The sequence below is a fragment of the Babylonia areolata genome, chromosome 24 (assembly GCF_041734735.1).
Source record: "Babylonia areolata isolate BAREFJ2019XMU chromosome 24, ASM4173473v1, whole genome shotgun sequence".
NCBI classification, from domain to species: domain Eukaryota; kingdom Metazoa; phylum Mollusca; class Gastropoda; order Neogastropoda; family Buccinidae; genus Babylonia; species Babylonia areolata.
The window spans coordinates 20,269,896-20,341,984 of NC_134899.1; the positions used below are offsets into that span (position 1 = coordinate 20,269,896).

The following is a 72,089-nucleotide window of genomic DNA, read 5'->3' on the forward strand; positions in this document are numbered from 1 at the left end:
TGGATTTATCACTTGTGATGGATGTTGGATGCAGTTATTGCACTTACCTTTATTTTATTTTAGCTTGGTTTATGCTGTTATTGTTTCTTTTAGTTTTATATTATTTTTTGCATACAAATGGTCAGATCAGAAGCATGTTGTCATGCTTGATGTGAAAACAAGCCAAGCACATGAATCCAGTAACTGGTCATTTATATCGGCTGTTATCTTTCTTTACAGTTGCACAGAAACATCATCCAGTTCAGCAGTTGCAACTGGTAACTGTGGTGACTAAATCACTTAAGCTAAAATGAAATTATTGGTCTTTATTATGCTTGTTCTATGTACAGTCAAAATTGAAGTATTATTTGCATTTTTTTTTCTTTTTTAAATGGCATGGATCTGGTTCAGGGTGGGCAGATTTGTGGCTACTGAGTTTATGGTGAAAGAAAGGAGACAGATGGTGAAGAATTTTGTAATCATTGAATATTTGACAGATAAATACTGATTACTGGACCAATGAAAGCATTTAAAACTGTTGATGTGTTCAGTATATATTTGTCCTGATATTTAAGAAATTGTATTTAAAAAGATATGAAACAAAAAACAAACAAAAAAACAAAAAAAAACCCAGTGCAAAGAACTTTTAATCTTTTTGAGCCTACAGTTGAATTGAGTAATGTGTTCTTTTTTTCCTTGCCAGGATCATAACGGTGATACCCCTCTTCATAAGGCAGCACAGAGCGGGCATCTGGAGTGTGTTAAGCTGCTGACCACACCCAGTCCAGTTCTGAGGTAAAGGATAACATTAAGATGTGTTTTGTTTATCCCTGGTGGTCATGCTTTGTTTTTCCTTTGTAAATGCGTGCATGTCTATTCTGCCCACAAAACAACAAACAACAACAACAAAAAGACAAAAATATATAGCAGCAACCTTACAAAGTGTAGGCCCACCCATTTTGAAAAGGGCTGTTCTAGTGTTGGGATTAAGGTTGTAAATGTTCATTTGATATTCAAATTAGATCATAACTCTGTGCTTTGTATGACAGTCTGTCATTAGCTGTTATGCAGACCAACATTTCTTATCTTCACTTTGTTGTGCCACACTGATCAGTTCTGACAATTGCTCTGTTTCTTTGGTGTTTTAGATTAATTGATATGTTTGTTTTCTTGTGTGTGTGTGTGTGTATGTGTGTGTTAGAGTTTTGGAGCAGATCCATTGTATACTTTAATTATTCTTTAGTTTTACAGCCAGTGAAAATTTTGAAGTGACGGACTGAGAGATGCGCACAGAACAGAAATGCTATCAAAGAGAAGACAAGTGCAAGTGTAATGCTGATTGGTTTGAACCCAGAAAAACTGGCCATCTGACTGGTGTTTATTTTGGCATCATACTGGAGCAGGCCTTACTTATTCTATTGATATCCCTCTTTTGTATGGGCACCATCACACTGTTGTAATACTTTAAGTGGAAGAGAAGGCCATGTTTTTGTGTCTGTTGATTGTGATTTGATAGCAGTAGCACACGATCAGTGCACACACACACACACACACACACACACACACACACACATATTATTACTCTCTCCCTTTTACTTACATTTTCACACAATTACACACAATGACACTCACACACACACACACACACACACACACACACTTTTCCCCTTGACTGGAAGTAGATGCTAACGTGGTGATAGCCTTGAGATGGCCTTAGTCACGTTAGCGGTTGGCGAGGCTCTAAGCTCCATTTGATTTGATTTCTCACACACACACACACACACACACACACACACACACACACACACACACATGCAGCATTTGTATCTGTGGAGTGGGAGGGGCATGTGATTGATATTTTGTAAAGCCACACAAAGCCTTTAAAAAAAGGATTTGGTGATGTGTTGTTTACACATTCAGAGGTGAAAAGAAAACCCTTTTTCTGTTCCAGCACATACAATCAGAATGGCCAGACTGCACTGGATGTTGCTGTGCAACATGGCCATCAGGAATGTAAAGAATTTTTGGAGCAAGCCATGATTTCGCAGCACTCCTCATTTTTCCCATCTGCCAGTTCCCCAATTCTGATGAATGGAGAAGGAATCTACCAGCATCGTGTCCTGGGCAGAAGTGGCATTGAGTGTGATCAGGACATGGAGATGGGAGAGGAAATGGGCAGTGATGGTGATGCAGCCACCTTATTCCAGCCAGTGGCACGTGGCAAACGTTCTTATGATGAGGAGGAGGAGGTGTCTTTCAAACGACGGCGGCTGTTTGGTGAGGGCTTTTCTTGTTTAGTTCAGCAAATAAACACCATTATATATGTTTTTGATGTTCAAAAGGTAGGGCTTATTCTGAAATACCATAATTTTGATTTATGATATGCTCCCGTGTATAATGTGCACCACCTTAATTTTATGAAACTTTAAGAAGTTATATGCCATTGCCTTACTGATCTTTCTGTCTTTGGCCTCATTGTCTTGAACTCCATACCTCTGTTCCATAGAATAACGAAGTGCTTTTCAACTTATAAAAAGCATCTAAAGACAAACCATTTTCAACTTAAACTCTGTTGATGTGTACAAATGAGTGCTTGTTTGGGTTCTTTTTCTCTGTAGATTGTTATGTGTTGTAGGGAGGGGGAAGTGTTTTTTGATTTTGCCCTTTAAAAATTAATGAAATGTACATTTTTAGTTTATTGAGATGTATGTCACTGGCTTTTAAGAGTTATGAGTAGATTTAAAAGAACTGTTATATGGTTCTTATGTATTCTGGTATTGGGAGTAGTTTTAAGTGTTGTGATATGGTTTTTATGTATTGTGGTTTTTATGTATTGTGTTGGATTTTAGTATTGTGATGTTGAATTTTAGTATTGTGATGTTGAATTTTAGTATTGTAATATGATATGTGCATTGGTTTGGTTTTGTGATGTGTATGTAATGTATGATTGTTTTTGTGGAGTGTGTGATGATTGTGTGTGTGAATGAATGTAAATGGGTACTCAAGTGTTTTGATTGGCTGTCTGTACAGCGCTATGTATGTAATATATTCATTTTAGTGTTTAGGTGCATGTTTAAAAATTTTACCTTGTACAGCGCAGTTGAACATGTTTTACATGGAAAGGCGCTTTATAAACTAAATAATCTTTCTTATTATGGCATCAGTTGCACTTCTTTGGGAAGAAAGGTGGCAGTATTGTTAAGACCCTTATCTGCCAGTACAGTGTCTGTGGCGGTCTGGGTTTGATTCCCGCTCTCAGCCTTTCTTCAGAGTTTGACTGGAAAATCAAACTGATAGTCTAATCATTCAGATGAGACAATATATTGAGGTCCTGTGTGCAGCATGCACTTGGCGCACTGAAAAAGAACCCATGGCAACAGGAGTGTTGCGCTCTGCAAAATTTCTGTATAAGAAATCTACTGTGAATGGTATCCATATGCATGCACTCGAAGCCTGACTAGCAGATGTGTAGGATATATGGATTTTTCAGAATGTAGTGACACCTTGAGCAACTGAAACTGGAAAGTAAAACTGATGTTTGATAGTTATCTATGTTTTAGCCTCATTAAATTTCCAAGCATCGTTAGGATGAAAGTTGGGCCAGGCAAAGTGACCAGCTTAAGAAAAATAAAGATAGGGGCAATGTCTGAAAAGGACCAGTGGTCTTTGAGAAAAGAGCAACTACATTTCACAAGGTAGATGTTGTTTCTCCCATTTGTTCTCTTCCTCCACCCTTATGAGTAACGTTCTGGAATAACATACATGTATAACTTCTGCAGCCCCCACCAGTGAGGAGAAGGTTGGCACAGTGAACAATAATAACGTGGTGAGCTCCTACCAGGGCATCCTGGCCATGTCTGTGGAGCCCCTTAAACACCCTGCACACCATTACCTCAACGACTCGCAGGAAGGTAATGACACTTTGGCCATGCAGCTCTTTGTGTGAACAAACAGTCTTTTTCATTCCCTCCTTCCTTGTTGAGACTAGTTTACTGCGTACTGCGATTGTTCAGGGTTTTCAAGTGTGACTTTTATATATATATATATTTTATTTTTTTTATTTTTTTTTTACTGGACTTTGTATTGTAATTTCTGTGAGATATTTATGTGAATTTTGTTTGAAGGTGCAGATATGCCTTAATAAAACTTGCTTGTGTGTATGTGTGGTTTTGTTTATTTGTTTTTGCTTTATTCAGATATAGTGCATACAGATGGCTATGGCATGAACTAATGGTGTAACAAACAAAAAAAGAATGAAAAAAAAGTGAGCAAACAAACATTACATTTGTTTTGATAATGAAAGAAAAATTAATATTCATACATGGTATTGAGCAGTGTTCATGACCTATTTTTGTTTTGAAGTCGAACATATCAGTCTTGTTTTCACCACTGTTCAGCTGTGTTAAACAGTGTACAGGTCTGCTCTTATTGATGTTGATCATTCTCAATAAATCCAGCCAGAAAAAAGAAAATGTTGTCAGTAGTCTGTCTTGAAAGGAGAGAGACTGCAGTCTGGTTGCATGCAAGTGTTACCTCATTCTTTATCAGCCAAAATAATCTTTAGCTGTCTGTTTACCAGAAAGACATATTTTCTGAATTCTTTATCTAAATCTAAAATGCTCTTTCTGATTAGCAAGAATCGTAGCACATATTCACATGCACCATTTTTTTTTCCAGTTTGTCATAGGACTGCTGTTCTGTCCATCAGGTGTTCTCATACCACTAATAGTTCCAGCAGTGCGGAAAAAAAGATTTGGCTTGTCGGTTGTAGACCATCAGTTTTCGACTGACAGCTCATTATCATTGGTTATACCAAAAACTATGTGCTATAAATGTCTTTTATTAACTCTTGTTTGGAATGAAATTGGCTACAGTGGCTTACAGATTCTGCAGTGTAAAACAGTGTATGCAGACTGCTTTAAATCCTCAGGGATGATTGATGTGTAATCTCCATGAAATGCAAGCATCACACTCTGCATACCCCCAACCCTTCATCTCCCCACGAAGACACCCTTCACATCCCCCCCTCTTCATCCCTCCTCCCCTGCCAACCGCACCTTATGGTAACAGATTATCCTTATCCCTCTTATCACCAGGCTCAGATGGAGGCCTGTGCAGTAAGCTGGGCTTTTTATAAACAGTGATACTCTCTTTCTGTCCTGCTACTTGTGCCAGCGCTAACAAATATATTCAGCAATGAAATGAGGCATTGCTTCTGTGCAGTGTGTGAATCGTACAGGTTTGTCTCTTGTTTAACAAACTGTAGAATTTGACATATTGTTGAATTAAGAGTGAAATATATTTTAGCTTTCTTGTAAGTTGATGTATTGATAGATTCATGTTTTATTTATTAATTTGGGGAGGGGGTTTGAGGTGGGAGACTTGTTTCACCTCCCAAGTCTGTTCTTTATATCAACAGTAAAGATTATCTTACAGTGTTGGTGCCAGCTGTTAAGCCAGTGTTTTGTCAGTGTTGCTTCTCATTGCAAAACTGTGTGTCCTTTGGTGCTTGAGCAGACTTCACAGCAAGGGGTGTGGTTTTGAGCATAATTTGAACCTTACAGGGGCTTCCCTGATCCCTGCCCACCCACTCTCCTAACACCATTGTATCTGTTTTGGCTTGGTTCTCTTGTTTTAGAAAATGAAAGAAGTGAAACAGACACATCAGCTTGCAAATTGAACTGTGGCAGAAATTTATTTGGCAGGTTATTCTTTCCTGTTCTCTTGACTACTGAGTTCGAGATGTTTTGTGTGCATATGTGTAAGAGTTTAATTGTGCAGCATTCTGAATGTATATGTAATAGATAGCAGTTGACATTTGAAAGTTACTTGCATGAAGAAATTAGATTAGGGTGACATTAAGAAAATAAAAAAAATCAGTGCTGTGCCTTAGATTTCAACTCAAAGTTTTATAAGGAAATAGGAATCGAGGTTCACAATCATAGACATTCGAGTGTTGAAAAGTGTTCCTGTTGTGCAATCACATGTCTTTCCACTGAGCATATTGCAAGGTATTATCTTACCAATTATGACTTAAGCTGTGCAAAGAAAGAACATCAAATGTATTGTTCAGATTTTATTTATCACAGACTGTATATAATTGTGAATTTAGCTATGGTTATTGGGCGGATGTGGTGGCGTTTTCCACTGGAAATGGGGTGCTCATTCTATCTGGTTCTGCAACTAAGCGATTATTGTCAGTGGTTGGGCACATAGTAATTGGTGTCTTTATTTTGAATCAGAACAGGCACTGCTTAAATACTGAAGTTAATCAGCTGCTGTTTACAGTTTTTCAGCCCATGTAAGGCCCTGTGTGGCTAGCCAAGCTATAAAACTCAATGACAGAGAGTCAGCAGCTGTGCAGGGTCTGCTCTGGTGTAGACCTTCTGACGACCGGACATTGAAAACTCCCTAAGGATCGTCTAGGCTGGGATTGTAGCAGATGAACTGCGTTGTTGTATATGGGGGTGCAGCAGAAAAAAGAATTGTTAAAGTGCTCTCTGGAAATGGATCAACATGTTTACAAGGAATTATCAGTGTAATCACAGTGCACTGTACTCAGCATAGTATACCAAGAGTAAAACAATGAGCTGTTTTTTGTTGTTGTTGTTGTTGTTGTTGAAAGCATAGTATTGACCCTGGCAATATTAGTTGTTGCCATTGTTGATCACAATAATAAGCATTTCCCTCCCTTGGTCGTCAGGGTCAGGGATGGATTGCACACACGGAGGGCTGCACGAACACGAAAGCAAGCAGAGCAGCGAGTGTCACAGTGGTTCAAGTATGGCAAGGATAGGGGTGTGCGCTCGCAGAGAGTATGACTACAGGTGTTCAGCCCTCCGCTCACACATGATATAACCCCCATTCTGCACCTGCCCCCCATACCTGTCGCCTGGGTCAGTTTAGTCACGAGTGTGTCTTTAGTTGTCTACTAGATTTCTGTTTCATGTTTCTCTATATTTCATTTTTAAATACCTGTTACAATCTGAGATAGATGATAAAATTGAGCAAGGAAAAAAATTCAGACTTTTAACTGCATGGAAGTGATTTAGAACATGGACAAGACATATTAAGCAGTTCATTGTGACATGATAAACATTCTTCGTTTAGAAACTAAAATGCAGGTATCTTACAATTGTAACATAGGCATTCAGATTGGACAGGGACAAAATTATATTATTTATACCTGCAGTATGTTTCTGATGTTTGTGTGTGGTACCCAGGAATTATAAAAAATATGAGGTGGGGAGGGTTGTATTGTATTTGTAAATAATGTAGAAATAAGAAATATACAGCACCATAATCAAAATTGTGTGCTTTCTCATAGTCGTTTGCTTGTTTGATATGAGGTATGGAACAAAAAAGCTTTTGTGTTTCTAATGGTTGGCAGTGAAGTGAAAAGCAAAAGAGTGGAGATGAATTGTTTATTTTTTGTGGTTTTTGTCCCCCTGCTTTTTTGTGGTTAAATTTGCTGCTGCAGCATGCAGTGCAGCATATGTGAATGGGCTGATTTCTGATTGGGTACAAAGAGGGATACTCAAATAGGTGGAACAGAGAATGGAGGTTGGGGGGGATGAGGGGATCACAACAGCATGCACATTTCTTTTGTTTATTTTATTTTTATTGTATTTATTTATTTAGAAAATAGTGTTCAAGTTTGAGTTTTATTCCCCCTGACTTGAATTTGATTTGGTTGGGGCTTTCTGTTTGCTGATTGGCATGCATTGTGTTTTATTTGTATTTTCAGTGCATGCTAAGCCTCCTTCCCCTTCTGCTTGGAGCCCTTCCGATGTGGCCACCTCTGGCAGCAGCAGCTTTGTGGACCATTGCCATGCCATGCAAGCTCAGCAGGGCTATGAGAGCATAATGTTGAGTTCATTAATCCACATGGACCATGGGTCCTAAAAATGCTTTGGCAGCAACTGCGTGTGTGGACGAAGATGCTGGGAAACTGTGTGAAGAAAGGAACATGCATATGGTGGGATGGGGTTTGGGAGGTGGGGCAAGGAAAGATGGGATGGGGGTTGATTTTACTTGGGAGTTTCGACATATCACGTTGTTTTTTCTACTTGTGTTTTATTATTTTATATGGACATGGTGGGTGTTTTAGTTGCTGTATTGTCTTTCAGTAGCAATAGAGGAGCTGTTGACTGCTGCAGTATTTTTGAGTGTTCTTTTTTGTAATTGCATAACTTCTAAAAAGGCAGTGTATCTCAGTTATATTAATTTTTGTGTTTTAGTTCATTGTACACACATGCAAAGAAAAGCTTGCCACTTTTTAGACTTCGATTTTATTCTTTGTCATTTTCTTTCAAGTGTTTAAATGCAATTTCAGATTTTTTTTTTATTTTTGGGTTGCGGGGCGGGGTGGGGGTGGGGTGGGGGGGCTAGAATATGTTGAATACTTTTTTCTCTTTGGGCATTGTGGAAGTTATTTTTATGATGAGTTGTATCTTCTTCACAGCTGTTCCAATCTAGAGAATGAAAATTTCCTTGTTTGATGAAATCTCGTTCTGTCAGCATTTTTATCTTCTGGTTTGTATGTCTCCTCTCTCCCCCAGTTCAGCTTGGTCCCAGTTTAACTTTTAAGCACAGGCTAGACAACAGGCTTGACTTATATTTGTATTTTCATAGGAAATCACAATTTATTGAATATATAAAATGGTTGATATTTTCCCATTACATTTTTTTTCTTTTGTGATTGAAATAGCCTTGTGATGGAAAGAAACTGTTTTCATGCCAGGGCCATACAGTGTACATCCTAAATCAGTGTTAATTAATGTTTGTTTTGCAAGAGTTTGAGCAGAGTATAGGTTTTTATCATTTTTGTATTCCATGGTTTCTCGAAAGTATCATTGCAAGTGTTGTTTTAAACACAACACCAGCAGAGTATATATATTTTACATTTCACACATGCCACAGATCTTTGTAACTCTTGGCAAGGTGGAGGGGTGGAAATCTCAGCAGCTTGGCCATCGCATAACATTACATTGGAGGCTATCACTTAAAGCTGCTGTTAAGAAATATGTCTGAATATTCACCATGTAAGTTAACAGGTTTGTGTTGTCTTAGGACCCACAGCTTAGACTGGGGACTACAGCAGAGTGCTGGATAGAACATTTGGAAGATTGAGTGTTTCACAGTTGTGGATTTGCTTGGTTTTTTAGAATCCATGACTCAATTGATCTCTTCCTTTGTTCAAGGCCCTGTTTTATTTTTGTTTTAATGTTGATTTTGTATGGAAGCTGAACTTCTGAAAGACATCTTGGCTGCAGCATCACAATGTTATGTTGTCATCAGTTTTACTCTTTACTGATATTGTTACATCTTCTCAGATAAATTTTTATATCATATTATTTTGAGGGGAAGCTCAAGATTTGAATGTTTGATTACTTTGTCTTTTTTTCACCTTATTTAAAATCCTGAGAGTTGTCTTCTATGTAAGAGTTCCTTATGGTGTTGACAAAAAGTGTAATCCTTTGATATTAGTAGTTAAGGGATTCAGAATGTTTTCATTTGAGAATCTCGTAATATGTATTTTGAATTCTGCTTATATGTGTGGTAATAGAAATGAAATGGTTCAGAATAACAGAGCAGGTACTGGTAGGAGTGAGAATGCTGTTTCTACCAGACTTAAACACTTGCAGTTTCTCACTTTGTTCCACAGAAATTGTTTTCGTATGATCTGAAATTTACGCACACCTAAGACAATAGATTTGTTGGGTTAAATCTGCTGCAGCCATATTTGGCGTAACTTAAAATGTTTATGAAGTTTTGTTGAAAGGTTTTCACAGAACTTATCGGCATTGTACATAATGGCCTATGAAATGTTTGCATACAGCAGAGTGAGCGGTTGTTGTTTTTTGGTTTGGTTTTTTTTTTTTTTAGTCGGCAGCTTCAGTTTTATCATTGACCTGTTTATCATTGAGCTGGTTTACCACTGCGTTTGTGTTGATAAACATATTGAAGTGACAAACTAAGCAATTGTTAATGTTGGCAGCTTTGGTTTCAGAATCACATATTTCTTTGTGTGTGTGTGTGTGTGTGTGTGATGAATTTTTTTCTTGCCTTTTTTTCCCCTTGATGTAGTTTGATTTGGTTGTCATTCTTAAAGTATTTTTTCATTTGTGTGGTTTCTTTTGTGTATTTTTTTCTTGCCTTTGTTCCCCTTAATGTAGTTTGATTTGGTCGTCATTCTTCAAGTATTTTTTCATTTTTGTGGTTTCTTTTGTGTATTTCTTTCTTGCCTTTTTTTCCCTTAATGTAGTTTGATTTGGTCGTCATTCAAGTATTTTTTCATTTGTGTGATTTCTTTTGTGCAAGTGTGTGTGTATTGATCTCAACTTGTGTTGTCTCAGAAAACTGCACGCAACTTTGTGTGGTGGATAATTTTAAACAGAGGATGTTTATCAGTAACCATACTTGAGTGTGTTATTTCATGCAATGCAACAAATTGGTGCTTCATTGTTAAGATAACTTGTACCACAAATGTTTGAATGGAAGAAAAAGATGCTGGTTTGTACAACTGTAATGATGATTTTCTGTTTTGTAATAGCTGGTTTTGGTATCACGCTGAACATAGGTTCCAGTCTGTGAATGTGATATATATATATATATATATATATATATATATATATATATATATAAAAGATATTTATGTGTATTTTTCCCTCTTTGAAGACTTGGGTGGTGGGTGGGGAACATGATAGGGGAGCTTGTCATTTGCACATCTGTCAGCAGACCACCATTTCTTGTATGTGGATGGACAAGTTAGTTTTAGTGGATACTTAAGCTGAATATCTGTTAAGGGTAGGTTATTTTTACCTTGATCTTGGCCTGTTGTTCCAGTGTCCCAGGAAAGTCTTTTGTGTAACGTTTATGGGAACCCATCAAGTACTTAGTAGATGGGACTTACCAAGTTGATGGGACTTACCATGGGAAAAGCAACATGTGTTGAGTGTTGGACTGTGCTGTCCAAGTGACCATGTGTAGTCAAGATCACTACACGGTGTGTGTTGAGCTCTTGACCCGAGACACAAATGAAAGGGCCTGTTTATGTCAGCAAATCTTTGATATTCAGCAAAGGATGTGTTTTTTGTTTTGTTTTTCTGATTGCCTCATTCCATACTTGTTTAGATATTTCTCATTTGCTTTTTAATATTTCACTTTTGTATTTTTTAAAGTTATGATATTAACTGTATATTTTTCAGATTCATATCATGTTAGTGTAATATTTTTTCTTGTTATCACTTCTGTTGCAGTGCAGTTGCTTAAGAACAAAAATTGGTCAAACGTGCATGTAAATGGTTTTTATGTGTATTTGTGTGTGTGTGTGTGTGTGTGTATATATATATATATATATATATATATATATATATGAAAAGGTGGCTCTGACTGGAAATGCTAAGTACACTTGAAAAATTTGAAGTATTCAAAGGATTCCCATTACTGTCCTATCACAAAATGGTGAAAATGGTGAAGATTTCAGAGCTGCATGAGCAGCAGTGTAAATTTATGTTCTTTTGGGAGCGAGATGGAACAAGAACATTACATATACAAGTTTTTCATTGAAGTATGTCAAAACTGGAAGTGGTGTTCAATCAAAGAAAAGGTAGCAGGGAACTGTTGACTTTCAGTCATTGAAAACAACATATTTACATGCGGTATGTGAATTCTTGGTACGGTATAGTGTTCTGCATTGATCACCTTGTGCCTTCAAAGATAAGTGGAAAGAGAGAAAACTGCACAGAATATAAGTGTGGAAGAAGAGTTGACACCTCTGTGATTACAGTGTCAGAACTTTTGAAACCCTCCTCTTTGAAATCAATGTTTGTTTTTTTTATTGTCAGAAATGTATCGGATCAAACATGCTGTTTGAGTAGATTTTATTACCTATTCTGTTTATTGCTGTGTTGTATTTGCAATTTTCATGTCATGCCTCTTTTTGTGTGCTTAAATAGTTAACTGCTTGACAGATCTGTTTTCCTAACCACCAGATTATTGGAGAGCAGTCTTTTGTCATTATTGTTTTACTATAACTTTTATGTTTTGTTTTTATTTAAAAATTAATAGACAGTAGTGTAATGAGGAGGGTATGCTTGCAGTCACATTCAGCCCATTATGATGTGCTTTTTAAGTTTTAGAATTGACCTTTTGCTGTGCAAAATGTTAAAAGGCGTGATCAGACAAAATTTATAAAAATCAAAATTAAAACAATTTTCTGTCTCACAAGTTATGTACAGTTATATGGTAATGTCTGCATATGACATTGTTGACATATTTCAGTGGATTGTACTGTACACCTTTTTTTTTTTTGTTTGTTTTGTTGGTTTTGGGTTAGTTTTCCATGTAACATTTAGTTTGTAGAAACCAGTGTGTTATCTGGAGTGCAATGTTTATATCTGCCACTATAAAAATTTTGAAGGCAAGTGATGTGGATTTATGAGGTCATCACTTTTTGCCTTCACACATGACGGTTTTTTTTATGTTGATGAATACTTCTTTGTTAGAATTTGTACCTTGTGGCACAGTTCAAATTAAACTGCCATATGAAACATTAGAATTGTGTCTCAGTTACTTTTACCCAGCCCTTCTGTTCCTTCAGTGTTGATATTGACACAGTATCTTTGAAAACAAACAGCCAAAGCAAAATTAAAGATGGTTGCTAATAATCAGTTTACTAAAATCTTGAAAGTAGTATTGATATTGACACAGTATCTTTGAAAACAAACAGCCAAAGCAAAATTAAAGATGGTTGCTAATAATCAGTTTACTAAAATCTTGAAAGTAGTATTGTTTCACATGTGTAAACAAAGTGAGCCTATATAATACTCCTAATTGTGGTTTTCTGTCTTACTGCGAAGCATGTACATGTGTGTGTGTGTATCCATGGTAAATTCATTTTCTGTGGAAATACTTTGTCGACACCTGATCTGGCTTAAAAGCAGAAGAAAAAAGTTATTTCCATAAATTATAATGTGATAATGCACAAAGGGAAGGGCACAAGTAATAATAAAAAAAATATTGGATACAATGGTCAGTATATGCAGTCATTTTATCATTTGTAGTTGAAATAATTTCTGCTTTGTATGAAGTTACTCTGGTGCATCCATAAGCTGTAAAAATTCTATCATGTAATGGGGTGTTCATCTGTGGGTGGGAAAACACTGGTAAGACAGCCTTTGCACTATTTGTCAGCTTGACAGGATGTCGGTAAAAGCCGGGTCCTTGGTTGAATCGTTCGCACAATCTTTTTTGTGTATATGGTACCCTATCCGTATGTGTGAGGCTACTTTCTTCCCAATAAAAATACCTTTAGTGACAATGCAACACAAATGTCTGGCTTATAATCTTTGAAAAACAAAATTTTAATCCTTCATACAATTGTTATTCTCTGTTATCATACGCCACCGCAACTAAACAGTGTCGTCGTTATGGAAATATTGACCAATTTTTCATGCCAATTATGCCGTTAGAAAATCTGTAATACCCTTTGCCAGTATTGGTAATTTTGGTCTGCCTGTTGGCATGTGTACAGTGTCAAGGAGGCTAAAACCCTCATTCAGTTGTGTGTGTCTTGGTAAACTGACTGGTAGTGTAATGACCATTGCACAAATTCTTTAGGACAGTGGGCTGAACCTAACAATCTTTGACACAGCATGCAGTAAACTTTTTTGCTCAAAATCTTTCTGTTGTGCAGCAAACATGGTTTCAACCTGTGAATATTTGCTTTCTAGAGACTACCTAATATGTATGTCAACGATAATTGAAAATTAACACAAGCAGCAGAAAGATGTGGATCAGTGGCCATAAAAGCCTCCCATCCTAACTTTTCAGAGGTTAGGAGGTTAGGATGGCTTGAAAATGCACAAAATGATTGGTTATATTTGCATGTGTGGCGAATTGTGTGTTCAAAAGCTCTCAAAGCATATATTTAGACAATGACAATTTTTTTTTTGGTCACCTTTGAATCAATTAAGATACACCCCAGCAGAAAACTGGGAAAAAAGAGCTAAATTGTAGCAGCTGGCAACTTCATGTGTGAATAGATGGAGGGTATGTCATAACTTGTTCTGACATGCACATCATGAAATGTACACCATAAATTCACACAACATAAACACACCCCTGAACTTGATAGTCACTTTATTCTTATGAAATATTAACAGCCTTGGCCATATTCATTGAAATTCAAACAAAAATCAGCCATGTCTCACTGAACAATGTTATTTTTTAAACGGTCTTCAAGGATTCATATTTCTGAGAGAAGGCATATTAACATGTGGGGTTCTCTGCTCCTGCAGTCTCAAATGTGGGTCATCAGTGATTTGATAAAAGGACAACAGAATATAGAATGAAAAAGGAAATAACAGAAGACATTGACTCAAAGTATGTTTTTACAAGAATGGTTCACGTAAATAATGCAGCAAAACAAACATCAACAATGACAATAAAACCAATGGGTAAACATGGGAAGAAAAAAAATAGCACACAGTCAAATCACAATCCTCCCTTCCAAACAATGCATATGGATACCATCTATTAACATGTCCTCATCGTCTTGGAAAAGTGGGGCATAGTGGACTGGGTTGTGAGGCAGTCATTTGTTCTTCAGATGCTGGATATTCTTTGTCAGGACCAAATTAGAAATCCAAGCACTTCTTACACCAGTCAGTCCTGAATCTCCTGAACAGAGGCAAAACTTTGAACAAACCACATCTAAGCAACACTGCTACCTGTACTGTGAATCTAGTGTGAGATGAACAGAGGCAAAACTTAAACATGTACTAAGAATCAAACATCGGACTTGTACTACAGAAATGATAGGATCCCACTGACCCGCGGATTCATTATTCATGAGAACGCTTAAATGGGTAACAGGTTTATATCAAATTATGACAACTGAAAAAGTTTGGTCTGTCTTAAGATCAGTTTAAAAAAACACCTGTGTGTGGTTATAATAAAAAATAAAGTTTTATCTGGCAGTTTTCAAATCTGCATAAACACAGAAGTGTAGTCTATGTTTACATTGCATCAAGGATAGCAGGAATTCGAACTTGTATGACTTCAGTGAGAAGGGGGTGAGGGGGAGAGACAGTATGCGTTCAGTGTGGATAAACACCCCCTCAATCTGAATGAACTCCCTGTTGATCTTGGGCGCTGAAAATCTTTTTTTGGTATGTGCTTCAAATTGAAGCCCAACAGACCTGCAGGCATATAAAGCTGCAACACAGGAAGTATGCTTTGATCATCAGAACAGAGGCAACTCCTTTCCTGAATCTGGACAATAATTTGATTGCAGTGGATAGTTCTTGCCCAAGTTACATCTCCAATCTCTTGGCCAAGAGGGTCGGCGTCAGGATGGTTCCCAAAGGTCAACTAGCCCCCAAGTCTGCCACACGAAGAGCCAGAGCAATCTTGCTTCTAATCAGTCACAGTCCATCACAAAAGACTAAGCTATATATGAATTCCCATTGCAGTGGAGAAATTGATCATCCAGTTCTCACTTCGCTGTTAGCTCAACTGTAAATATTTGTCAATACAAATTTCAAGCTGTGTGGTGAGACACAACATGGAGTGGATGCTTCAGACTGACTGGAAACACTAAAGGGACATTCTGATCCATCCCCAACACTTTGTCTATGATGCAAGGACCAAGCACTTGGATGTGTTTTATGTGTGCTACATTTCAAACATTTGTATGCATATACATTTGTGTGTGTGTGTGTGTGAATTAATCCAGGATAGGTCATACCTGTGAATCACAACACTGCAGAACTGAGGTACACATTTAGTGTTAAAGACTTCATGTGTATGCGTATGTGTGGCCATGTGCATGTCTTGCATAAACAGGCATTATCAATTACACCGAGGCATTCATCACCACTGCCATGAAGTTGGTAAGGCTGTCTGCACCAAGTCCATATGGTGATACCATAATTGTCAAAATGCAAGTTTTAGGAGTCAGCTGCCAGTTCAGAAAATTCTAGGTTTTCAACTAAATTAAATGATAATAGCATAACTGACATCTCATTCGTAACAGAACTCTTATCTTATATGCCAGCTGTCACTGTACCAAACTCAAATAGGTTTTTTTTTTTTTCTGAATGACAACTCCCCCCCCCCCCCCCCCCCCCCCCCCCCCCCCGAGGAAACTAAAAAATACTGAGCGCCTTATTTGGCACATTAGAACTCTAACATGTAATCTGTTCTCCATACCACTGAGTGACACTGGCTGGTGTCCTCTAATACCGAAAACCCAAAGTGAAGGGTCAGAGACCTCTGCAGTTAAAACCATTCTGAGTTCCATACATGCTGAAGACTCAATGAAAACAAAAAAAGGTTTAATTCCTCACCACTGACATCCTTGATAAACCAAAAGGATATTCCGACTTCATCTATCTATCTGACTTCCTTCATAAACTAAAATGATATTCCAACTTCATCAATCTATCTACTATCTCACCATCAACTTTCTTGATAAACTTGAATGTTATAACAGATTATCAATCTGCATACATGAGTCAATCTTGGTAATGTGGTTTTCCCTTGTTGTTATAGAGAGAAGAGAGAAACTTTCAAGCTTTGCTGGCTCTTGGGACAAAACCAGTAAAATTTGAGATGTGAAACTGGTCACATGTCTCTCTGCAGATATATGGAAATCATCTGCTTGCAGTGTTTTCTCTGTGCATGGGTTCACTAGCTATGGTTCTCTCAATTTATTTGATGTTACCATTATATTTGTAACATTTCCATGGTTTTGAATTTTCTCTCTCTCATAACTTGAATTTCGATTATAACTCAAACCAACCTTTTCAATTATTTTCCCCAAACAAATAATGAGTTTTACCTACATCTGGTCAGCTTAGAACACAATCTTTATACATCTGAATTATAAATTGTCTGAACCATAGTCAAAAACTGAGAAAGTCTGTAATTGTTAACTCAGATGTAGACTGGACACTCAATTTATAATAACACTGCAAACCAAGAAGAAAACTCAGTGTAAATCTGATTATAATTAAGAGTCAAAACAGAAAAAAAGAAGAAAAAAAAGAAACAAACTTGATGGGGAAAGAGACTTGACAGACAATATCAATAAGTCCAATGAAGAGGACAAAAAATCCCCTAGTCTTTTCAGACCAATCAGAACAAAAAGTCCCCATGTCTTCGTACCAGTCTGTAAAAGCGTCCACTGGGTATAATATACTATTACTTGAACAACCATGAAACAATGCAAATTAGTATTCATGATTACCCAACTCTTTATTTCGAGTAAATGATTAAGTAGTAGCAGCAGTTAGCTTTGTTTTATTAACCCTATTCTTCACAAGACAAAGGAAAAATACAAACAAAACGAAATAAGCACCCACATCCTACACCCCCTGGAACCAGCAGAACAAGATAGAGTAGATGAATTGAATAGCAGACTGACAGATTTAGAAATACAGATTTCCTGGCAGGTGAATATTGTTCCACAATGCAAGTTGTTTACCAGAGACAAACAAAGGCACTCGATCACAAATACACAAAGTGAATAACATCTCTTTTTTATTCTCAAAGTGTATTTCATTCATGAAAATGAATAAACATTCGGATGAAACGCACAAACAGATTATGTTTTTCAAATTAATTACACACTTTTTGTGTTGTTGCCTATTTCATTTTAGATGTTCTGTTCAACCTCATGAAACATAAAACCATATATGGACAAAACAAAACAGATTTTTCTAACCATGTTCACCTTCATTATAATTCTACAGAACACTTACACATTTGAGACTAACAGGTTATCTGCAGACATATTTAGTGCGGATGGTGGTTGCCATTTCAAATCTAACCACAAGGCATTCAACACCACACAAAGACAGTAATCTGAGGATGATGACAGATGATGAACAATGCTGTAAAAAAACAAAACAAAATAATTAATATAAAAAAAAACAGAGAAAAAGAAAAAGAAGAAGAAAAAAAAAGAGACTATGAACAAGTTGTACAAGCTGGGAAGTGAACCAAACAGCTCTTGAGTCTGCGCACCCAAGTGAAGACAAAAATAACCCTCTGTCACTTGCACACACACAGTACCTGGTATCAATCATTATTCAACGAAGCAATAACTCATATTGGATTAATGAACAATAAGTTAAAGGAGAAATGTGCCACAGGATGGGAGGGGTGGTGGGACATAGGAACCCCTCCCCTGATGAGTAGAAGAACCCCTCTAACCCCTGACCCACCACCATCAACACATACGAAAAGCAGAACCACATGCCAAATGAAACACAGAACATACACACAGCCTGCCTTTTCAGTTTAACCCCTGTCAGCTTCATTTAACACAACACAGGAAAGATAACCTGTATTTAATGTTAAAAACAAGAAAATGAACCACAAATGCAAAAACTTAAAATGTCACCATGTGTTCAGGCCTTTCCAGTGATACATGTCAGATGGGGGCAAAGCTGCTGTGCGAAGCCTCCAATCCTTTCACTAAGATTTCACATGAAATGAAGATTGACAAGTATGCTGTCCTTTCCCCCTTTTTCTACATACTGAAGCAACTGTCATTTCCTTGAAAAAACAGCAGTCGAGCTATGGCAGACCACCTGATCTGCTGACAGTTGAAGAAGTGAATTCTGTTCCCAGTCAGAAAAATGGATATGAGGGATGCTTAAAACCCAACATCCTTTTCACTGCCTCTCCAAATGGTCATTCAGCTACATATCTTGCTGCAAACATTCTTTGATGATAGTTATTTTCATTCGCTTTTTTCATATATTTCTTCTGCTTCTTTCTTTCTTCTTCTTGCTGTTGAGAACATCACCACTAGACTGTTGTTGAGAACATCACCACTACACTACCACCATCACCCTGTCCTTGCCCCATCCTTTCATTGTGTCCAATTGCTTGAAAGAGGGTGTATGAAAATATCACTGCATAAAGATCTTCCGATAGATCAGTTTTCTAATGCAGCGGCCGTAGATAGCTGATAGCTGTGGCTTTCCCTATGTTTCCCAGATGACAACACTGCTGATGCCTTTCATCGCTTACTTCTTCCGTGGGCGGGCTCGTCTGCGTGACTGAGGGGAGAAAAAAAACAAACAAAAAAACATCAAGGATGGGTGAATAAATTAAGGCATCAGAACACTTATAGAGTACTTTCTATCCCTCTCTATTTCTTCATATCCTTGTGTCAAACTATCAACAACAGAAAAAGGATTGTGTTTAATCTTTCAATTGAATGCACACACTGAAACACACACAAAGCAATCTATGCAAGCACTAAACAACACAAGATATGACTACTGTTTCAATGGGAGCACATAAACACACACACAAAAAGCAGTACATACAAGCACTTGCATGCTGACACACACATTTAACAACAAAAAAAGACAAGTATAACGGTGACTGAGCAAATGATATAAAACATTAAAAAAAAAAAAAAGCAAAAAAAAAAAAAAAAAAAAAAAAAAGCAGCATATCACCTAAAAACGAAAAATGAAATGATCCATATTCAGACTGCATTACGTTCACTTTGTTCAGCTACTGAACTATGTTTCTGTTTGTTCATTTGCTTATTCATTTCTCCTATGCCCCCCCCCTCCCCCCCCCCCCCCCTCCAACCCTCACTCCCTCCTCCCTCTCTATTTATTCACTTGAAAAATATGGTTCACGTATAGCCTGTACTTCAATTTGGGCCGAGGGGGGTGGATGGGGTGGGTAGGGGGTAAGGGGGGCGGGAATCAGTCTTGTCGGCTGACAATTACATCACTGCAGTCCATTAACTCATCATGCTCACATTCAGAGTCTCCTCCTTGCTGTCTTTGCTGCTTTGTGCTGTGGGCACCAGTTCAATGGCTCGCGTCAGGGCGGCCAGTCTGCTGGCTGTACCTGAGGCCTGTGAATCTGAGTCTTGAGTGCTGTGTTCTTCCCCGTCTGAGGTACCATTGGACATGGGACGAGCACGCCTTCTGAACACATTCAGCCACCAATCCACTTAACAAATGAAATCACAAAAACATGCACACTGGACATCGTTCACTCTGTACTCCCATTCCTATCTAGCAAGCACACAAACATGTACACCACACACACAAAATACAATGAGGCATTTACAAAACTACAACAGTTCAATATGAACAGATTAGTTTGAAAAAATAAACAAAAACACAACACTCAAAGACATGAATGAAAATCATAACTCCTAAATTCTGACCTGGTGGAAATATAAATAACAGTATCCAGAACAAACACCAATCTGCCAGCAATGTTGGTCTCTTTCCCAGCAGCCCTTGAATCACACTATCATATTCTGAATGGATGACCATCTACTTTGTTAGTATCACTGAGCCCTGAGGGACTGAAAAGAATAAATCTGGAATCCTGTGTCTTGACAGAGTCAATACTTTTGCAAAACCAAACTTTAAACAGGAAATGTTTTGAGATGCTATTATTGCAGTTTACTGTTCCTTAAGTTTTGTTTATGATATACAGCAGCCATAAACAAAGCTTGTGAAAATGTGCCCCAGCACTACCACCTGACCAAATAGCAACACAGAATAATAATAATAATAATGGTATTTATATAGTGCTGAATCTTGTGCAGAGACAAATCAAAGCGCTTTCGCACCAGTCATTCACACACATGCATAACTCTAAAACTGTAGAAACTAAACACAAGGAAGAGGCAGGCAAGGAAGGCTCTTTTGGGAAGAGGTGGGTTTTAAGGCCAGACTTGAAAGAGCTAAGTGTGGAGACTTGATGAAGTGAAAGAGGAAGTTCATTCCAACTGCAAGGTCCAGAGTCAGAGAAAGAACAGCGGCCAACAGTCGAGTGTTTGAATCTGGGTATGCGTAAACAAGAGTGGATCCAAAGCCGATCGTAGTGAGCGAGATGAGTGTAGAGGTGAAGGCAGCCGCAGAGATAGGAAGGGGCAGTTTTGTGAATACATCTATAACATAGAGTGCTGATCTTGTACTTTATTCGGTGTGAGACAGGGAGCCAGTGAAGATGTTGCATAAGAGTAGTGATGTGCTCAGATCTTTTCTTTCTGAGGATGAGAACTTTTCTACTCAGTACTGGCCCTTTACACAGACTTCTGAAAATTACTGACAGATGCCTTCCAGATAATTCAAAATTTGTTATCAGAACAGCAGAATCAAAGGCGCCACAATCTGGTAGGTAAGACCAGTCCAGAGACACCCAACCCATGGCTAGAGCACCTGGATCCTAAGGCGGATATGCCAAGAGTTGATCTCTTAGCCAGATCAGTACACTTGCAAACACCCATTCCCTAACAAAAACGGTAAAGATGGTATCAGCAAAATGCTTGTCACAACATTTGTGAATGGCAGCTGCAAGGAAACCCTACCTTGGTTAAAGGATGGAATATTCAAACTGTAAGATCAGAGTGGAATGACACCACAGCTCTGCAAAGCATGCATCACTCCATCAAGGTTCACGAAACAAAGCACAAGCCGCAGGAGCTGCCAACATGTCAACCACAAAGCTAGTCTTTCATGCATCACCCAGCAATCAATTGACCAGGTGCAGAGAAGTAAGGATGGAGAGGCCACAAGCATCAATCTGCAGTGAATAAATCAGTGGTAACATGGCACAAAATTTTTTTAGAGCTCATGTTCACAGCTAAAAATGTTGACAACGGATTCCAATAATCACATTCTTGCTTAATAAACTACAAAATCGCATCATTTTCCATCAAATCTTTAAAAGCATATCAAACCATCAGTAAATGGGACAATCTTTAAAAAGGAAATAAGAAATCAGCAACACAAGACTGAAAAGGAAAGCAAACGAACAGAGAAATACTAAGTGGGACTTCACCCATTTCGGAACCGAAAGGATATATAAAATAGCATTCATGTGAAAAAGAAGAGTTCCTTTGTATACTCCCTGATTGGTGAGTATACCAGTGTAACCGGAAGATTTGCTTAGTGGGACAAATTTCTATGGCTGTCACAGTACTAAGACCCCCCCCCCCCACACACACACCCATTCCCTAGGAGTACTGTTGGCTCAATCAGTGCACCAGTTCAACATAGTTTTTGTTGCCAAACTGGGACTTCTGCAAGTGAGACAGCTGAGGTAAGGTTAAAACAGTGAGAGCTGAGGTAAGGTGTCCTAAATGTCCTGTGTTTCTACATTATCTTTTGCCCAAGAGACCAACACAGTCAGCTGGTATGCACTTGTGTGGATACTGTCACTGAAATGGTGACATACACACTAACACACTCTTCTGCTGATGCTCTTGTTTCTAAATACTATATTCTTTTGAAACATGTCAGCCAGGAAAGATGAGACAGCAAGTAAAATATCACTTACACATTTCGGTTGGTGGCAGCTGCTCCTTTCTTGGCTGCAGGACGGGCTGCCCCACTACTGGTGGCAGAGGAAGGTGTGCTGTCACTGTCTTTGGATTTCTTGTCATCAGAATCCTCAGCTGCTTTCATATCTCCCCGTGTTAACCTGGCCCTGGGGGTCAAACAAGTGTTTATGAAGCCTTTAAAAAATGCACCATTTTCTTTTCTTTTCTCCTCATGCAATCCTTTAACTCCTAGGATTATATGGGGGTATTCTGTCTAAACAGACAATTCCATGGACTAAAGCAGAAAATGGAAATCAATCTGTCACATAGCATCCCAACAAGGATATGTTTACACTCTCAGACTATGTTATAGTGACATCATGTGACTTAACAGTTTAAAACTACTTTTCAGCTGTAAGATCAATGACCATCACTGAGTAAATCCACTTGCTTTCACTTAATCCATCCCAACAGGCCTTCAATAGCCTAAATGAGACCATGTTCACTAAAACGCACGGGCTAAACAGGAAACAATCCTGCCTGATGTATAGAACACCACAGGTAAGCAGCAGAACATGAATACACCTATATGCAAGCTTCTTATCTTTACACGCCAGCCAATTATCATAGCTTACAGACATTCTGCAAAGTTGAACAGCAAAAAAAGTCTGTGTTGGTGAAGTTTTATGTTAGACCTTAATCACAAGGATATGATCTCAGAGTGAGGGAAAAGAGGAAAGAAAATACAATGTACTTTTTGGGCGGAACGCTGCGTTGTGGGGGTGGAGAAGGCGAGGGAGATTTTCCCCTTTTCTTGCTGGTGCCTCGACTAGACGTCTGTGATTCACTGCTCTCTGATTCTTCTGCTGTTTTAGCTGACCTGCAAAAGAAGTCCTCCACCATTACACAATATGCTGATCTGTGTATCTCATTTGACGCGAGTGTGTACTTGTGTGCACAATGCTGTATCTTCAATATATGCAATGTATTCATCATCTTCTTAAAAAGTAAAACACACACACATACATTCACTAGGCAGAGAGACAGACGCATTTAACAGATCCAATACAGACATGGTCAACATGTTCCAGTCCATCCCGATTCCTAAGTTGGTGAAACAGTGACTGGATATTATTTTTCATGCTGTTCATTCCTGCTATCTACTGAAACAGGATATGGCCTGGTAACTATTTTTCTTTGAATGGGTGGTGGTGGTGGTGGTCAAGAGGGTGAAGGGTTGTCAAATCTGAACTGACCAGCAGGACTATGTGTTCCGTAAAAACTACGGTTTTCACTGCTACACTTTCTGCATTATTTCTATAACATTATCCCTTCACCACTTGTCCCCATCCCACCCACACACAACCACACTCAGGCTTGTTCTGTCAATAGTTTCAATAAAAGCAGCAGACGAGGAACTATCAATGTTTGGATGCCACGAGGCCACACTGTGATGATATTTCATGAGAGTAAGAGAGACTGACAAGCAAAGAGGCCTCAATGTGCCTAATGCATGTGATAAATATCCTCAGATGTAATAGATAGGACAAGAGGCACTGCAAATCTGTGATGCATAATTCAATAAAAGAAAATGGTAAATAACTATGCAGTTAGGAGAAATGACTGACTGAAAATCTGGTCAATACTGAATATACTAAATTTGATTTTACAAGTACATGCACGTACTGATGAAGTGCCAATGTTTATAATGGACACATAACCAGACAGACTGACAGATAACCAAGTCATGGAGAGTACCATGGCTCATTTTGCTTATGCAGACACAAGTACTAAAACAAAATCATTAAAGAAAAAAAGATAAATAATGTGTGCTTAATGCTGATACTGCTTACCCAGCTGCCTGCTGCCTTTTGGTCCCTGCTGGTCTCTTGTTGCCCTCAGCCGTTTCTTCCTTGCCTCGCTTTGAAGTGGGTGCCACACTGCCCTTATCCCCACTGGCCTGACGTTTGCGCCCCTGAGTTTTTGACTGCTCCCGTGCTGCCTTTGAACTGTCCCCACTATCCCCACTCTGACCCCCGCCCTTCCCCGTCTGCCTGGACGCAGTCTTTGCTGAGCCATTCACCACAGAGTCTTTATCTCCACCCCTGACCTTGGCACCAAAGTCCTCCAGTTTAGTCTGTTTTGTACCCGCCTTCACTGGCCTGGAATCTTCTGATGCTGAGCCACCTTTCTTGTTGCCAGTGGCAGCTTTCTCCGATTCTTGTGATGCAGGTTCTGATGTGCTGGCATCACTGGCGTCACCCTCTTGCCTGTATATGGTAGCATACAGTAGATATCATTTAAAAGGATATCTTTTTTTTGAAAAATCTTAACTGATAAAGCTTTTCAAATACTTTCCAAGACAGACAACTGATGCAAACTGGCTAACCAAGACCTGCCAATACCTTACTAGACTTGAAAGTAGCATTTTCAGTATTCCATTGTTTACAGAATGTCCTACAGTTAGAGCACTTATTTTCTGATATTACAGACCACCACCAATGTCACAAGTCAATTTGCACATAACTATTTTGCTCCCTTTCACACACAGTGTTAACCAACTGTTTCTGCTTTTTTCTTTCTTTCTTTTCAAATCTATAATCACTGTGCTTGATTTTTGCCATTTCAGTGAAGCATTCTGATGCCGAGACCAGCATGCTACCCACACAAAGCAGCTGGCAGTTCTGCAAAGTTTGACAGTTGCAGGGCAAGGAAAAGAATTCAGTTACTAAACATCCGGTCAATACAGCTGGGAAGGCAGAAAGGATGGGTGTGGTTGGCTGCCTCTTTATTTTCTGCTCCTCCCGTCTGTAGAACTGAATACTGTTCTGTTTTTATGCTCACAAGTATATATCCAAATCCACGAAACAAAAACAAAATTAATCTTGATTCCAGCGACTTACCTTGGTGATCCTGCCTGTGCTTGATGCTTGGCTTGTTCCTTCAGGCTCTTCTTGGTGACCCTGGGAGTTCGGGGCATGGGGTTGACAATGGGTGCATGACTCATGACAATGATTTCTGTGGTCACCTGGGTTTTCACTCCAGCTCCTCCACTGGGCATTAGGCGTCGCTACAGAAAACAGGCAGGCATGAGCAGAGCTGAAATGGCTGGGATACCCAACTTCATTCCATTAAATGCTACCACCAACACTTCCATATGTGATCAATTTTTGTTTACTGCACACATGCACTTTCAGATATGCTCTGTGCTTGGCCAGCAACAACAATCTCCAACTGTTACATAGAGTTATATGTAAATAAACATTTCAGATAAAGCAAACAAGTTAGTAAATCATTTGCTACAAAGAGAAATTCAGTAACTGAAGATCCAACAAGAAGCATTTTCCCTTCCTTGACTTCAAGGGAAAAAAAAAGTACTACATCCTGTCAAAAAATAATAGCTAACACTTCTGGAGAAAAGACAGAACGTAGTTTCAGACATTGCCAAATCCCATAACTCTCTCCTCTTGGAGCCCTTTTAAGAGTTGATAGCTGATGTCGAGAAGTGGAGCAGACCCTGCTAGTGATCAGTTTATTTTCTTTTCAAATATTTCTAGTTCTGGAAACTATTAACAATCAAAATGGTTCTCTTACAAAACAAGATCATCAAGCTCTAACATTAAGATTGAGGAAACCCATTTGCAGTGAAATACTGTATGAAAACAATCCGCTATTTGTGAAAATGTCATTCATCTATGCACTTATGAACCCAATAAATCATCAAATTTCTACTAGATTCACTGTAAATAAATGTGGTAACTTTACCTTTGCATCAAACTGGAAATCTTTAGGCAAGTAGCTCTGCATATTCTTGTATTCCTGAAAAATACAGCTCATTATTGAAAAAAAAAGGAAAAGAAAGAATTTCACAAGAATAATAAAATTTGTTGCAATCCACACATTATTTTACAAAAGATGTGCCTACATTTATGTCAGTGGAAATGACAAATATGGATCATTCCATTAGGCATGCTCACTATATACTGACAACCATGCATCCATTTATAATTTAATAATTTAAAAATAAAATTTAACAGATAAAAATCAAAACAACTTTAAACAAATTATCTGAGCTTCCTGTTCAAGGTATGCCAATCCGAATCTTACTTTTCTCTTTCATTTTACATATATGTGAGAACAAAAAAAAAAAAAAAACAACAACAAAAAACAAACAATTCAACAATTTGTATTAGCACCAAACACCAGTTTGACACAGTACAGAATATGATGCAGCAACTCTTTCATACAGAGCTTTTACTGGCTGCAGCTTGCACTAGTTTGACACAGAACATAATGGGATGCAGCAACTCTCATAGAGGGCTTCTACTGGCTGCAGTCTGCACCAGTTTGACACAGAACAGAATGTAATGCACCAACTCTTTCACACAGGGCTTTTACTAGCTGCAGTTTGCACCAGTTTGACACAGAACAGAATGTAATGCACCAACTCTTTCACACAGGGCTTTTACTAGCTGCAGTTTGCACCAGTTTGACACAGTACAGAATACAGTGCAGCAACTCTTTCAAGCAGGCTTGCTATTGGCGAAGTTTGCAGCAGTCTGACAAGGTACAGGGCATGAAGAATGTATTCCTTCCACACAAGGCATCACTGTGTGTCAGCCTACCTTGTCAGCACTGGTAAAGAGCTTAGCGGGCAGAGGGGGCTCCACGTTGCTGTCCTTCAGGGTCACGTTGGTCAGTTTGATGTTCATCAGACCCAATGCCAGATCACACACTGCATACAATTTCTGGGAAATAAAAGAGTAACAGTCAAAGAGAAAACAGTGCATCAACAGAAGTCCAAATCAAATGATTTTTTTTTTAAAAGAGAAGGAGAACATACAGAAAACAATACACATATGTGACTTAAACACTAGACCACAAGAATAAAAAGCACATTGCACACAAAATATAATTACAATGTAAAGACCAAGTCTCTAAAATTGCACAGGATCCCAATTTCATTGTCATGATAGAAACTTATTCTTCAGGTTCAAGTGTTGGTATTCATCTGTTTTTACAATGCCATTAGCAAAACAATTTTGCTATGTGTTACAAACTGTCAACAAGACAACTTCTGGTTCCCATGTCCTTTAGAAGCTGCACCGCACTTGAATTAGAGGCATCTACAGAATTAACCAAGCGAAGCTGGGTTTTCTGTGTGAAACTGCCCGATCTCCATGCCATTATCCAGATGTTCTCTGGTACTCACCCGATTCATTTCTCCATCCTCTGGCCCCTGGGCATCTTTGGTCTGTTTGATTTTCTCAATCATGCGACGCAGGAATGCATAGTTGTAGTCTTCAGTGCGACCAATCAGAGGCTCCATCAGGAACCACAAGCACCTGCAAGACACACCAATACAAGATGAAAACATTGGGTGCTGCAAATTGCTGAAAGTAAATTTATGGAGCTGAATCTGGTGGCTCATATGCGCTTATGAAATCACGCTCAAACATTCTGTTTACAATTTAAGCAAAAATTTCAAACTGTACAATCTGATATATGAAGGTCAATTTAGAGAATAATCTGTTATCAATACTACTGTCTTTTGTATGTAATTTTCCAACAATGTCTCATCACACTGAAGAAATTTTATCTTAACTCATGTATCTGTGTTTGGAAGTCACAAAAACTACAATATGTTCTGACATTACATTCAAAGTAGCATAACATATCATATCTTGGCTTGCAAGAATCATTACTCACTATAAAGGAGAACAAACAAACACAAAAAATGTTAAAAAGATAAAAAAGATAGAGAGAGAAACTATTGAGGACATGATCAGCTGTGCTGTGAGCAACAACTTCTTTTCCTTACTCTTTGAGATTCTTGAGGGACTCGACATCATCAAAGGACTTGAAGTCTGGGTCGTGGGCCAAAAGGTGGATGGTATATGGCAGTACATAGTCTGGTAACACTGATGACATCAAACCTGCAAAACCAGTCATTCTATCAGCACAACATAATGTCTTGCTCTAAATAACAATCATGCTCTCTTTAAAGCCACCATTTTTTTCTTCTTTTTTTTAATTCACATATCTATAAAGAAAACAATACATTTCTTTGGATGTAGTCTTAACTGAGAAGCACACAGAGTGAGAATGATGTGTACTGAGTTCTGAAAGCTCCAATTCATTTTTAAAATTCTACCTGAAAATTTCTGAGACTGTTAACAGGCGCAAATGAACTATCAGTTTGGAAATACACAGTCCTATATGCTTCTCTGCATGTGTACAAACATATGCATGTACATATGTATGTATGTATGTGATCAGGACTGCTTTTTCAGAAAATCACTTTAAAAAAAAGAAGAAAAAAAGAAGAAGAAAATAATAAAACAACAAAATTTTTGAAAGATCACTGACAGAGCTGAAATATACAAATATACTCAGTTCAAAATAAAGGAGAGAGACCCCCTTCCCCACCCCCCCAACCACCACCAGAAAAAACAACTAGGAAATACTGACATACTGACTTCCGCTGAAAACACCTGGACACACAGGCAACCATTGAACACAAAACACACAAAACCCCTCAGCATGAAGATTCAGAGTGATGTAACTTCTGTCTTACTTCTGGCATTAGGATTCTGTTTGAGGTAATCCCGTCTCTTCTGTACATTGCTGTTGAGGAACTGTTTGAGCTGGGTTCGTCTCTCCTTGAGGGGGTCATTGGCAGCCAAGGAAAAGATGCTCATGTACTCCAGGGGAAGCCGCAGGCACAGCAACCCCTTGTGGAGCTTCTGGGCAAAGCGTAACCTCACATGGTAGCAGGAGTCCTGCACAGGGAATGAAATATTCGGACACATAAGATGCAGCAATGGTAGAAAGGAAAATGTTGAGACAACCTGAGGCAGAGGGCCCTTACGACTGTGACTGCGCCATAATTTTAGCTCGATTGCCCAAATGAGCTAAGTAAGTTTGTGACCTGATACAAGTCTTCATCAGATACAAAACGTGAGTGTCAAAGAATCGATAGAAATATGAGAAAAAAAACTTAGCCGCTCTGCATAGGCGGATAGTAGTTTGCACAGGTCAGGAATCGGACTCCCTGTTGGAGTCTGCACTAGTGGGTCACAGCAAAGTATGTGTAGTGAAAACAGACTTTTTTAAAATTTATATCTTTTTTTTTAACAGAAAATAGATAAAGAAAAACAGGAAGAGGGAAATAGAAAGAGAAAGAGAGAGATGAGGGCAGAGCAGAGATGAACAAAGAGAGGACAGGACAGAGAGAAGAAAAGAGAAGAGGGAAGAGAACAGAACAAAGACAAATAGAAAAAAAAAAAAACCAAAACAGAGAGAGGTAATGGCAGAAAGGAAAGAAGTGAGAAAAGAAGTGAAATGAAGAGAAGACAAAAAAGAGGAGGAATGGGAAGATGATAAGAGGAAAAGGGTTGAAAGAAGGAAGAGAAGAGGAAAGCACAGCACAGCACAGAAGATAATGTAACGATACTTCTTGAAATGAATAAACATGACTGCAAGGCACTCATATTGATGAGCAAGGGACATATAAACTGTAACAAAGAGCAGGCAAACCACAGATGATAAGACAATAATAAAAAACAACTAAAACTCACATTGATGAGCAAGGCAAGAGCTTGAAACTGTTCCCGGGTGAAGATGTCAGCGTAGCAAGGCTCCTCCGCAAGCTTCAGCATGCAGCAACCAGCTTGAAGACGTAAACGAGCCAGCTCCGGTTTGCTGCAAAACAGAATTAATGATCAGACTTTTTTCCTTTTTATTTCATGTGTGTGGGCAGGGGGGTGGGAGGTGGGGGGGAGGGGGTGTTCCCCTGTTCTTTGTTCCCCTTCAAACATATTACATACTTCAATGTTCAACTGAACTACATGCACATTTGTTATGTCTCCAATGCCAAAAGATCACTTGTGGCTATTGTATTCATACCAGGGTCACTGGGCAAAAATTGATTCTGTAGTGAACTTTGGTGTTTTGTTGCTGTGACTATACTGATTCAAACGTACAAAACAGACCTATAAAACCCGCTACTAATAACTCCCCCTTGAGTCAAGATAACTGTGTACCTTCAACCCAAACACAATACAATAAATCAAGTGGTCACTGGTATCTGGCACTGATGAAAAACAATAAATGTACACTGTACAATATTACTGAACAATTACTATCAGTAGTTTATATTTAGTTATGTCTGCCCATGTTCTTGATACTTATTAAGAAAATTGTACTTAATACAGGAACATGATTCACCAAGACTAAAGCATTCAATTGTCAATAACAGAATTACTGATAATGTCCTGAATGCTACTTATTTCATATCCATGTTACAATTTACAATAACAGACATTTTGCAATGTAAAACTTCTCATCACTAAATGTTCAGTCATCTATGCATATACAGTCTTCAGCACTTCCTTTAATCATTCTTAACTGACTGGCTCATCTACATGGTTCTGTCCTCCTAATCATGACCCCTCCCAAAAGAATTATAACAGATTTCAATACTTTGTCAAGCTGGCTATACAAGCAGTTTTGTTGTGTTGAATTCATGCGTATTGAAAGACAAAAAAAGCAGAGCAAACCGATAGGCCTAGTTTGCATCAGTTTGACATGGTACAGTATATGACACCAAACAATCCTTAAACACTAAAAAAATGCGCAAGGTGACACCATAACCTCTTCTAAACAATACAACAGAAACAACTGCCCAAAGTTCTTGACCACTGACTTGAGGTGATGATGCTCCATGAGATCCCCTTCATGAATGATGACGGTGTACAGAAGGCGTAGGGTGGAGGTGGCAGAATTGTTCGCATTACTTTTCAGACCCAACAACCAGCGTACTAGTAACTTCATCGCTTGCACCTGCACAGGACCAAATATCGAAAGCAGATAAAATACCTTGCCATTCATAGCCAGGAGAAGGGTTTAATACTGAATGAGTCATTACATCCAAGGTCCTATTGTTTCTCAATGGAAAGCCTCAAAGTGGCTTAACTGTCTTCTTAAGATTAGGCATACTGAGGCACAAATAAAAAATGGATCAAGAAGCACAGTAGGCATAAAGTGTCATAAATACATCTTTTTTTCTTCTTCTTTGGCCATGACAGCAACCTGTGTTGACTACTCTGCACCAGTCTATATACAACTAAATATGAATTCACTGTCGTTGTGCAATATATTTGTTTGCAGAACTCTGTTGCAATTTATATTAATGAGAGCTATTTCATAACATCTGAAGTCCAAAGAATCACATATTATTATCATAAAAAATTTAAAAAATAAAATAAACAAATAAATAATAATGTAGATTTGATTTGCACCAAATAATGTACATGAAATATGTACGCTTTTTGTGAACATTGTGCATTCAGATACAATAACTGGTCCTTACAAAGAATATAAAACACACTACCTTTGCTTGTGTCTCTTCAGTGACCAGATGATCAGCATACCATGCTTCATCGGTGACAGGTCCTGAAGTCTGCAAAAGCATACTTCACATAAACAAATGATTACAGGGAAAACAACTTTTCATTAACCCTTTCGCTGCCAGGAAAATAAGATTTAAGTGAAATCTATTTGCCAGGGTTTTTTCACAAAAAACGGGTATAAATTTTCCAAAAATTCTGTGCTCTTTGTTATTGGAGAAAGACCCATAAAAGTATATATTTTCTGAAAGGTAAATGAATAAAGAATACAAAACACATGCTGTTTTCCCATTTTATATATTTTTAGTGACATGCTGTTGTTTTGAAATCAGTGTTTTGTTTTTTTGTCACATTTTCAACTTGTTCATTACAAACATTAGTCAGGTAATTTGCACAAAAACATCATATTTTTTGGACAAATGGATATCTGCAAACACAAAATCATACTAGAACAACCACAATATATATATATATTTTAAGAGATAAATACACAATACATTGTGACTTCTCCAAGTGATAAGATGGATGTGAGGCCACGCCCCCTCAGTCTCCACCCCCCTCCTCCTCACCCCTCTCACACGGTCACTTGATTCAGTTCTCATCAGACCGCCTTGGCTGCGTGCCAAGAATATCGTTCTGCTGCTAATTCGGTCATCTGTCGTCTGCTAACATCTGTACAGCCGGCATCACTCACTGACAGTCGCATCTTGGCCACTCTCTTGATTACTCCCTTTATTTTCTATCAGATTGTCCTATAAATGTTCATCTCTATCTTCTCCTTCGAATTTACGCTTCAATTCTTTCTGAGCATCAGCTAAAGAAAGAAATCATGGTTGATTTAGTTCGTCACGATCGAATGTCTTGAGCACGGCGTCAGTCCGACATTTTGTTGAGTGAGCGAGGAGAGAAGTCAGGCAAACACTTGGACAGTGACCCAACCAAAACATTCAAATAAAGGACTGCTTCATGACGTAGATGGGGTTTCTAGCTCTGAACAGAATCTAGAGAGATTCCCCAGGCTAAAGCTACCACTATTTTTGCCAAGGAAGTGAATGCAAATCAGGGAAAAGTCAGAATATTTCGATGACGAGTTATCTCATCATGCAGGCAGCGAAGCATACATGCTTGTCATGACGAGTTATCTCGTCATGCAGGCAGCCTAGGGGTTAATAAATAGGTCAGACAAAGAAAAAGGTGACAATCTAATGGTATATAGATCTATGTCAGCAAACTGCTCATATCACCATATGAAAAACATGCATCTTCTCCTGCTCTTCCCTATAAAAAATCATGCTTTTCATACCTTTCCTCTGCAATTCATAAGGAATACACTACCACAACACACCTGCATGTGTACACATGCATCATCTTGGAGGTCTGCAGATACAATAGGAAATTTTCTATCTAAAATTACGTTTAAATAACATACTTACCGTGACCCAACTAGTGCAGACTCCGGCAGGGGTCTGACATTCCTGTCCTGTGCAAACTACTATCCGCCTATGCGGAGAAAACGAAAGTACTATGACCGATAACCTCCCGGAAGTAGGTAACCTCCCCTTTGTCCGGCTGGCTAGCGCCCTCTTTTTCCAGCAGCCATCATGACTCCTGTTTCATAATTAGAGAGAGGAGGGGGAAGAGAGGCTGGCAGGCAGCTAAACTGGATGGAAGAGCAGACAGAGCTCATGATTCTGGTACCACAGATTGATTTTACTAAGAGAAAGTCACAGAGACAGAATCTTAGATATGACAAAACTGGTTTCTCACTTTCTGTAGCAGTTCTTGCTCATTCATGTTTTGTAAAAACTGTGCATGCAAGCCAATAATACAGCAAATAAGAAATGAGATAAAGGATGAGAAAAAAAGACAGACAACAATAATGATGCATGGAGAAGACAAACGAAGAGCTCTTTCAGTAGGTAGGTCCGGCCGCTATGCTGTGCAGCTATGGCTGACGGATTGTACTTTTATCAATTTTCACTTCGCCCTAGCAAGCACAATACTGCATACATCGAGTTGAAAAATATATCAGAAAATAAAACCACCTTTGCTTGGTCCTCTAAGTGTTTCTTTTTTTGTGTGTAAGGCAGTGCGAGTTAAACTGATCACCTGAAGTGGAGTAACCTTCGCTCTTCAAAACGCAGCGCGGTAAAGAAATTTGCTGATGTCTGCTTCTGGTCTGAGAGGGTTGGTGACAAAAATAGGCTACGGAGATTGCTCCTTGCAATCAATCAACTTAAGAGACCTATCAAATAAAAGATCACGTTCTCTACTTTTATGTGGGCTAAGTTTCCAGTTGATTTATTTTACTTGACTTATAAAAAATTAAAAAAACATGGCTCAAAATGAACCTGTTTTTCTTGACACTCTATTGCACTTCCAGACAAACTAAATCTTCTAGTCAAACCACCCACTGAAAAGTTCATTCTATCTTCTTTAAAATGCTTTATAAAATGACCCAAAAGCTTTTAAGGAGCAGGTTCCATTTGACGAAAAAGTGGAGACCTCGTATTTTTTATACAACTGATCAAACTGGATCTATTTTTAGATCTGAGGTTTCAATGCCCAGCTCAGTGGATGCCTTGTCGCAGAGCTCAACGCAGTTGAGGTTTTGATGGTGTAATATATATATATATATATATATATATATGTATCAATCACAGAGAGAGACAGTATATTTATAGAATGAGATAGTGAGAGAGTGAGAGAAGAAAACCTAATCAAAAGAACACTACCAGGGGTACATTTGATGCTGTATTTAAGACTGTTGTTTCCTTTCAACCTTTTTATACTTCAACACTGATACGGAGCATGCATTAGTTCAGCTGGATGTCTGTACTTTAAAACTGGTATGATCAGCTGTGCTGACTGATATTTGATAAGGATGCATAAACAAGAAAACAGTTACATAAACTTATGCATACATATTGATTTTGAAACACACACACACACAAATCCTGAAAAATATCTAAAAAGAGAATCATTTTTAGCATTAACGGAGCACATTATCCCTGATTGTCTTGAATATAGCTTATTTATTTCATATAATCTTATCAAAAGCTGTCATTTATCAAGATTTATTATTAACATTTGCTGTCTTATAAGTCTACAGTCTTTCCTGAACCTGAAAATATCTTAAATGTTTATGTAGATGCAATAGTTTTTGAGTTTCAGTCATTTAAGTAACGCTACCATCAAAACAGCAGGATTGGACATGCAGAAAACAAGCATTTTCCTCAGAATTTATGACACTGGCATTCAGCCAATAACATTTAACAGCCAGCTAAAAAAAAAAAAATCTGAGGTCTTCTGTGTACTATATAGATCATATTTCGAGAGTTTTGACTATGAGAATGCATTAGTGGCAATTCTACACGGGTTCCAAAATGTCATTTGTGAGATTGGCCAAAATGGCGGAATTTTAAGCAAATTCAAAACTCTAATATCTCAAATACTATTTGAGATATTGCTTTGAAATTTGTTGTGGCATTTTACATTATTGCACTCTTTCATTCTTGCAAATATGAGGATTCTGCTATGAAACTGAAAATTTGGCTGGACCTACCTACTTTCAGAACATTCTCATGGACAATTTTTTGTTTTGTTTTTTTCCTTTTAAGGATGGACTGGACTGCCATTAAGTGAAATTTTCAGCATAAAAGGAAATTTTTTCCCTAAAACTTACGTTTATCTAACACACTTACTGTGACTCACTAGTGCAGACTCTGGCAGGGAGTCCAATTCCTGTCCTGTGCAAACTACTATCCGCCTATGCGGAGAAAATGAAAGTAGCTACGGCCAATAACCTCCTGGAAGTAGGTTACCTCCCTTCTGTATCCCTGACTAGCTTCCTCTTTTGACGGCAGCCAATAAAACCATTTTTCATCACTAACACATTTTCTTCTTTCCTTGCTTCTGTCCCTGAAAATAATAATGAACACTTCAACAGGAGAATCAATGAATCAAAGAAAAGAAGTTGCTAGCTAAGTGCTCTCACCCTGTCCACCATGAGGAGATCCTTCACGATGACTTTGGTGACTATGTTCTTCATGTCAGCAGCAAAGGTTTCAGGACATAGGAACGCCAGGTGACCCAAAGCCACAATGGACGTGATGTAGTTGGCCGACTCTGGGTTCAGAGACTTCTGCACATGCTGCACACACATACTTATGACATGGGATGTGCTCTACCAGGCTTCTTTGTTCTGGTTCCAGTTAAACTTTTGTTCATAAAATATAAAATAACGTTATGAAGTGGTTTCATTTCCATACACAACATCAAAGCTTATTACATGTAATTATCACCGGCCACTTTTTAAATTCTGGTTGGAAAGAAAAGATTATCATAATTCATTACAGGCCCAACAACTGATTTGATTTAGCTGCTGAACTACATCTACTCATGGTTGTCAATGGTACTTTGCTTCTCCTTTTTTTTTTTGATTGGAGTATCAAATAAGGTTTAGACATTTGTCTGGAATGGTAGCCAAAGTGCACATAAGAACAACCAAAACAGCTTCAGCATGAATTATCAAACCAACACAACCTGTAAGACAAATCAAACAGGTAAATTCTAACCTCAAAGACTTGGGACAAGACCGGTTCCTTGTTGCGACAAATCACATTGATGCAGCGCAAGGCATGCTTCGTTTGTTTGGGGGTTCCCATCTTGGCCAGATGAGTCAGCACTGGTATCAGACTCCTGTGCACAAAAATAAAAAAAATAAAAAATAACACAAATCAAATCAAATCATCAATCAAAATGTCATTATCTGTTATGTCATAACAAGAGAGACGCCTTTCTAGATACATTAGTGTTGCCCACAAAAAAAGTCACCATCCTGTGATATAAGAGGAAAGATCATTCAACCAATCTATTAAGGTTTTAAGTTGTCAGTTCCAAGAGGAATGCCATCTACCATAAGGCTGTATATAATGCCACAGAAAAATGCCAAACTGAAAAGTATACAAACTTACCCATAGATCTCTTCGTGCTGCTCTTCCAGACCTGCACCAGTGAGTGCCAAGATCTGCAGCGTGCAGTCACCTGTCACAAATAACAGGTATATCCAATACATTTAATCACTCTCTTTCTCTCTCTCTCACACACTCACATACACACAGGGGTACACACGAACTTCATGGCATGCAAGCACAACCCTGTGTCTTCATCAATTGATCAGTTCATCCAAACCTGCTCTTTCCTTAAAATCCTTGGACATGACAGAAACATGTATGTGGGCTGTGCAGACTTCAATCGAATAAAATATTCAGCCCAAAGGAACACACTATTTCCAGTTAACACACATGACATCTACCCATAACTTGATGAACAAATGAAATATAAACATGTACGCATTTCCCTATTTATTGTTGATTACAATCCATCCAAATGTGAAAGTCAAATTAGAGCTGGAAACATGTCAAAAGCATCTTCAAATCAAAACCAAGACACAGGCAGATTAACACATACAACATATGATCCATGATGATAAATACAATGCTGAGCAACTTACAGACTATGTCATCATCATGCTTGAGAAATGCAAGCAGTTTTTCAAACCCCTCTTTCATCTTGAAGCAGTGTGGGTAAGCATAGGACAGTGTCTGTGAACAGAAACAAAATGTTTTTCATTAAAATCCAAATAAACAAGCCTACCCCATTTCCTACCACCAACATGGATACGAAAAGGGAAACCTGAATAATGATGTTCCTGCTTCACACGATCTTTTTACCAACAGACAACAGAACGATTTTCATGATCAGATTTTGTGGCTTGTAAACAATTATACTGGCCATCTAATTAAGGTCAATCTGCAAAGAGATGGAATACAAATGGCTACTGCACAGCTATAGAAAATTTCATTCACACACAACTTCTGCAGAGGGAATCATGGACAATAAACAGTTCATTCATATCTGCAGAATCTCTCACACGTCTGCAGAGAGAGATATGGAATATAGCCAACTCATCATACCTGCAGATATTTTCATTTACACACAACTTACCAGCAACAGCCGGATGCCTTTTTCTGAAGCATTCTCCACCAGTTTGCAGAGTGGCAGGTCACCTTTGAAGAGCTCACTGATGAAGCCCACCAGCTCTTTGATGGCAGAGGAATCAATCATGACAGGGGCAATTCTCTCCAGCAGAGATTTCACCAGACTGTAGTAGACCTGGTTCTGTGTAGATGGGGTTCCCACCTTCCGCAGCACTTCTTTCTGCACAACATATCCAGGGACAAGTGTTGAATTGCATGTAAAAACCATGAGTAATTATTATCATTATCATATATTCTAATGCTTCGCAAACATTCTAAATAACTATCATATGTTTTAATGCTTTACAAACATTTAACAGGATAATTTCAAAAGCAAATAGATCTTTTTCATTCATGGACTGAGACTCTCACTTCACATGTATACATAAATGGGCTTTTTCTTGCATGATCGATTCCAGTCTGTCACTGTTGATAATTTCCAATCTGAACCCATTAAAACTGAACATGGAGTCCAACAGGGATCTGTTTTAGGCCCAGTGCTCTTCACACTGTACACTGCTCCTCTCGCTGAAATTATTAACCGCCGTTCTGTCAGTCATCATTCTTATGCTGATGACACTCAAGTCCAGAAGAGTGATACCCCTGAAAAATTGTCGTCACTCTTGCAAGAAACATCCAACTGCTTCTTGGATATACAAAACTGGATGACTCTAAATAAGCTGCAATTGAACGCGGACAAAACGGAAGCAATGATCATGGGAACAACACAAAAACTCTCTTCCATCATAACTGACACAATCAAACTTGGCAGTACATCCATCCCTCTTTCCAGTTCAGTCAGGAACCTCGGCGTTGTCCTTGACAACACACTGTCCATGCAAAAATTTATCAATCAGACATGTCAATCCTGCTACTGTCAACTGCGGCGCATCAGTTCTGTCCGGAAATATGTCCACTGACACAACATCTAGACTTGTCATTTCTTTCATTTTCTCTTGCCTTGACTACTGTAACTCTTTATTGTCTGGTTTGCCTGCTTCATCCATTCAGTCCCTTCGGTGCATACTAAACTCTGCTGCCCGACTCGTCCTCAGAAAGAAAAGATCTGAGCACATCACTCCTCTTCTGCAACAACTCCACTGTGTCTCACACAGAATTAAGTACAAGATCAGCACTCTATGTTATAAATGCATTCACAAATCTGCCCCTTCCTATCTCTGTGGCTGCCTTCACCTCTACACTCCATCTCGCTCTCTACGATTGGCTTCAGATCCACTCTGTTTACTCATACCCAGATTCAAACACTCGACTGTTGGCCACTGTTCTTTCTCTGTCTCTGGACCTTGCAATTGGAATGAACTTCCTCTTTCTCTTTGTCAGGTCTCTGCACTCACCTCTTTCAAGTCTGGTCTTAAATCTCAAAGTAACCTCCCTTCCCTGTCTCTTCCTCATTTTCAGTTTTTCCAGTTTTAGAGTTATGCATGCATGTGAAATGAAATATAATAATAACAATAATAATTTCAAAGAGATCAATATTAAAAGAATGTAACATTTCCCTTTTACTGCTTGAATTAATACCCATTAGTTCTTTGGTTAGTATCTGGCACCAGTAAGACCAGTCCTGATTAGACAATCCTGATTACATGTCATTTCACACAGGCTGTAACAATGGCTGCACAAAATAGTACTCTATATATTTTACCAGCGCATCAAGAAAACATTCTGCAATAATTTCATACTGGGCATGTCTAGAATGGCCCTGTCTAAATTTGTTACCCTAGGCATTTGTGTTTCTGAGAGAATTTGTCAAACCCACCCTTTCTTTTTTCTTTATCACAACCATCTTCTAATGCTATCCTTTTTATAAAAAAATCAAAAAAATAATTGTCCACCCCACCTATTCACAAGTACCAAATATTACTTCCAAGAACCTACCACAATATCCTCTGCCTTTTTACAAGTGCAGTCATTCCCAACCAAGGTCTTGAATAACTGGCGCATTCGTCGATCGTCCTTCAAACTGAGGTTCAGTTTCTTGATGTATTCATTTGGTTTCTGCTGCTCTGGAAGTGTTCCTGTACAGCAATGTATGCAGATAAAGACACATACATACAGAATCAATACTGCAATGCACATACACACACACATCCATACCACTTTTTCCTCCCTCATACCTTACACAGAAATTCCCATTTCCAAACATGCCACCTGCCTGACCTTCTCCTCAAACTGCTCTTAGTAATATCACTCAGCTGTACACGAGAATGCCATCACCAGCACATGAAGAGGGAGGAGGTCTATTATGAGCATGGAAGTTATCATTCTTCACCTACTGCAAAGCCCCATGATAGCATTTGCAATTTTGGAAAAGCATTTGAAGTTCTGGATTGGCATATATTTGCAGTGTGTGTGAGTGTGAGTGTGAGTGAGTGTGTGTGTTGTTTGTGTGTGTGTGCACACACGCACTTGCCTACATACATGCGCTGGGAATCACATGTGCAGTTCTGGTATTCCCCACATTACAACTATTCCAATCTAAATCCCCTCCATCCAGTCTCTATGCCAAAATTAAATGGTCAGATTGACCAGGAATGAAGGTATCTAAAAACAGAGCACACAACAGATCCACAAACGTACTTGCGAGAGATGCCAGCTTGGGAAAAATGGCAGGTGGGTTTGGTTGGTCCTGTTTGTCATGGGCATCCAACAGCTGCTGCAAGATCTGGCGCACACTGCAATCACAACAAACTCAGCTGTAACAACAGTGACGAGGTGCAGCAAATGTAGTTGATGGCAAAAGCACTGTTGCGAAGTGGTTAGCATTGCAGACAGATTACTAGGAGGATGCAGGTTCGATCCCCCATTAGAGGCAGACACGAACCATGTCTGCAAGTGACTTCAGAATTTCCGACTGCCTTCGAGTCATACAGTAGATCACATAAGTCCAAGGGATGTCAACATTCCTCGAGTCATACAGTACAGACCACAAGTCAAAGGGATGTAAACAATTTTCAAACATTCTAGAAGACAGGGAAAAACAAAGCAGGTCATTTCCCTTTAACTATCTGAATTGCTGACGAAAATTGTATGTAACAGTCATGTCCTGTAGGCGCACAACTGTGCAACCAAAGGGATGCAAGTCTCATACCCCAAGGCAGGCAATGGATTAAGTTTTGCTGGCTGAGCTCTTTGGTTTTGCTTCATTCAGGGAAAAAGGCAGTGACAGTGTCTTTATATTATTTTATTTGCTAAGACACAAAAACAGGCGAAAACACTTTTATGCACACACACACAGAGGTATGAATTATAACATCTGTGCATCACACACACACTACTCACTTGTTTCTGTGTTTCAGCATCTCTGAAAATGCTCTGTGAACAAAAAACAAAAAAAAAAAAAAAATTATGAAACATTAATAGTTGTAGCACAAGTGCCAGTCAGATTATTTGTTATTTCAAACACAATATCACAAGGTAATTCTCAAACATCAAGATCAGCTACTCTGCATTGTCGAAATTTATCTTTCTCACAAAATCTGAGTCAACATACCAATACATGTCAGGCACACACTTGTTCATACTATTTTTTGGTCCTAGAAAAGGAAACTGAGAACAGTCGTTTGAAAAATAATACCAGAAAAAAAAAAACAACTGAAAATATGGCGTCAAATTTTAAGGGCGGTTTCTGGAAAGGCCCAATTCAGCAAAGAAGGCAGGGAGGGGAACAATTTTTTCTTCTTCTTTTTTTTAAATATTTTTTTAACATAAATTTTATGTGGTTTAGTTGACTGAAGTATAGAAAAAAAAAATTGAAAAAAGGGAAACTTCAAACAATAAAAGCAATGAACCCTCCTCTTGTCATTTTAACTAATAAACAAAGAGTTGTAAAGCTTATCATCCCCAATCAGAAAGTAATTGTCTGGATTCTTTAAAACCAAATTTCCAGAACACACACAAAAATAAATGTTCTGGACACACCATCTTTCTGAATATCTAAAAAAAGACTTTTCCAGAATGACCTGCAACAATACTTTTTAACACATGAACAGTGTCATTACCAGCCCATGAACAAGAAAACAAGGACTCACTTCACAGCATTTTCATCCAAGGTGCAGTACAGCTCTAATAGTCTTTCCATGCGTTCACCAACTGGCAGAGTGTACGGCACAAGATGAATGTTGAGAATTCTCTCCACAAGTAACCTGAGAAACACATACATGTGTCACAATGGGTGAACATATCATCCAACAAACCTGTATTTCTAAATGAACAGTGCAGAGAACAGCAAATAATAAAATAAGGGCAGGCTATAATCAAATCCTAATCATTATGCTCAATTAATAATAAATGAATTATAAACATACAAGCCTGAATTAAACTGAAAATGAAAAACAAAACAAACAAAAACAAATCAACAACAAAATACCCATTCAAACAGAAACCAGCAACTAGATACCTGTCATCATTGCTGTTGTGGTAATAGTGATGGAAGACTTTGTTGCGAATCCAGTCCACACGGGCCGCCTGCTGCGGGTCCACTGGATCACGACTCATCACAGTTCTGTAGATGGTCCCCAGGCCCAGCACCGCTTCACGGCGAATCTTGAACTGTCCAACAACCATGCACTGTAAACTGAGTATCCACATACCCAACGCAATAAACACGAAAGAAACTCTGAATCATATCTTATCAAAAAGTACACTCCAGCTTGTCTGTCTTCTTAGAGCAAAGAGTGGGAAGAAAGTACCATGTCAAACTCTCAAACTTTTCTCTAATATTTTCAAAATCGCTTTAATTATTGCTGATCTTATGTGATGTCAACAATATCCACTTACACAGACTACACCATCGATGACAAAAAAGAAATCACAGAAAAAAATGGTGGCAAATGTTCTTCGCAACTTTACCATGTTATCATACATCACAATACCATTCAGTGATTCATAAAGAGTTCATGTGAATTAAACCTGATAGACCTATTATCATTTTTGTGCAAACAGTACAAACTTGACCATGGTGAAGAAGCTAGATACAGTTCAGGGACAGCTGTACATATGGATGAAACTTTGTTGATTTCTATTGTTGGCTAGAAACATGACAGGAAAAAGCTGCAAAACCTTTAATGTTACAGAACTGATTTGTGTGAAGTGAAAATCCAGCCTATATCTCACATGCAAAAACAATTCTGCACATAACACCATTCTCTCTCTAAAACATGCTTACAACCACCCAAAATAATGCAAACACAAAACACAGAGGTGACACATTGTACACACACGTATATATATATATATATATATATATATATATATATATATATATTCAAGAAAGAGAGACAGCCAGAGACAGAGATAAAGGGCAACAAAAGTAAACCTTTTTGTCCAGCGTCCTCTCTCTGATGAAGACCAACATCTCGTCGGTGCAGGCAGCGAAGTCTTTCCGTGCCACCTGCAGCATGCAGTTGACCACCTCCATACGCACGCTCTCTTCTGGGTCATGTTGCCGCACCTTTAACTGCTCTGTAAACAATGCACTTCTTTCTTTTTCTCCAAATCCTCAAGAACAGAAACAATAAGCATTTCACAAACGAAATAAAACCTCAAAATATCATTTATCTTTGCAACTGAATATGCAACAGAAAGCCAAAAGTCAATTCAACACATTTCTCCATACACAGCAGAACCAGGGAGGAGGAATTTTGTTTAATGTCCCGTCACACATATCGGTGATTGAAGACATTTTGTTAAAGTATTTATGAATACATTTGAGTATTATCAGTTAGAAGGGGTGGGAGATGTGAATGAATGGAGGGTTGGGGGAAACTGGGCAAATGAGGGTGAAATTTGAAATTTTTTTTTCTAAATACAATTACAGGAAATTACTTAAAGGACTTTGTAAAAGAAAAGTCGTTAAACTGACAAGCGAAACAACTGATAATGAATGCGAAAAGTAAAAAACATCAATGTTCTCAGTCACTTGTGAAAACACACTTTTGTGTACATAAGGCTTCATCAAGCTACAGTCAAAAATTATATGCTTGTCATGTTACTAAAGCATATGCACTTGACATTGGAACAATACTTGGTCCGTAATGAATTTGATAATAGTCTGAGAGCTAAACTCAGAATTGGTCTGCGAATCTGACAGCAGTACCAATCAGAAGTCTTATTTCACAAGTAACAAGTAACCTCTCATCCATCTCCACATGCCAAAAGTGGCAACACTCCCACACTGTTCATTCTGAATCCCTCATACAAAGCCTGGAGATTCAAATTTGATACTGAATCCACACATGAAGTGACACACACAGACACAACACAAGTATTCACCATCTCTTTACTGACACGTATACACACATACTTCACACTGCTCAAGGTGGGTTTTTTGGGGGTGTGCGTGGTTTTTTGTTTTTTTTTATATGAAAGTTTGTATTATGTTGTACATCTTACAATATATAAAAAAAATACTCTTAAAGTATCAACATAAGTAATAACTAACCCAAAACATCCTTCACCAGCTCCGGATGGTTGAGAATGAACAGTTGAGCAGACTGTACACATGTAATGCGTACAGCAATACAAATGTCATTGAACCTGTGGAGAAAAGAAAGCAATTTACATGAACTTTCATGGCAACAAAATAAGGATACCAAGTTATTCATCGTCTGCCAGTATGTAAGAAAGCTCACAGTAAACTTCATTAGTATTCTAATACCCACAGAAAAAAATCAAAAACAACTAAAAACATTCTTATTTTAATGAAAATCTTACTATGAACAAGACAGTAGTCTCAATCTATGTCAGACTGAGCTGAAGTGTGTCATGTCAAAGTATGTATCTGCAGTACTACCTCTATGGAAATGTTAAGATTACTCAATGTTCAAGCGTGTTTGTGTGTGTGTGTGTGTGTGTGTGTGTGTGTGAATGTGCCTGTCTTTTGTCCTAGAGGGAATGTACACCCGCCCCATCCAGATGCTACAAACTATTCCACTACATCAAAACCTTCATATATCAGAGACACTTCAAAGAAGGACAAACACCTGTCAATTTGTTGGGTCACAAAAATAAATTCACCTGCCAAGGAAACAGTTCCAGAGAGGTTTATTCTTCAAGGCCAGGTCAGAGTTCTGTTCAGAAAACATTTTTGCGAGCAGCTTGGTCACACTCTTGCGCTCATGTTCTTCGTTGCTCTGAAATTGCCAAAGAAACAGTTCCCAACATACCATGTAATTCAGATATTCACGTTTTGATAGCAGATATATAAAACAACAATTATATTGCACAAAAATAGTATACATATGTTTACTTTACACTAACATGGTTCAATACACAGCAATGAAATCAGTACAAAGCAGCAATCAATGCCTACCGCTATTTTGATGGTCACTTCCACCTTACCTAAATCATATCAAATCATGTTACTTACAGCCCAGCCAACCATAAAAGGCAATTTCAGGGCTGTCCATTTTACCTGTCGAAGCACTCTTTACGTACAAATTTTCATGTTCCCTCCTGAAGGAAAAATCTTATTTGTACCAAAAATGAATTGTCTTTTGGCTACCACAGTTTTAGTTTTTGTACTCCCTGTGTGTGGAATTCACTGTTGGTCTTCAGAACCAATCAACACTCCCTCTGTTCAAATCCCAGCTAAAAGCTCATCTGTTCTGTGAAGCATTTTTGTGATTTTTTTTCATCCACAGATAATTTGCTCATGCTCAGGGGCTGGCTCAGTGTGGTAAGTCATTTTAAGGGCGTGGCTGCATGTGAATATGTGATTGCCTGCGCACCAAGTCTAAATTCACTCAAAGAAATGCGCTATACAAATGCAATTTTTCATCTTCATTATTAATGATCAGCGCAAACAAACAGTTCTGCTGTTAAAAATTTCCTTCATAACAAAACTGAACCCTACACATAACCCCTACAGTGCAGACATTACCTATCAAATAATCACCACTTTTACAATAATTACAAGGCGATACACTACCCTGTCATTCTCACATCAGCCATGTTTATAACATCAGCATAAAGAATCAAAATTCAGAAACATAAACATCAGCATAAGCCTTTCATACAAATATTTCAAACTACTATTGCAGATACAGACACTAAAATTTGGAATATAGGGGGATCTGTCTTTACAAAGCTGAAGACAAATTCAACTCAACTGATAAAAAAACAAAAAAAACACAAAAAAAAAAACAATAAAAAGAGAAACATTTCAATTATGATTTTAAACAGTGGTAACCTACCTTTAATTTGAATTCCAGCTGTGGAAGAACGGCAAACAGGACGTTGGGAGAAATCTGGTTCAGTTCGAAGATCAAGTCATACAAATGATTTGACACTTCGCTCTCTGATGTTTTCCCCAGCATCAGCATGTTGTTGAAAAACTGAAAACATTTTTAACCATAGTGAAATCTGAACAAAACGACAAACACATTTTAGAACAAGGATATAATGACATACTTGAAACAATGTACTAGGAGTTGAATATAACAGGAAATCGCTTGTGAAAAGAATTTTTCTTTTACAAAAGGAAAAAAATATCCTATACACTTACGTGTCCAGACTGAAATCAATGCCCTATCAAGCATTTTCAGACCTCAGTTATCGTATCAGACCTCAGTTATCACATATCAAGCCAAGGAAGAACGAAATTTTTTAAATCACATCCTTGAGTTACTAGCATTTGTTGATTTTTGCAAATTGGGTTGTTCATATCTGTATTCAACTTGTTCCAGAGAGCAACTTACTCTTCCTTGCCAAGGGCTTTTAAACTGGTTAGTATAATCTGTTTTAAGGAATTCAACAATTGGAATGACTATTCAGAATTGTGATTTGGAAAGCTATCTCCTGTTTGGCATATTTGACAACAAACATATTTCTGCTTAATACATTACTATATCATCAGTCAGCACTGTTTAAACTTGTTACATCATTAGAAAAAACTTTCATGCACAGAATAAATAAAAAAAAAGTTCACTGAACAGATTATATTTCAATTGAACTGATACAATTAATTAAAGTGTTGTAAGGGTAAATAAATGCACAATTTCTGTTTGTATAAATACAGATCACAGAGTCCAAAGAAGTTATCAATGATTTCATATTCTTCATTAAGAAAAAGAATTATTAATATTGTAGGCTATACTTACTGCTTGAACATACGGCTCAATGAAATTGCTTGTTCTCTTGATCAAATCCTTTGCCATTGCATATGCAATTTTGTTGTGTCCCTGAAAGTGACAAAAACCCATGATTAGTAATTCCTTTAAAAAAAAAAATCAAACTGGCAATGGTGGTGAGCATAGGTCTGCCTAAAAGCTGCTAGTATGGTGCAGAATAAGAAGCATCAGCAGTGTGTCACAAGAAAGGTAGGGTTACTAATTTCACTAAAAGAGATCAATAAAACTAAAACATAATAAGACTAATGCCTATTCAGTTACATCTGTGATCATAACAAACCCATCAAGAAACTACTTTCTTACATTATTTGTGAGAAGAATCCAATCTCAGAAATCTAAAAAGTTCAGCAGATAATCTTTCATGCAACTAGTCCTACTTCTGACAGATAAGTATTATCGGGGGAATGATCTTCATTTCTACCATCTTTCAACCCTACGATTCTGCTTTACCAAATGCCTCAAATCATCAATTACCTTCTTTGGTTCAACAAGGTTGACAAGAATGACGTCCAGCAGCTCCTGAGACACAGAATCTGCCTCACAGATGAGTGGACTCATCATGTCCAGCATGAACGTTCTCACTTTTCCTGAATGTTTGTCACTGAAAATAATTTTTTTCAGAATCAAGAAAGAGCAAACTACAAACAGGATACCCCTCCCTGCAAGTTCGCTGCTAACAGCCAGAACAAAACGCATGCAAACGTACACCCACAAACTCTCACAAAGAGAAGGAAGAAAGAAAACAAAACACACACTTTCCAATCTATTATCACCTGAGTTTCATGGGATAATACGCTCTATCTTACAGAATAACTGGATAGAATTTGCTTGTAGGTTGACACAGATATTGACTCAAGATATTCAACATGATCACTGTTCAAAATCAATGTCTGCCTGAGCCATTTTACAATGACCTTATTTTCATCATTGCCTCATTTTCACAGATTGTAAGAAGCTAAAAAGAGATTTGATTGTGATCCTTTCAAATAGGGGATATGGATAAGATTTCAGAATCAACAAGTTCTTGTTGCTGTTTTTTTTTTTTTTCTTTTCTTTTCTTTTCTTGGGAGCAGCTGCATAAAGCAGAAGAGTAACCAAAGAAACAAACTCAGTTTTCAGATCTAAAGTACACTCACAGACAATTCTGTCTCTGCTGTCGATTTTCACTAAATTCTGAACTGTGAAGGTTTTTGCTATGAACAAACTCCAACAAAAAAAAAAGAAAAAAAAGAAGAAAAAAAAGAAGAAGAAGAAATATTAATTTTTTTTACCAATAGACTGCACATCTGAAGTTTATAATTATCATCAAATACTATATAAAATACAATCACCATAATAAAGCCAGAAAACATACTTGATAATGGAAAACATGAGCTTGAAAAGGGAACAGAAGATCTCCTGGTTGTCATCCAGTTCAAGACAAATGTTGAAAGACTTCACCCATGCCAAGTTCTGCACACAAAAAAAACACCAACACAAAAATCATGAAAAGTGAAGATAAGTTAACGGATAAGAATCACAATAACTGGAGAAAAGCCATCACCATAGAAGTGACATGATTCCCCATAAAGAGCTAATTGAAAAAATATTACCTTTTCCAGTGTTTAGAGTTAACAAAAAGTGATCATAATGAACATCACTGGGTTTATTTCTAACAAAATGTAACAAACAAGGATCCATGGTTTATTTCTATCAAAACACAGCACTTTTACTGCCATTAAAATATAACACTGTCAAAAACATTGATGAAGTATTTTACATTCTGAAATGCCTATCTGAGTTTTATTTTCAAATATCAGTGCCAGTATTTTTGATTTTCTAAAAGCAGGCAATTGTAATCCTTGAGGAAGCAGTAAAAAATTTAGCTTTTCTCAAATTAATAAAAAGAAAAAGGGAAAGCAAGAGAAAAAAAAAGAAAAGACTGACCTCTAAAAGGTAAAAGTAGCGTTTGAATGAAGTTGATTCTGGATCCTCAAGACCTCGCAGTTGCTGGATCAAGAACATGAAGATTTCCTGAAACAGAAGCTTATGGTTTAACTTCCACTCACTGTTCATTTATATGAAGCAGTGATATGCAGAGCTTATGCTGAGATCACGTAACAAGATGTAAGCATTTTCACAGGGAATATAAATAGAACTGTTTACAAAAATATAAACAAAGTTTTAAAAACATAATCAGCTCAGCAATATGTCAACAACACATTGTCAAGACTGTAAATTTCAATGCACTCAACACTCAATTCAAATCTGAGATGACATCTTTTTACTTTTCTTCTTTGTGTATGTGTGCCTGTCTGAGTGTTTACATGAATGGGTGAATGTGCTGATCTCTGGTGTATTTCCCTTTTTAAATATTTCAAAAGTCATTACCATTATTTCACGTAACATTTAGTTTTAAACTTCAGTAACATTCTTAAAGTACTGATAAGCATTTTCCTAGGAATATCCAACAATGTCCTTCCCGTGTTCGTACAATGATCTAAAAAAAAGTGCTGCCATAAACTTCAGATGACTTAACAATCAAAAGCAGTCAAAGAGAGACAAATACCCCACTATCAATCACCTTCAGTAATTCCTGTTCCTTGTACGGAGCCTCCGGAGCAAAGATCCGGAAAACATCGGCAACACAGCAAGCGATGAGGAGCCGAACATCCTTGCTGGAATGCTCCATGTAGAAGTCTGAAGCCAGGTGCAAAGCAAGACCTGTGTACTGCTCATTGTCATCCTGGCCCATGTCTTGAAACGCTCTGGCCAGTAGCTGAACAGTAAAAACCAATGAATTATTAATAATTTCACTCACTTCAAGTTGTAAGTTATGTAACATTAATCTAAACTCTAAGGGGGCATCAACTCAAAGGACACTAAGCCAAAAGATAAGTTCATCTTGAAATGTTTACTTAAAATGTATTAAGTGACACAACATTAATTTCTAAATCGCTTTCCTTCTATTATAACAAAATTAAATTTGTTGCCCAAATTTATCTTCAAAAGGGTCACTGGTAAGCAGATTGGTAGGCAGACCAGTCTTTCTGTGGCACTGAAAGCCCCGAGTTTGAAATTTTAAAGTTTACTATATGGGCACAGCATCTGACCACTGTTTCTCAAGTTTTAAACCTTATCTTAAATCAAAATGATAATACAGTCTGTTGGCTACAAACCAAAAGAGATCACTTTGTCCTCTCATTTACTATTTTTGTCAAGTGTGATAAAGGACAACTCTTCAAAACCAAAAGGAGTAAGGTTGTTGGAAAAAAAACATAGTATATATGTACATAATATAGGAATGAGCAGCATCACAAACAACGCCTAATCAAACTCAGCCAAAAGTTTAACAGTTAATCCAGACGGTTTAGCCTTCAACAGACTTGTGATCACTGCATCAAGCTTTCCTTGATCCTTTCATACTAGGATACCAGCAACCAGCAACAGTGGTTTGTTGAAACATAAATGTGATGAGGGATGAAGTGAAAAAAAAAAAAAAAAAAAAAGTTTAACTTATTTATTCATTGACACATCTTGCTATTGTATATATTTGTTAACTTGCTGTTGTAGATATTTCTGAAGCTCTACGCTGATTACAATAGGCTAATAGCACTAAAGGTGTTCACTCAAACACCCCCTACAGGCATACACAAAGTAAACGAGGACAATTAAAAGAGATCATACCATAAAATGAATCAAAAGTGTCAAACATAAAAAGTTACATTAAAAAAAGGAAGAAAGAAGATAACATTAATAATAACAACAACAACAATTTGGACAATTTAAACACACATACTGATACAGACACAGACAAATAAAGATAATTTAACAAAAACAACAGGCAATTTAAACACACATACTGACACACACATGCATGCACATGGTGTGCAAGCAGATTAACAAACAAAGAGAGCAACATTACATGATAAAACAGTTCTTACTGAACATTCCCCATGGAAACATTTGTGCATAACATTTAGAGATTAAAAAGGAAATTTTCTACCTAAAAGACAATTTTCTAACTAAAATTACGTTTAAATAACATACTTACCGTGACCCAACTAGTGCAGACTCTGGCAGGGGTCTGACATTCCTGTCCTGTGCAAACTACTATCCGCCTATGCTGAGAAAACGAAAGTAACTATGGCCGATAACCTCCCGGAAGTAGTTAACCTCCCCTTTGTCCCGCTGGCTAGCGCCCTCTTTTTCCGGCAGCCATCATGACCTAAAATTACGTTTAAGTAACATACTTACCATGACCCACTAGTGCAGACTCTGGCAGGGGTCTGACATTCCTGTCCTGTGCAAACTACTATCCGCCTATGCGGAGAAAACGAAAGTAGCTACGGCCAATAACCTCCCAGAAGTAGGTAATCTCCCCTTTGCCCCCCTGATTAGCGCCCTAAAACTGGAATGTAAAATATGTGACAATTTACAAATACATAGCACACACACACAGATGAACAAAACAAAACAAAACAAAAAAAAGTTATTTAGTGATATAACTTCAAATAAGAGGCTCACTTTGTTCTGACCACCTGAATGTAACAAATGCAGATGATATAGGATGAAGATAAGTGGACAGGAAATGGTGGTAATAAGTCAAATTAATATAATCACCACCACAATATGACAAACCAACAAGACATACATACTGTTGTGATATTTGATATTGAAGTAATGGCATGAACAAAATAATCACTTGGTACACTATGACATACTTATGATACTATTCAATAAGTATAAAAACAATGGACTATTTAAAAGATTTCTTTTAGCTAAGGGAATGGCAAAACTATGGGGGAAACAACCATTTGAAGACTTATGCATTAATGGGAATTTTATTTATATTCTTACTCCTGTATTTTGCACTACAAAAATAAAAATACAATGATCAGATGTTTTCAAAGCACATAAAGGCAACAAACACTGCTTTCTTGAAAGTTTTTTTTTTTCCTTTTAACAACAGTGATCACCTTAAGCCGCTTGACAAGTTCATCCTTCCCAAGATCATCCGACAACTCTTTGCACCCTGGTGGGTACACAATTTTGTCCAATTTGGATACAGCCATGTTTCAGTGCATCTGCAAAATTAATAGACTGTGAATTATTATATGCATGATTTTTTGTGACCATCATCATCAAAGTCTGTCTTATCACATTATAATCATTATAACACTACTGCTATATAATATTATTATGGTTTTGCAAATGTAGTCAATTTTACACTTTCAACAGGAGAATCAAGGCTATTAGCAATGCATAAAAAAACAATTAAAAGAAATAATAAATAATTTTTAAAAAGATTTATATGCTGTCTGTCTCCATGAATTTGATCTCTTCACCCTTACAAATGCAAAAAACTACTTTACACACCATAACAATAGCAAAATCTGGATTATTCAGTTTTGAGGATACTTGTTCAGTTCAATCAAAGTTTTTTTCAAAAGTGATACACAAATGCTATTTTTGTTGACAATCTGAAACTCCTGCAGATGCTCTCTTATTTACTGATGGCAAAGGGATTATATGTGTTACTATTTTTTACAACCCTTTACTGATGTATACAGCCAGATTTAAAATGTAAGTTTGGATGAATGCTGGTACCATGTATCCACAAGCCACTAAATGTTAACAATTATTATAGGATCTTTAGTTAACTGGAAGATGTTTTTTCTTCAAGAACAACCATTAACATAAAAGGAGTAAGGCATAAGCATGTTAGCATATATCTTGACCTGGAAGAGTTTAAAACTCATATGAAACAGCAAGCTTTTTGAATAGCCATTGTTTGCCACAATTCGAGAATAGGAATTGTCAGTGTCATACAATCAGTACTGAATCTGTCTGCATTCAAGTCAAAATGACATCCAATCCATCTGGCAACAAAGTTGCTTGAGAGAGGCAGAACTAACAAACAGCAGACTTCAATTTTTTAATGTTTTGCTTCATGTTTTAGTGTTAGTACTCTGCATACAATGGCACTTCCTTGTACAGTGGTTGTAGCAATGGAGGCTATGAACGGAAGAATTGGAGGACAGCAAACTGTCAAATCCATGACGTTCTGCACGGAGCTCCTGAGTGCTTGTGCAATGCACCATTCATGTATTCATCTTTATAAAACTGTAAAAATAATAATGAGTTAACAGATATTAGGCAGATGTGGAAGACGTAATGACTTTTGTTCTCTGTATCAGGGTGAAACACTCATAATGAATTTACAAATTATCTATAACCATAATCTGTAAGTTTCACGCAGTGCTGTCTTACTCTTAGATGGGAAAATAGTCTTGTTCCACCAGACTGTGTTCTAGCCGCTGGTTCAAAAATAAAAATAAATAAATAATGAACAATGTTCAAACTATGAAATGAAATGTTAGTGATTTTGATAACTGAAATTGAACACAAAAAAGGTCAAGCAATTTTTTTCACCAGTCATCTCTTGTTGACTGATGAGACAATGAAAGTGGTTTGATCAAATGCAAATCAGATATTCTTTATTGACCATAAAACACATAGAAATATCTTATCTGATGATATTTTTGTCAAATGAATCCTCAACTGTCTTTTTCCTCATGTGTAAAAATGATTTGAATGCCTGAGGACCACAAATGCTGGGACTGAAGAGATGTGTGTCGAGGTCGCACATGTTTCCTTCTTTTGTCTATGTCAATTGCGTTTTGCATTGCTCATATTTGGGATGAAAGATGTACATGCGCAAGATCCAAGATGATGGCGAACTCTCCAGGGGTCTATTCAGTCAATGTTTCAGGAGTCTCATACTTTAAAAGTGTCACAGACATAAAAATATAAAGATGTGCTATCTAAAAATATACATTCCCCAGAGCAAGAACAGGCATTGACTGTGGATGTTAATATGCTGCAGTGTGCTAGGTGTATATGTACACTTGTGTGCACACACATTTATGTGTAATTCAGACACTATTTGACTATTTGACTGGCCTATTGGTGTTTTCCTGCTTGGACGAGGATCACTGTTAACTCCGAAGACCATACCTTTGCTGTATTTCCAACCAATCTATCTACAGCAGTTATCTTATACATCCATTTTTATCAAACTCGTTAAACTAAAAGCAAATCTGTGATTTTCTCGAAATACCTGACCAGGCTATTCTGAAGCAGACTCATAAAGGCAGATAACCCAAACAAACGCCTTCATCAAAGAAACTGCAGTGACAGAATTTTCATGCAAAACCGAATTTGTGGCACAATGATTCCCTATGATCTTATAAACGATCTAGTTAAAGCTTCTCATACACTAACAAATTCATGTAAAAACGATAAAATCCTTATATGATGAGGACCTATGAATGAATATTATGTTTATTGAGGAACAAGAGGCATACCAGCATTGCAGCAGCCATGTTGAGACGAACCCGAACACAATTTAAAACATACCTATGTCAAAGCAAATCAGATTTTCATTAAAAATATAATATTGCTCTTTCAAAATCAAACAATGAAAATGTTGACAAGACCTTTCACGACGATTGCATGCAATACATTACCTCAACTAGAAGAGAGGTTAAAACTAATTTGCTATTCTCCAAACAGGAAACCGCGCGAAGCTTAATGTCGTTCACAGAAACGAAAATACTTGTTGCTGATTGGTTAATTTTCGTAGCGGAGACTCGTGCATTGTTGAAACTTTTCATGAACTGTGCACCCATCATATTCGACTGAACATCAACACGCATAGAAAAAGATGATAATGAAAAATATAAACAAAAAGTGTGTGGAGGTATTGCACTGTGGTGATATGCTCTGTGCGAGATGACCACCCCGGAACTTGTACCGAAGCACTTTTACAACAACAAAAAAACTGACACAGTGGGTGTCACTAGCCTAATACTGCATACTCATGCTCACACCACTCTCTTTTTGAATTTTAATCAGTTAAAACGTATCATTTGAACTAAAACGTTGTTTACACCTCTCTCTCTCTCTCTCTCTCTCTCTCTCTGAAGCTCACGATTTGTAATTTTTGAAAGACTGATTTTTGTGATTCCATGAATTTCCACTGGAAAATGTCAACACCACAAAATATATTGGTGTGAACATCCAAGACGATCTGCGCTAGGGATCCCACATCAATTTTACAACTAACGAAGCCAACAAGACCTATATAGGATTCCTTCGGCGCATTCTCAAGACTCAGTAGGAAACACTGAAGAAGACGTGACAAAGGAAACTGCCGAATGATGTAAGCCCTTGCTCGACCTGTCCTTGAGTAAGCCAGTTGCGTATGTGTGGGAACCCTATGTAGCCAGTGACATCCAGACCATCGAAAAGGTCCAGCGCCGAGCAGCAAGATAGGTCACTAACCGCGTATTGATCAGCCGGCCTGAGTAGACAGACGTCATGAGTCAACTCCATCATGTGACCTTTTAGTCAGTGCTCCATCAACTGGTTTGTAACCCAGTACTACCTGCCGCATGTGAAGTCTCCCAACGACGGACCAGGCGGAGGAGGAAACCTTTCCCAACGGCTGTGAAGGCGGAAGAAGATGACCAAAGGGCAGGGGGAGCTCTTATCCTTGGCTGGAAGTCCCCCTAGGAGACAGCTCCGAAGAAAAAACCTCAGTGTACCTGCCGAGGCCGTCCTACACGTGGCAGTATCTACACCTGTGGGACTGTGAGCGTCGGTAGGCGAGAGAGTGGGGAAGGGACTGCACAACTCAGTCCTCCTCACTAAAAAAAAGTCACCTGTGCTGGTCAGGCAACCAGGCTAATGTCGGAACGACGAGCTAGCCCTTCAACACCCAGCTTTTCCTAGCCGGCGATGGAGAAGTGGTAACGGGGACAGGCAGAGGATGCTGCTAGCAGTTCCTAGTCACAACTCTGCACGCAGGCGGCTGTAGGGTGATGGTCGTCCGCCGTAGACTGGGGCAGATGCGGCGCCCGTATCCTCCCACAGTGTCAGAGCAGCCCTTTTTAGGGACAGCACTGCTCTCCCCACATGGGGAAGGGGAGATAAAAGGATCCCCAAACAAAGCCTGCCTCACCTAGTACCTAGTAGGAAACCGCACCTACTTGGACATCTAACAATAGCGGTCGAAAACAAGAAAAGAACCAGGAGTCATGTCCTGACTCTGGGTGCCTGGAATGTTCGCACCCTCTTAGACAGAGACGACAGACCAGAAAGACGCACAGCGCCCATTGCTAGAATGCTTGATCGCTACCAGGTGGATATAGCAGCCCTGAGCGAAACCAGGTTTGCGGGTTAAACCCAGCTGGAGGAAGTTGGAGGGGGCTACACCTCCTACTGCACTGGGAAGCCAGAGGGCACCCCAAGAACCTCAGGTGTGGGCTTTGCCATACGAACCAAACTTGCACGACAGCTTGACAGCCTTCCACGTGGGATAAACGACAGGCTGATGACCCTGCGTCTGAAGCTGTCCAAGGATCGCTTCGCCACAGTCATCAGCTGCTATGCCCCGACGATGACCAACCCTGATGACATCAAAGAAGCTTTCTACGAGGAGCTCAGCCGCACCATTTCAGCGTTAGAAAGGACAGGCTGATCATCCTTGGGGATTTCAATGCCCGCGTCGGCGTGGACTTCTCTTCGTGGCCAAAAGTCCTAGGACAGCATGGCACTGGCAAGTGCAACTCCAACGGACTGCTTTTGCTCTCGCTCTGCGCGCAGTATGGACTGACCATTACCAACACCCTCTTCCAACAAGCGGACAAGTACAAGAACACATGGATGCACCCCCGCTCCAAGTAATGGCACATGCTGGACTATGTGATTGTCCGGCAGAGGGACAGAGGTGATGTTTCCATTACACGCTGCATGAGAGGAGCAGTCTGTTGGTCCGACCATCGCCTGGTACGCAGCAAGATGAACATCAGACTTGCACGCAAGCTCCAACCAGCCAGGCAGAAACCCACTAGGAAGGTGAACATCCACCGCCTCCCTATCACCAGCAAATCCAAGTAGCTCTCCAAGAAATTCCTGTATCGACTGATGTAGAAGAGGCATGGAGCACCTTTAGAGATGCTGTGTACACAGCAGCAGCTGACACACCCAGCTTTGTACAGAGGAGCCACAAAGACTGGTTTGACGAGAACGACTCTGGAATCTCCAAGCTCCTGAACACACTGCATATACGGTATCAGGATCACATTTCCGATAAAGACTGCCAGAGGAAGGAGAACCAGTTCTTGCAAACCAAGCAACTTGTACAGAAGAGGCTGCGTGGGATGAAGAACACCTGGTGGGAGAGAAAGTCCGAAGAGCTTCAGTCCGCTGCTGATGCTCACGAAATGAAGACCTTCCATGATGGTCTCCGAGCTGTGTATGGGCCGAGAGTCACAGGAGCCTTGAACCAGACCACCCTCCTGACAGCTTGCCCGCTGGGCAGAGCACTTCAACACCCTCCTCAACAGGGACTCGTCCGTATCAGACGAGGCAATTGCAGCCCTCCCACAGATACCAGTCAGTGACTCGCTAGCTGCCCCTCCCACCAAGGTCGAGACCCAGAAGGCCCTGAAGCTGACAACGTCAGGAAAAGCACCAGGAGCGGATGGAATCCAGGCTGACATCTACAAGTATGGAGGCGAGGTGCTAACAGACAAGCTGACCGCCCTGTTCCAGTCTATCTGGGAGAGAGGGGAGGTCCCACAGGATTTCAGGGATGCTTCTATTGTTCACATTTACAAACGGAAGGGAGACAAAACATCCTGCGATAACCACCGTGGAATCTCTCTCCTCTGCATCGCCGGCAAGATCTTCGCCCGCATCATACTGAACAGACTGGTTGACCATGTCTCCAACACAGTCATCCCTGAAGCACAGTGTGGCTTCCGCTCAGGCAGGGGAACATGTGACATGGTGTTTGCCGTACGCCAGATTCAAGAGAAGTGCCGTGAGCAGAACAAGGGGCTCCACATGGTCTTTGTAGACCTGACTAAGGCCTTCGACACGGTGAACCGCCGTGGTCTGTGGAAGATCCTCCTAAAGTTCGGCTGCCCAGAGAGCCTAATCCAGCTGATTGCGTCTTTCCACGATGCCATGCAGGCGAGAGTACAGGAAAATACTGACATGTCGGATCCGTTCCCTGTGGTAAATGGAGTGAAGCAGGGCTGCGTCCTGGCACCCACACTGTTCTCCATTCTCTTCTCTGTCATGCTGATTGACTCTTTCCAAAACTGTGACCGGGGCATCTACATTCAGTTTTGCACAGATGGCAAACTTTTCAACTTGCGGCGACTCCACGCCAGGTCCAGGGTGTTTGAGGCACTGTTGAGAGAATTCCTCTTCGCTGATGACTGCGCGCTTGCTACACACACCCATGAGGACATGCAGTTCATTATGGACAGGTTCTCAACAGGCTCTTTGGACTCACAATCAGCCTCAGCAAGACTGAGTCCATGTACCAAGCAGCTAGCTCACAGAACGCCAGTGCCTCCCCGCCACCTGCAATCAAGATCAATGACACAGAGATCAAGTCAGTCGACAAGTTCTGCTACCTGGGCAGCACCCTATGCAGCAACGGAGCCTTTGATGCAGAAGTGACGCTGCGCATCGCCAAGGCCAGCTCCGCCTTTGGCAGACTCAACAACAGGCTGTGGAACAACAAAGGCATCAGGCTCAGCACCAAAATGAAAACCTACAGAGCTGTTGTGCTGACCACCTTGTTGTACTGCTGTGAAACATGGACGACGTATCGCCGTCACATTCAACAACTTGAGCAGTTTCACCAGAGATGCCTACGAAAGATCCTCGGCATAAAGTGGCAAGACAGGGTCTCCAACCTCCAGGTCCTAGAGAGGAGCGGCCTGCCCAGCATCGAAAGCCTGCTGATCTAGTGCCAGCTACGCTGGACAGGACACGCTGTCCGCATGACAGACAGCAGGATCCAGAAGATGCTTTTGTATGGCCAGCTGAAGGAAGGCCATCGTGAACGAGGAAGACCCTGCAAGCGCTTCAAGGACACCTTGAAGACAAACCTCAAAGCCTGTGACATAGACATCGCTTCCTGGGAAACTGATGCCCTTGACCGCTCTCGCTGGAGGATGCTGTGCTCTAGTGGCATAAAGACGTTTGAAAACAAGAAAACGCTGGCCATTAAGGAGAAGCGTGAGTGAAGGAAGCAGGGTTCAACTTCTGGAGACGTTTTCCCTTGCAACAACTGTGGGAAGTGCTGCGCATCCAGAATCGGCCTCTTCTCCCATATGAGGACACACACCGACAGATAAGCCTGCCTGCCTACTCATCCGTCGGACCGACGGGAGACTCCATCATCATCTGACATCAACTGGTACCCTGGCTCAACAAGTCAGACGGAAAAAAGCTCGCCTGGAGATGCTTTACACGTTCCACCATGGTCTCATCTCCATCAACTCAGTCTGCCTTCCAAGACCCGCATCAGCAGACAGCAGGCTGAGCTCAGTATTCAGTGAAAAAACTAGTAAAGAAAAAAATGTTTTTTTTAATCATCAGTGCAACTACGGCATGCCTGCCTGCAGCACGCAGTAACAGACAGATGTCTTTGTCCCCCGCACCATCCCGGCACCCCAGGAGGTTGTCACAGCCGGGTCGCTGGACTGCTTCAAGTCCTGACTGGCCTCCTGCCAGGCTGTGACACAACAGAGTAGATTTAACTTGACCCGGCCCCAACTACACCCAACACTTCTGTTCAGTCCCTCCCCCCTCCCCACCCCTTCCCCCACCATGCCTGCTAGCAAGCCCCCTCTCTCACCCTCCCCCCCCCCCTTTTTTTTTTTTTTTTTTTTTTTTTACTGGTGCCGCCGGTCGGGTGTATTCCAGGGGACCGCTACGGTAGCCGGATTGGCTTAGCTGGAGATGCGAACACACCAGTGGACTGTGCTTCATCTCAATCCCCTATCAAATCAATAGCACATCTCACGGCAGCCCAGTTGAATTGCGCCCAACAGCAACCTCTCACAAAACGACAATTTTCATCAGCATTCTGATGTTGGTCGTCAAATGGAAGACTGAAGAAGAAGATTCCAAAACAATAAGAACCAACGTTCAGTTTGAATAAATAGGTGTTCATGGAGTATATAAAGAACCTGTGCTCCTTCAAACAAACTAAATCTCGAGGTCTGGATGATCAAGATAATAAAATTTTGAAGAATTCTGCACCAATAATTTATGAGAGCATTTCTTATATTTAAAATCTTTGTATTGATAACTGAAAAGATTTTTTTTAAAGTTATCATCCCCAAGCCTTTTAAGACGCTAAAGTAATGCCGCCCTTTGAATCTGGTGATCAGGGCGATCCTTCAAATTATAGGCCTATATCAATTTTATCTACCTTGTCAAAACCTCTGTCTAGAAAAGCATCTTAAACAAAAATTAATATCCAGTCACATTTTACTACTTATTATTTATTTCATCCCAATCAAAGTGTCTTCAGAGAAAATCATTCTCGTCACACTGCACTCACCTACCTCATGGAACAATGGCATTCAAACAATTATGAATGATGATTTGATAACTGGAACAATATCTGTTGATTTCGCTATCTTCTCTCCTGGAAACTTGCCATTTATAGCTTATCCACGGAACGAGTCCGAATCTTACATCGTTCCTAATAGATGACAAATAGTTTTTGAAGATTCAAACGTGTCCTCTTTCATATCTGTTCAAAACTGAGTTCCACATGGAGATCAGTTTTAGGACCAATTTTATTTTCAGTTTAGATATATATTAATGGCATTCCTTCGTGTGTTTCTTCACCTTGCGAAGTTTTTGCTGACGATACTACCTTCACAAGAAAGACAAAAATACAAATACAGTATGTATTAATGTACAAAATGATGTAGATCATCTTGTTGAATGGACTGGTTTAAATCATGTGGCCATTCATCCTCAAAAATACACGTTGTTAGTTGCAACACAACAAAACCGTAAAACACAACATATCAAATTGGATGATATCAAAGTCACTAACAAAGTGCTAGAAGAAGTCAATTTTCATCACTCTTGTGCTAGACATTAACAATAATCTCTCTTGGTCAAATCATATATATATATATATATATATATATATATATATCTTCTTTATGTAAGAGGCTCTCGAAAAAAAAATCGGCTTAATAGAATAAAATATTTTTATTATCAGCATACACGAGCATTATTTGTTCATGCCTATATACAACCAGATATTGACCATGCCTCCACATGATGTTGGGACTTGAGTGAGAACTGCTTAAAACCTCTAGAAAGTTTGTACCGACGTTCCACTGTCAACTAATACTTCATAAATCATCGTCTCTGCAAATTAATGACTACAAGGAACTTAACATTTCGCCACCTTTTATCTAAGATGTCGCTTCAATAAAGATGTCTTCGTGTATAAAGTAAAATATTGAAAAATAGCTCGCCATCTTATCTTTGTGATAAATTCACTGTAATGAACACTCGAGGAAAAAACCCAATGTATACCGATATACTGATCAATATTATGTTAATTATTTACCTATTCGGCGACTTTAGTCCATTGACTGAAGCAGAAGTTCACGAAATCCTGAAAGAAATGCCGTCGGGAAATATCTGTCCACTGACGCAACATCTAGACTTGTTGTTTCTCTCATTCTCTCTCGCCTTGACTACTGTAACTCTCTATTGTCTGGTTTGCCTGCTTCATCCATTCAGTCCCTTCAGCGCATACTAAACTCTGCTGCCCGACTCGTCCTCAGAAAGAAAAGATCTGAGCACATCACTCCTCTTTTGCAACATCTCCACTGGCTCCCTGTCTCACACCGAATAAAGTACAAGATCAGCACTCTATGTTATAAATGTATTCACAAAACTGCCCCTTCCTATCTCTGCGGCTGCCTTCACCTCTACACTCCATCTCGTTCACTACGATCGGCTTCGGATCCACTCTGTTTACGCGTACCCAGATTCAAACACTTGACTGTTGGCCGCCGTTCTTTCTCTGTCTCTGGACCTTGCAATTGGAATGAACTTCCTCTTTCGCTTCGTCAAGTCTCCACTCTCAGCTCTTTCAAGTCTGGCCTTAAAACCCACCTCTTCCCAAAATAGCCTCCCTTGCCTGCCCTTCCTTGTCTTTAGTTTCTACAGTTTTAGAGTTATGCATGCGTGTGAATGACTGGTGCGAAAGCGCTTTGATTTGTCTCTACACAAGATTCAGCGCTATATAAATACCATTATTATTATTATTATCATTATCATTAAAAACATTATTTTGCTATTGTTTGCCACCGTGACGAAGTGGTTAGCGTCGCGGACTTACGGCTGGGAGGACGCGGATTCGAATCCCAGCGGAGGTGGGTTTTTCGGCCTGTGGCCGGTTCCTACCCGGAGTTGAGTGTGCTGTGGGCTTAAATGGGGAGACTCGGACCACACAGTCGAGTGTCATCCACTTCAAGGATGCGTCTTTGGAAGTGTTGCTCTAATTACCTGACCAACACTGCAAGTGTCTGTATCTCTCGGGCCTGATTAACGTCGGGATATCATTATGACACGGGAAGCGTAGAGTACAGCCTTGTCACGCAGTTCCAAACCAAAATGGACCTTCATAGCAAAATCGTCATCGTCCTCCTTCACCATCATCAATATAAACAAAACAGTCTCCAAGTCTGTGGTCTTTCATGCCCTGCTCTCAGGGTGACCTCAGTTTCGGATACCCTTCCACTTCCGTGCTTGGGGTGAGTCCTGTCAATGTCTTCAGTGTCGGCAGATTCATAGGGGGCTGTTGTTTTAGGGACGTGGTGGCGGTCTCCACTCTGGGAGGGACGCTCACTCAGTCTGACTAAGCCATTATTGTAGTTAGTAGGGGGCTTAGCAGGTGGTGTCCTAAGTATGTTAAATCAGAACAGGCACCACTGAACACTACCAAAGAGACTCAGCAGCAGTGCAGGGTCTCCTCTGGTGTGTGGCCTCCAGGCGACCTAACATCGATGGTTCCCTGTGGAATACCGACGCTAGAACTGTGACGGACGAACCCGGGTGTGTCCGCGTATGGAGGAATCTAAATGAGCGGCGTGGGAGTAATGCCACTGAAACGGCGCAGATGATGGGGCAGCAAAAAAACAACAACAAAAAACAAAAAACAAAACAAAACAAACAAAAAAACTTGTACCCTTTACCCTCAATAAAACATTTGAGTTCGAGTTCGAGTTTGAATTCGAGTTCCCTGTCTCCGTCTCTCTCTTTCTCTCTCGACTGCTCGCTCGCTATGCGAGTGTGGGTGGGTGGGGGTGGGTGGGGTGCATGTCAGTGCCGAGGCTGCCATTGATTTCGTGAGTGCGTGCGTGTGCGGAGCAAAAATAAATGAAAATGTGTGTGTGTGTGTGTGTGTGTGTGTGTGTGTGTGTGTGTGTGTGTGTGTGTGTGTGTGTGTGTGTGTGTGTGTGTGATAATTTGGTCTCAACGTTTGGAAGAAAATCTCAGTCTCAAATTCGATCAGTTTTGATCATAACTGGTGCATCTAACTCTGCCTTCCTCTGCTTTTGTCTCTCTGTCTCTGTCTCTCTCTCCATCAGCAGCACTGATCAACTGCCCACTAGTATCCTCATAAAGTCTGTCTCCCTATTCTCAGTCTCTCCGTGTACAAATTTTACAGAATACACTTCTTGGAAATACATTCTTAACCATTGGACATTACGGAATCTAAGTGTTGAAGAACTACCGAAACTGTGGGAACATAATGATGTGAGATAACTTCTTCTGTTGCTTCTTCTTCTACCCTGTGGTCTAAGGACCGTAGTGGTGGCGACACCGCAACCAGTTCTTTCCGTTTCTCTTTGATCCTCGCCTCTGTCCGGGTGTCGCTCAGTATCAGGGCTGTCCATTGATATTGCCATCCTCCTCCCATCTCTTTTTCTGCCTGACACTCCGTCCAGCTCCTTCGGCTCCTTCCTTACTCATGGATCTGTAGGATGCTGACGATCGTGAGACATGCCCACACCAAACAACCGTCTAAACCAGTCACCTCCCCCCCCCCTGTACCCCCCCTCGTCCCCCCAGACAAAAAAAAAAAAAAAAGGAAAAAAAAAGGAGCAAGTACTGAACCACCTAAGCAGACCGACTAACAAACCAAGCTGACTGTGACTGAATATCAACATCAGTTAGTCAGAACCGGTATCCACAACGAACGATCCATGACACAACCAAATAAGCCTTGGAAAGGAGAACAACAAAACAACGTAGTAAAGTCCGGAAAAAGTTAATCCCACTCGATGCCCACCGGAGCGCCTTATGGCTCAACCACACACACCTGGTTCTGCCCCGAGTCACTGGCATAGCAATGAAGCGTGAAGCCATCTGTTTCGGGACTAAATTAAGCATTCAGAGCCTCTGGAATTCTAAAGCACAGATCAATGAAAGGAGTGAAAGATCGAGCAATGTAATCAAGAAAGTATGGCGTGGGAGCAAAATCTGAACCAAATTCCAGAACCTTTAAAACTGTGTACAGAATAATATTTGTTGTTGTGTTAAGCAGGACTTGGTGGGGGCGTGCAAATTAATTTAGTTATGGAATTAAAGGTTCGAGTTCGGTTATTTGGATGTGCAGCATATACATTAAATCTTGTCGCTATATACTCGGCAGAAAATATAATTGCTGTGTTCGGTTTGATGATGGTGTCAGGAATTTGATGGTAGTATTAGTCCGAATCTCTGCAGCAGTCATCTCAGTACTCTTCAAGTGGACACCTGACTGTAAATGTAGGAACCTTCGTGTGTGTGTGTGTGTGTGTGTGTGTGTGTGTGTGTGTGTGTGTGTGTGTGTGTGTGTGTGTGTGTGTGTGTGAATGTGCCTGTCTTTTGCAGACCTGCCTAGGCCCCCAAATACCTCTCAGTAGTAGAACCCCAGTTTTCAGTAGTTTTACGGTAGTTTTCAGTAGTGTGGACATGACGGCATTTCCACTTTAATACACTCTTCATGTCATCTTCCTTGCACTAACCAAGACAAGATTTAGGGCTAATTGTTAAACACAAGCGAAGCTTTCAGTAATCATATACACAAATACCAGTCTCCAAAGACAAAAAAGAGCACGCAACAAAATCACCAACACAAAATGGCTGACTTACAGTAACAATCATTTATTTTATTCATGACACAGCTTTCCCTTCCTCTCTCTCTTAGTTTTTATCTGTTTGCAGAGATAAGATTCCAAAATTGTGAAATTTACGGAAACAGGCGAGGGAATCTTGGGGACTGCATTAGGAGAGCAAAGCTTGTAATGTGTTGTATCCATAAATACAGAGACAGAGAGAGAGAGAGAGAGAGAGAGAGAGAGAGAGAGCATCTCTGAGCGCACGCACACACACACACGTGTGTGTGTGTGTGTGTGTGTGTGTGTGTGTGTGTGTGTGTGTGTGTGTTGATAACCTTTCCGTCATTTTGAAAATAGGGGACAGAGTAGAACAGCATAAATATTGAACTCTTCAGTGACAGCTTTATCATATACAACAGACACACACGCTCCCCTCCTCAACTCCCTCGCGCTTGCGCGCAAACATACTTATTTCATTGACGAACAAAACAAGTTCTCGCATGAAACAACTCCACAACCTTTTTTTTTTTTTTTTTTTCTTTTCCATTGCGAGTCTCCCACCTCTCGTGAGACTTATTACCTTTGGAACCGAGACTTACCAACTCCCTACTAGCATTTGCCTTCGCGCACACTAATCGCTTTGCTTTCTCTCTCCACTGAAGCGTTTCGCGTGGTAGCGACATCGGCAATATGTACTCTGTTCGCGTTATAGCTGGGGGAAACACTAGCCTGCGACATTAGCCGTTAATGAAATAGCTGGATAAATGGGTTGTTGAAAAAACACTTTTATAGCTCTACATGTGCAAGATGTGAGATTCTTCGACAATGGGGAAGGTTTGTGGTGGAACCTGGATCGAGTGTTGAGAAAAACAATTCGTTACCCTCACTTTTGTTTTCATAATGTTCCATTTTCGTACAGTTTTTAAACAGTGAAATGCAACTGAAAACATAGCAACTATGTCGTACATCACGGTAAAGTTCGGAGGTAAGGAACTTGATTCATGTATCTCTGTTTCTGCCTTCGTGGGTTCAGTCAGTAATCATTTGTACTTTACTGAGGTGTGCGCGCGTGCGTCAGTGTGTGTGTGTGTGTGTGTGTGTGTGTTCGTCTGCCCGCCCAAACAGACAAACAGAAACATACAAAGTCACCCACTTCTCTCTCTCTCTCTGTGATTTATTATTTATTCCCCCCTTATATATATATATATATATATATATATATATATATATATATATATATAAATTTCTTTAATAATTTTTTTTTACAGTCATCAAAGTCGTGCATGTGCTTGCAGGTAAAAACGGTACTAAAATACAGTGAAAAGTGTAATAGGATAAGGGAATTAATATTTGAAAATCAAGAAAAAAAGGACTTAAGCAGGAGAAAGAAAAAAAATTCGCTAGACGTGCCTCTGTGTGAAAATTCCATACTTCTCATTATGTTTTGTGTTTTTTTAAGAGTAGCCTATGAAAATAGCTGCGTGCGAGAAAGACCAAGTTTCAGTCCATAGGAAACGTCACTGCGTGTCGACTAGTTCATATACTCTACACCACATCTGCTTAAAACAAATAAAAATAAAAATGATGATTTAAACACGTCCGGGTTAGGTACAAACTCAACGCCCTGATTATGCCTTATCTGAGAGCCTGCCTGTTGCTTCGTGTCTATGAAAATGTTCATTGTTGATTTAGCCAACACTTGAGCGCAGCGGTGTATTGTCAGTCTTGCACTTTGTTCTGCTGCGCGATCTATACTATGTTTTGTGTTGTTGGACGTCTCAGGGAATTCGATAATGACAAACTATTTAATTTTCGTAAAGCATAACGCTGTGATATCAGCTATGTGTGGTCTGCATTGTACTTATATGATGTTGGACACCAGAAAACAAAATCAGTTTGATTTTTGTACTGCGTAACGTTATGTCATCAGCCTTGTGTGATGATGGTTGCATTGTATTTATGTGTTGTTTGAAATCGACTTTTTGCTTCTTTTTCTCGTCACGTTGTGTTACAAGCCCTGTGTGGTCTGCATTGTAGGACTATTGATATGTTTCGTTTGATAACACAGAAAACTCAGCTTGATTTTTGCACTGCGATATGTTATCAGCATTATGCGGTCTGCATCGTAATTATGTGTTGTGAGATGATGATGATATGAGTACTAATATAGCGCTTATCCTCGTTGGAGACCAAACCCTAATCGCTTGACAAACACGGAGTCATTTGCATAAGAGGCTGTCTACCTGGGTAGAACCGACTGACAGCTGGAATTTGGGCGCTCCATTTCCTGTGTCATTCAATCAGGTTTCAGTGACACACACACACACACACACACACACACACACACACACACACACCAGTGACACACACACACACACACACACACACACACACACACACCAGTGACACACACACACACACACAGAGATGCACACTCATACAGAAATGTAACATTTTACATGTATGACCGTCAGACACCACAGAGAACTAAGCATGATATGTTATCAACGTGTATGGTCTGCACTGTATGTGGTTAGACACTTCGGGGAACCATGACTGACAAACTACGACACTACTCAGATTGATTTTCATGTTGCAGAGGGGCAGCAGCAGGTGTTCAACCCCAACTGCCGTGCGGTGTGCCTGCTGCAGAACGTCCGTGACCGCTGTGTTGTATGGATGGACGACGAGGATTTGGACCTGCTGCACGGCGGTATGCATACATACATCCTCGACTGTCACGCATTGTGTCACTGTCTCTCTGTCTGATGGTCCAACGATGGTAGGGAAACTTCTTCTTCGTTCATGGGCTGCAACTCCCACGTTCACTCGTGTGTACACGAGTGGGCTTTAACGTGTATGACCGTTTGTTTGTTTTTTACCCCGCCATGTAGGCAGCTATACTCCGTTTTCAGGGGTGTGCATGCTGGGTATGTTATTGTTTCCACAACCCACCGAACGCTGACATGGATTACAGGATCTTTTAACGTGCGTATTTGATCTTGTGCTTGCGTAGGCTATACACACGAAGGGGGTTCAGGCACAAGGAGATCTGCACATATGTTGACCTGGGAGATCGGGAAAATCTCCACCCTTTACCCACCAGGCACCGTTACAGAGATTCGAACCCGGGACCCTCAGATTGTCACGCATTGTGTCACTGTTTCTCTGTCTGATGGTCTATCGGTGGTTGGGAAACAAAAATACGAATTATATTTCAAGAGAGTTGTGGTAGGGAAACGAAACGGTTTTCTATTATAAGAGGGAAGTGGAATAATCGTTCTGATAATAATAATAATAATAATGATAAGAATAATAATAATAACATTATTATTATTATTATTTCACATCCAGTCCTTTGGAAAAAAACAAAAACAAAACAAAACAAAAACAAAAAAACACCGCACATCTCATTCATGTGTTTACACATATCGCAGATAGAGCACATGCTTTAAAGATCCTGTTCGGTGGGTTAGGACCAATGGAAACACGAACACACCCAGCATGCACTGGACCATGGCTCTCTTTCGCGAAGACCATGAGTGAACTCACGAAACAGGAACATGGTCGTTTGAATATGACGGGGATAAAATCGGTGATACACCAAAAGACAACTTGTGAATCTTTTCGAGTGAACGTCCGTGGGAGGTTCAGCCCAGAAACGGAAAACAAACAAGCAAACACACAAACAAAAATAACAACAAATGCTTGGTTGAAAATGCCAAAGCTTTCGGATATCCGAATGTCTTCTCATCACTGACTTCTTCCCCCCCCCCCCCTTTCTTCTCTGTTCGTTGGCTGCAGCTCCCACGTTCACTTGAAAACGCGGGTGGGCTTTTACGTGTATGACCGTTTTTACCTGACGCCATGTAGGCAGCCATACTCCGTTTTCGAGGGTTCATCACTGACAAAACAGCCAAACACGAGACAGCGCTGATTAGTAGGCCTTGGAGATTTATCATTGCTTTCCTTTTCCTCTTTTCATATTACTCTTTTTTATTTTTATTTTTATAATATTTAAATGTGAAACAGGCCACTTGATGTCAGTCTGTGTTTATTCTGCCTCCACTATGTATTGTTATTGTATTTGTTGTTCTGGTTGATGTTATCATCATCATTACTATTATTATCATTATTAATTATTATTATTATTATTATCATTAGTAGTAGTAGTAGTAGTATTGATTAGTAGTAGTAGTAGTAGTAGTAGCAGCAGCAGCAGCAGCAACAGCAGGTGCAGCAGTAGTACCTATAGTGGTAGTAGAAGTAGTAGTTGTTGTTGTCAGTAGTATTGCTTGTGTCATTATTGCTGTTATTGTTGTAATTAGTTTCATTATCAGATATCATCATCACACCTCACATACAGTTTGTACTGAAAAAGGCCCTAAAAGTGCTGTGGCTACAGTCGTTACACTGGTATGCTTTTACTGTTTTATTAGCTCACTCCACACCGACTTCCGAAATGGCGCAGTCCATACAGTACATGTGTCACACAAATATGTGGCACTTCAAAGACAGACCTACACAATCAAGCGTACCCACAGCGGTGTACAAACACGAGCGGAGAGACACAGAGAGAGGGCGGAAATGGTTTCAGAAACGGAAGTGTGTGTGTGTGTGTGTGTGTGTGTGTGTGTGCGAGCGCGCGCGCGCGTGCCTTGGTTGTGCGTTTGCGCGCGCAATCTTGTTACGTGTGTAAGAAATTATCATATCGGAAGTTAGCCTACCCGACCTTAGTGGCAAGGGTCTACATGGAACATTATGGATCCAGCACACACACATACAGATCTCACTGTAAGATTTTGTGCGAAAGGTCGCTGAAAGGTTAAGCAAACAAACGTCAGCACTTGCTGCGAAGGTCTTCGACACCTCACTCAGTGTCAGAGGACAGAATACAAAAATAAGCATTGGAAAATGCCTTTGTTGCACATTGGTTAGCATTTTCGTTAGAGTGATAGCTGAGAAGTCGGTTCAAAACTAGCTTCATACACTAACACGTCATGCTTTTGATATTCATTTTTTTAAATGTGTACGTTCAGTTCAAATTATATATCTATCTGTCTATCTACACACACACACACACACACACACACACACACACACACACAAATGAATGTGTATATATATATATATATATATATATATTCTTTTTTTTGTTCCGAAGCTTGCTCCCATTTACAGCTAATCGTGTTTTGCTCTCATATAGAACGAATGGGTCCACTAGTCTAATATCATCCACCTGGGTATGAACACTGGAGTGAACTGCTCCTATTTCCTGACAAATATTGCAGGTGCCCATTGGCGTATTTCCCGGAACTGGTTGATACAAATGCAACAGGAAATGCTTGGCGGGGTATATCCCAGTCATGTAGTCACGGGCAGACGAAACTGGATCTTCTGATGTTAGTATCATCGTCATCGACCATAATCGAATACAGACAAGTTAGAGAGAGAGAGAGAGAGAGAGAGAGAGCTTATTCAGAATAGGCCATGGCCGCTCTCTGAAGGGGTTATTACATAACTATTAAAAGAGACTCCCGCAGGCACTCCTTCCCTTCAGCTGTCCGCCTTTGGAACCATATTCCAGACCATATAATCTCAGCCATTTCCCTTCAGTCTTTCAAGACCAGGACTGAGGCCTGGCTGCGAGCCTCAGGCTCAGTATAGCTACAGGACAGGTTTTTTTGTGATTTTTTTTTTTTGACTGATGCTGTGTGGGGCCCAGGTTCCCCTGGCTGAGCTTGGGGGAACGGTCGTACACAGACATCAGTGACCCAGAGCGCACCCCGCTATTGTGGATTGTTGCCGTGTATAGGGATTAACACAGGATTATAGACAAGACAAGACGAGAGAGTGAGAGCCTGAGAGAAGAGAGGGCATACGTGAGAACTTTCCTGCGGGTGGGTGCGCACGCACATGTATGGGGAGGGTGATTTTGGGGATGGGGGGTATGAGGGATTTTATCAATGCATCTGGATCCAAATCTATTATTCTGCTCTCCCACTCCCCCAATTTTCCAAAATGTAACACATCGATTTTCATTTTGTTGTTGTTGAGTGTGTTCTCATGTGTTTGCAGCTGATATAGACCTAGCAGACGAGAGCGGAAACGTCAAGTATCTACGCGACTCCCCGTACCGCTATGCCAGTGAAATTCTTCATGATCGGGAGACCCTTGTTCTTCTTCGTGTCGAGAGTGAGTGGAGTTGAGAAGATTTTTATTGTTGATAAAATCACTTTCACACACTGACGATTCACACTCGCGCAAACGCAAACGCAAACGCAAACGCACACACACACACACACACACACACACACACACACACACACACACACGCACGCACGCACGCACGCACGCACGCACACTGATGAAGGTACGTGATTATATTACTGAGGACATATATTCGATCTTGCTCTCTAATAGATGTATCATGCGGCGATTGATTTTCTTTCCTCCAGAACACGAAGGAGCCTACGCATCCTACACACCTTTATTGAAAGACGAGGAAATCATCACAGAAGAGTTCCTTGGTACGTAGATGTAGACGATTGAGAGTATTTTGCCTTAAAACAAGAATTAAATCGATTGAACTGCAGTCAGGATATGGCGCATATATTCGCCCACTTCGTGAAAACGGCTGGATCGGAGGCTCTGTGCATATCACTGTCTCTCTCTTTCACGCACGCACGCACGCACGCACACACGCACACACACATATTCATGCACCGTGGTACACGTGCCAGTGCGCACGCACACACACGCGCACGCACAATTTGACTCGAGTTCGAACTTACGTAGGTACGTCCACATGCACTGACAAGCTGTAGTTAAGAATTAAGGATCTGTTTATTAGAAACACGAAGAACACGTGCGTGCGTGCGTGCGTGCGTGCGTGCGCGCGTGCGGCGCGCGCGTGTGTGTGTGTGTGTGTGGTGTTTTACACAGAGCCTGAGAGAGTCAGAAATTTGTGTGTATCAATACCAACGTAAACAATTTTCCTTTGCAATGTTTCAGCACGTCTATGTGTGAGGGAGGATGCCAACAGTCGGCCAGCCAGTTCCCGTCGGGCCAAATCCAACATGCGCCGATCTCCGGCCGACAGAGAGGGTCGCAAGAGCAAAGCAGAGCGTGGACGGAACAGCCTCAAACTCCCCGACGCCAGGAACGCCAGTCGGTCAAAA

The 72,089-nt window shown here is 39.7% G+C and overlaps 3 protein-coding genes across 7 annotated transcripts in view; 2 read left to right on the top strand and 1 right to left on the bottom strand.

Annotated features, from left to right (window-relative positions):
• The window catches only part of LOC143299043 (uncharacterized), an 11,971-nt gene extending 3,649 nt beyond the window's left edge, over positions 1-8,322 (top strand). For 2 of the 3 annotated variants that reach the window (XM_076612134.1, XM_076612133.1), the window contains exons 3-6: positions 683-774; positions 1,931-2,256; positions 3,759-3,890; positions 7,727-8,322. In XM_076612134.1, the coding sequence (XP_076468249.1) occupies positions 683-774; positions 1,931-2,256; positions 3,759-3,890; positions 7,727-7,884 (708 nt within the window). In that variant the 3' untranslated portion in view covers positions 7,885-8,322. Of the gene's footprint in view, positions 1-682; positions 775-1,930; positions 2,257-3,758; positions 3,891-6,682; positions 6,876-7,726 lie in introns of all 3 variants that reach the window. The other variant, XM_076612135.1, reaches the window with a different exon arrangement.
• A 7,796-nt stretch (positions 8,323-16,118) lies between these two features.
• Positions 16,119-54,498, bottom strand: LOC143299212 (sister chromatid cohesion protein PDS5 homolog A-like). 3 transcript variants are annotated; one of them, XM_076612401.1, is made up of 35 exons: positions 54,418-54,498; positions 51,865-51,972; positions 49,470-49,664; positions 48,833-48,919; positions 48,261-48,358; positions 47,381-47,507; positions 46,877-46,957; positions 45,971-46,111; positions 44,793-44,908; positions 44,218-44,312; positions 43,093-43,238; positions 42,175-42,326; positions 41,807-41,920; positions 41,058-41,090; positions 40,356-40,450; positions 39,654-39,793; positions 37,726-37,938; positions 37,232-37,322; positions 36,693-36,762; positions 36,294-36,417; positions 35,714-35,869; positions 31,701-31,769; positions 31,014-31,150; positions 29,887-30,010; positions 28,884-29,088; positions 28,128-28,242; positions 27,519-27,651; positions 26,932-27,054; positions 26,072-26,125; positions 25,210-25,376; positions 24,160-24,576; positions 23,061-23,186; positions 22,324-22,473; positions 19,781-19,952; positions 16,119-19,058 (listed from the first exon to the last, which is right to left on the bottom strand). In XM_076612401.1, the coding sequence occupies exons 2-35, from the start codon at positions 51,958-51,960 to the stop codon at positions 19,026-19,028; spliced, it is 4,395 nt and encodes a 1,464-aa protein (XP_076468516.1). In that variant the 5' UTR covers positions 51,961-51,972; positions 54,418-54,498; the 3' UTR covers positions 16,119-19,025. The 3 variants fall into 3 exon arrangements, with proteins under 3 accessions (XP_076468516.1, XP_076468517.1, XP_076468518.1); XM_076612402.1 differs by lacking the exon at positions 54,418-54,498 and adding an exon at positions 54,256-54,279; XM_076612403.1 differs by lacking the exon at positions 19,781-19,952.
• An 11,022-nt stretch (positions 54,499-65,520) lies between these two features.
• Positions 65,521-72,089, top strand: part of LOC143299077 (uncharacterized protein CXorf65 homolog) — a 7,891-nt gene continuing 1,322 nt past the window's right edge. The window contains exons 1-5 of the mRNA XM_076612183.1: positions 65,521-65,893; positions 67,508-67,621; positions 70,987-71,103; positions 71,367-71,438; positions 71,923-72,089. The exon at positions 71,923-72,089 is cut by the window's right edge and continues 1,322 nt beyond it. Coding sequence (XP_076468298.1) covers positions 65,866-65,893; positions 67,508-67,621; positions 70,987-71,103; positions 71,367-71,438; positions 71,923-72,089 — 498 coding nt within the window. The 5' untranslated portion in view covers positions 65,521-65,865. The remainder of the gene's footprint in view (positions 65,894-67,507; positions 67,622-70,986; positions 71,104-71,366; positions 71,439-71,922) is intronic.

Coding starts and splice junctions, on each gene's coding strand:
- LOC143299212 (XM_076612401.1), bottom strand. CDS start 51,960: ATGGCTGTATCCAAATTGGACAAAATTGTGTACCCACCAGGGTGCAAA. Junction 46,112..46,876: donor TTGAGCCGTATGTTCAAGCA/GTAAGTATAGCC, acceptor AAATGTTTTCAG/TTTTTCAACAACATGCTGAT. Junction 40,451..41,057: donor ATGCTGAAACACAGAAACAA/GTGAGTAGTGTG, acceptor TTGTGATTGCAG/TGTGCGCCAGATCTTGCAGC.